This window comes from Panthera onca, chromosome E3 (assembly GCF_046562875.1).
Source record: "Panthera onca isolate mPanOnc1 chromosome E3, mPanOnc1 haplotype 2, whole genome shotgun sequence".
Lineage (NCBI taxonomy): Eukaryota > Metazoa > Chordata > Mammalia > Carnivora > Felidae > Panthera > Panthera onca.
The window spans coordinates 302,475-371,424 of record NC_138354.1 but is presented as its reverse complement, the minus strand read 5'-3'; the positions used below and the strand labels follow the sequence as shown (position 1 = coordinate 371,424).

At 59.7% G+C, this 68,950-nt stretch overlaps 1 protein-coding gene across 1 annotated transcript; it reads right to left on the bottom strand.

Moving 5' to 3' along the window:
• Positions 1-12,591: 12,591 nt before the first annotated feature.
• FAM20C (FAM20C golgi associated secretory pathway kinase) lies at positions 12,592-59,932 on the bottom strand. The gene is made up of 10 exons (XM_081791589.1): positions 58,813-59,932; positions 56,808-56,986; positions 46,382-46,460; positions 23,832-23,924; positions 22,370-22,485; positions 16,018-16,198; positions 15,292-15,401; positions 15,053-15,134; positions 14,165-14,224; positions 12,592-13,592 (listed from the first exon to the last, which is right to left on the bottom strand). The coding sequence occupies exons 1-10, from the start codon at positions 59,418-59,420 to the stop codon at positions 13,343-13,345; spliced, it is 1,758 nt and encodes a 585-aa protein (XP_081647715.1). The 5' UTR covers positions 59,421-59,932; the 3' UTR covers positions 12,592-13,342.
• Between the last annotated feature and the right edge of the window lie 9,018 nt (positions 59,933-68,950).

The window sequence follows — 68,950 nt, the reverse complement described above, 5'->3', positions numbered from 1 at the left end:
CGGACAGGGAAGTGGTTACACAGGCTGCGGTCCCTCCACGCCACAGGGCCCCTCAGCCAAGGAGCCCGCCGTTGACACAGCAACAGCCTGGAAGGGTCTCCAGCTGAGCGCACAAGCCAGTCTCAAGGGCTCACAGACTACATGCTGCCGTTTATACGACGAAATGGAGAAATGGAGAACAGATAGTGGTTTCCAGAGGCTGGGGGGGGGGGGGGCGTCCAGGCAGGAGGGAGGGGCCCCTGTGGCCTTGACACGCTGTGCGGGTCCTGACTGTGTCAATGTGGGGGCCTTGGTTACGGGATTGTGCCTGGAGTTCTGCAAGATGTCACCGTAGGGGGAACCGGGTGAAGGGTCCACGGGATCTCTGTTTTATTTCTTGTGACGTGTGGAATCTACAATTACCTCAAAATAAAAAGTTTAACTACATAACCCTGCAGTGGTCCTGGAGACCCTGTGCCTACCCCCACCCCCACTATCATCACGGCGCTGAGGCCCGAAGGCGCCACCCATGAGGAGCACGCTCAAGACAGAGCGGTCACCAGCGGGTGCCAAAGACAGGGACTCCCCTTGCCCCTGCCCGGCTGGGGGTTTTCTCTGCCGAATCTCCGTGTCTAGGCGTGCCCCCTGCCAGCCCTGTTCTGGTCTCTGTCCTTCTCTCCCTCCCTCCCGTCAGGCTCGGGCGCATTCTCAGCTGGGTTTGAGACTTGCTCTCCCGGGAGCCCCACAGTCAGGCAGGAGCAGTGGACACAGACGCGGTAGCAGCTGGCAGAGCTCCAGGCCTGCCCCGTCCCGGCCAGCGAGGTCAGCCAGCAGCAGGGACCCTGCTCACTGGGGCTTACGCTAAGGACCTTGAAGCCTTTGTCACACATATGATGGACAAGCATGGAACAACGGTGGCCACTTCACTCCAGCCTTCCAAATCTCAGCGAATGGCTCCTGTGGCCACCGCAAACCCTAACCCCACAAGGGGTGGGGGGGGTGGGGTGGGGTCCCTGAGCTGGAGGAACCCAGAACCCCCATGTTCCCCTTTTGCCTCACCTCTCGTGGGGAGCCGTCTCCTCCAGGCCGGGGGCACACACCTAGCCCTTTACACACCCATGTGTGCTGGCCCATCCTCTGAAAACGATCCCTTCCCCCCGAAAGGCCACATGCCGGCCTGTAGAGAAACAGATGACAATGATCCCAGGCCCACAGCTGCTGAAGAGCAGAGCCCGAGTTTGAAACCAGTTGGAACTCAAGAGCTGGCATTCTCAAAGACCCACGCTCTGTGTGTCACTTCCGGGACCTGATGCAGAACGGCGTCAGAATAGCATGACGTGGTGCGGCCGTCCTTCCCAGCTGCCGTCCGGGCTCCTTCACGTGGAGCGTGATGTGGTCCCAGACCGTCCTGGCAGGATGCTGCGACGACCGGTTGGCCGGTTCTGGTGGAGTCTGTGTTTGGAGGTGCAAACCAGATCACCCTTCAGCGTCTGTGGGTCTGAGACCTTGTCTGGGGACCTGGCTCGTAGTCTCGTTCTGGCTCATCCCTTGGGATCCGGGAGCCAGCATCCCAGTCACCTGCCAGATGCTTTGAAACCCACCAGTGAGGACGAGCAGTCCATTTGAGCTCGAGACAGACAGAAGCCACCACCAGGGAGAGCACAGTTCTCAGAGCAACCGGCTGAACCTGCCTTCAGTCTGACGCCTCCCACGAGAAGCTAAGCCAGACATGGCCACCTGTTTCGTTTGGGCCCGTACATGCATATAAATGCCCAGCGGTCACAAGGACCGTCTTCTCAACAACTCTCGTGGGCCAGGACTGCTCTGAGTTCTCTGTGTATCCACTCACTCAATCCGTTCACGGCTCTGCGTGGACTGGCACGTGGCCTGGTCAGGGCATCAGTCGTGCCTTTCGCCCCTCTCAAAAAAAGACGCGGAACGAGTGGCCCTACGCGACGACACTGGTGATCTCTGGGGAGAGAACCAGCCACAGAAGCTTAGTTTTGACAAGGACCGTGCGTTTCTGGTGTAATAAGCGTACTACGTGAATTCACGTTGATCGCTGTTTCTGTTGTTGTGGAACCAGTTGTCACAAACTGAGTGGCTTCGCTCGCCCCCCACTTGCCAGTGAAACTGCTGAGTCACGGCTGTTTCTGGGCGGTCACAGAACCGAGGTTCCAGGGAAACGGGCCTGTCTGAGGGCAGAGCACCTGCTCACCTGGGCACAGCGGCCCCTCCCCGCTCTGGCCGGCAGGGGGGGCGGCGGCAGGTGTCGGTCTGGTCAGGGAGCCGCCTGGAAAGGGAGAAGCCTGCAGGGTCCCTCACCCCACCTCCACCGAGGTGCTGGGAGACCCCGTCTTGGACTTTCCTCCTGAGGTCGCAGGGGGCAGGCGGGGAGCCTTCGGAGCATTAAAGGAACGACATGCGTTGTTGGTCGATTGCGCAGGAAGTACTGGTTGGTCAGTTGGGAAATTTTCTAACAGATTTGGGGGTCTTAGAATTCTGAAACACGTGCTTGACTTACCTGAAAATTAACTTATTTATTCGGGGCCTGGCAGTGAGAAGGAAGGGTTCTCTGATGTTGAGCCAAAACGTCCTGAAAACACTACTCATGATAGTAACATCGGCAGCACACGTGGACCGGCAACGTCCTAAGATTTTTTTTTTTACGTACATTAACTGACTTACTTCTCAGGACGGACCCTCGAGTAACCCTCCTGGCCATTCCTGGCTCACAGTGTCCCCCCACGTCACGCTATCTGTGTGTGGTGGGGAGGGGGTTTGAACCCAGGCCCTCCAGGAAGGTGACAGCTGTGGGTGTCAGAAGGCGGCCTGGGGCACGCCCACACGTGTGTCCAGGGGGCTGTGGGAGGACACGGAACGGGAGTGTGCAGGGAACCTCGGGGCACCAGCCGCGGGAACCCTGTCCGAGACCAGCGTCAGCGCCTCGGTGGGCCTCACCACCACATCCAGAGTGGCAACGCAGTGCTTGATCAACTCGTATTTGGAGCAGAGGGAAAGAGGGTGGGGAGGGGGGAGGGGAACACAGGGCTTTCAGAGGGTCTCCGGAGCATCGTGTTACAGCTTGCTCATGATTGCAAGTTGTTACAGAAAGTTTAAAAGGTAGAGAAAGGTATGAAAATAAAAAATCACGTGCTGGAACATATCCTTTCGGTTTCGGAAGGCGGGAACCATACTAACACGTAGTATTCTTCAAGAATTCGATTTTTCACGGTAAAGAATGTTGAATGTGGGGCGCCTGGGTGGCTCAGTCGGTCGAGCGTCCGACTTCGGCTCAGGTCACGATCTCACGGTTTGTGGGTTCGAGCCCCGCGTGGGGCTCTGTGCCGACGGCTCGGAGCCTGGAGCCTGCTTTGGATTCTGTCTCCTCCTCTCTCTGCCCCTCCCCATGGGTGCTCTGTTTCTCTGTCTCTCAAAAATAAATAAATGTAAAAAAAAAAATTAAAAGAATGTTGAATCTGTCAGAATTCGCGTATAAGTCATATTTTAAACTCAAATCATTTCAGGAACCTCACTCTACGGGTCCAAGTTTCCTTAAAATCAGGTGCCAACCTGAAAGGGCAGGATCTGCCTTCAAGGCTTGCTCCTGCTCAGCTGGTGGTGGTGGGTGTGTGCCACGTTCCTGACCTTGTGAGAAGTTCTCCGACGCGGCACGCACACGGCAGCTCGCACTGTTTTCTGAGTGGCTTTGCTGGAGCCCCCTGGAGCCAGGACGGGGGGGGGGGGGGGGTTGGTTTTTTTGCTCCCAGCTTCCAGTGGGTGATGCATGGACCCTGGAACCCCACCCTTTAGCCAAAGAAAGAACATAGCTAATTCCATAAATCCTGCCCCCAAAGGGGGAGGGTGTGCCTCACGCTCGCTCCTGCCCGCGGAGAGCCCTCTGTGATGGCTCAGGAAATGCCTTGTGTCGCCTCCCACTGGCTGCCTAGGGTCACCTCTGTCCTCCAACCATTGCAGCCGGGGGATTGCATTTCTTGCCCTGGAAATGCCAGCCCCGGTGCCTGGAAGCAAGGTCAGATCTGCTCAAGTCACAGGACGGAGGCTCACAAGGGAACCACTCCCTCCGGAGGAGCCACAGGTCCAGTGGAACGGAGGAAGGCCCGCCTCTGACCGTGAGGCTGCCAGCAGGCTGCAGGCATATCGCAGAGTGTGCTGTGGTGGAGAACAGACTGTCCTACGTTTTGCTCGTTGCAAGGACGCATGCAGTAGCTCACCAGAAACAGGGATAGCTAGCTACGAGTAGGAATGTAGACAGGGTGAGCCCCTCTGCTCCTGACAAGCCAGCTTTGAGCAACCGTGCATAGATGGAAAAGTTTTTGCAATTAACGTAAAAGTTTTGACACAGTGTATTTTGTTATCTACGCTGAGTGCGTTAAGCTAACAAACATCTGACGTCTTGCAGGGTTTCTGAGAGTCAAATCTGCCGTGGCTTAGCTGACTGGTTTCACTCGGGGTCTCTCATGAGGCTGCAGTTAAGGTGTCCCCCAGGGTTGTGTCATCTGCAGGCTCTTAGGGGCTCCCGTTCCAAGAAGCCTCCCCCATGCCTGCTGTCTGGTGCCAGCTGCTGGCGGGGGTGGGGGTGGGGCGCTCAGGTCCTCACCACGCAGGCCTCTCCATCAAGCCACTCCCAACAAGGCGGGTAACTTCCCCTGCACAGGAGATCTGAGAGAAGGAGAGGCAGAAGCCTAGTGTCTTCTGTACCCTAGATTTGGAAGTGACCTGTATTCTACTGGCCTCTCAGACCAACCTGGGTGCCACCTTGCGGGGGCCCACAGGGGCGTGAACAGCAGGAGGCGTGGACCACACGGCGCCCACACGGAGGCTGCTACTACCATGAGAAGTGGGAACCCTTGACTCCAGCAGTGGGGATGGCGTGGAGTAGATTATCAACAAGTGCTGAGGACCCAGCCGGCAGGTGCCAGGGCTCAGTGTGGGAGAGGGAGGTGCCTTGGAGGAATGTTACAAGTTCAGTGCACAAGACAAGCGGGGGGGGGGGGGGGGGGGGGGGGGGCTGGGGGGGTGTTGGTGGGGACTGAACCACGCGACGTTGCTCATCTGAAATGTTCAGTGAGGACTTACTATGTGCTGGGAGCCAGGCGGAGCAGAAAGCAATCCCAGCCTAGTGGGGGAGTAGATGGTCTCCATTCCCAGCCCAGTGGGGGAGCAGGGAGTCTCAAAAAGAGGGAGGAGTCCTGTGACAGGACATACTGAGGCACTCGGGAGAAGGACCAGGGCACTCCCCTCCACCGATGGAATGTTTGAACAGCATCAAAATTGGCAAAGATGAAGTCAAGCTTTCACTTTTTGCAGATGACATGATATTATACATGGAAAACCTGACAGACCCCACCAAAAGTCTGCTAGAAGTGATGCATGAATTCAGCAAAGTCGCAGGATACAAAATCAATGTACAGAAATCAGTTGCATTCTTAGACACTAACAATGAAGCAACAGAAAGACAAATAAAGAAACTGATCCCATTCACAATTGCACCAAGAAGCATAAAATACCTAGGAATAAACCTTACCAAAGATGTAAAAGATCTGTATGCTGAAAACTATAGAAAGCTTATGAAGGTAATTGAAGAAGATATAAAGAAATGGAAAGACATTCCCTGCTCATGGATTGGAAGAATAAATATTGTCAAAATGTCAATGCTACCCAAAGCTATCTACACATTCAGTGCAATCCCAATCAAAATTGCACCAGCATTCTTCTCGAAACTAGAACAAGCAATCCTAAAATTCATATGGAACCACAAAAGGCCCCGAATAGCCAAAGTAATTTTGAAGAAGAAGACCAAAGCAGGAGGCATCACAATCCCAGACTTTAGCCTCTACTACAAAGCTGTCATCATCAAGGCAGCATGGTATTGGCACAAAAACAGACACATAGACCAATGGAATAGAATAGAAACCCCAGAACTAGACCCACAAACGTATGGCCAACTAATCTCTGACAAAGCAGGAAAGAATATCCAATGGAAAAAAGACAGTCTCTTTAACAAATGGTGCTGGGAGAACTGGGCAGCAACATGTAGAAGAATGAAACTAGACCACTTTCTCACACCATTCACAAAAATAAACTCAAAATGGATAAAGGACCTGAATGTGAGACAGGAAACCATCCAAACCCTAGAGGAAAAAGCAGGAAAAGACCCCTCTGACCTCAGCCGTAGCAATCTCTTACTCGACATATCCCCAAAGGCAAGGGAATTAAAAGCAAAAATGAATTACTGGGACCTTATGAAGATAAAAAGCTTCTGCACAGCAAAGAAAACAACCAACAAAACTAAAAGGCAACCAACGGAATGGGAAAAGATATTTTCAAATGACATATCCGACAAAGGGCTAGTATCCAAAATCTATAAAGAGCTCACCAAACTCCACACCTGAAAAACAAATAACCCAGTGAAGAAATGGGCAGAAAACATGAATAGACACTTCTCTAAAGAAGACATCTGGATGGTCAACAGGCACATGAAAAGATGCTCAACGTCGCTCCTCATCAGGGAAATACAAATCAAAACCACACTCAGATATCACCTCACACCAGTCAGAGTGGCCAAAATGAACAAATCAAGAGACTATAGATGCTGGAGAGGATGTGGAGAAACGGGAACTCTCTTGCACTGTTGGTGGGAATGCAAATTGGTGCAGCCGCTCTGGAAAACAGTGTGGAGGTTCCTCAGAAAATTAAAAATAGACCTACCCTATGACCCAGCAATAGCACTGCTAGGAATTTACCCAAGGGATCCAGGAGTACTGATGCACAGGGGCACTTGTATCCCAGTGTTTATAGCAGCACTCTCAACAATGGCCAAATTCTGGAAAGAGCCTAAATGTCCATCAACTGATGAATGGATAAAGAAATTGTGGTTTATATACACAATGGAGTACTACGTGGCAATGAGAAAGAATGAAATCTGGCCTTTTGTAGCAACGTGGATGGAACTGGAGAGTGTGATGCTAAGTGAAATAAGCCATACAGAGAAAGACAGATACCATATGGTTTCACTCTTATGTGGATCCTGAGAAACGTAACAGAAACCCATGGGGGAGAGGAAGAAAAAAAAAGAGGTCAGAGTGGGAGAGAGCCAAAGCATAAGAGACTCTTAAAAACTGAGAACAAACTGAGGGTTGATGGGGGGTGGGAGGGAGGGGAGGGTGGGGGATGGGTATTGAGGAGGGCACCTTTTGGGGTGAGCACTGGGTGTTGTATGGAAACCAATTTGACAATAAATTTCATATATTGAGAAAAAAAAGAATAGGAATGGACGAAAATATGGTTGGTGTGGGGCAGAGAGCGCTAGGATGGGAGGCTGTGCAAAAGCCCTGTGGCACCATGGAGGTGGTGCGTCCATAGCTTCCATTGCCCTCCCCATGAGCCCCAGACTTCTTCTGTGTTGAAGAGAGTGTCTGTATGTGTTTACCGGTGCACAGAACTTCCACTCAACTCTCGGTGAGGATAATTCATCCATTCGGGGGTAGTTTTTGAGTGGCAGGCACCGTACCGATTCTCCTGGGACAATGAAGAGGCCCCTTGCCTAGGGCCACCGAGTCCTGGTCGCTGTAGGACAGGCGGGCCTGGTTGGTGCTCAGGTGGCTGGCTGAGGACCCACCTGCCAGGCAGATGAGCGTCCCCACGGCCCCTCCACTCTGAGGTCCTGGATTGGGGTCACTGCCTTTTAGAGCGGGTCTTGCTGTTCGCGGGCTCTCCTCCAGGTGGTGCAAGTGGGCCGGGCATGGGGAGTGTCCTTGGTGCAGGCCTCCCCAGGCCTTTCCTGGGGCCTTTCCCGAACAATGGTGACCACGGGACAAATCTGGCCACGGCGGCCAGTGGTGGGGAGTTGTCTCCTACTGCAGGCTAGCCTGGTCCGGGCCCTGCACCTGCTGTACCCCATCCGGTCTGACCTGCGGTTGGCCTCTTTAAAGGTTTCAGCCCACTGTTCCCGTTCAGACCGCCAGGCCAGGAGCTGTCCTCACCCCACTGAGACGGGGTGGACACCGTACCCAGTTCCCAGGCGGGCAGCTGCCAGTGGGCTCTGAGCCCCCTCCTTCCCAGGGCCAGCTGCAAGCAGAGTGGGGAGAGCCCTCTGCGCACTGGGGCCCTCCTCGCGACGCGGGGACTCTGGGGTCAGAGGCGTGTCTTCCTTCACCGCCCACCACAGCCCACACCCAGGCGGAGGCTGCTCGAGGCCTCCTCTGCTCGCCTCTTCTGTTAAGGTCCCTCTGGGAGCGGTGTCCCTCAGGGACACGTGGAGGAGTTTCCCTGGGAGACTGGCCAGGCTGTGGGAGGGACGTGTGAGGGCAGGTGGGAGCCCCTGGGGCGAGGCACTGTGGCCGGGCCACCTGGGAGCTGGGTACCGTGTTCACCCTGTCCCAGTGGGGTGAGGACAGCTCCTCTGCCTGGGGGCTTGGCCTTTGGGGCTCTGGCCCCAGGGGTCTGTGCATTCAGCTTACTCCCAGGTGACCGGGTGCCAGGTACACTGTGGGGGCCACCGGGGGGGGGGGGGGGAGGAGTCCTGCAGCCCGAGAGGCTCCTTTGTCACCCTTCTGTGGGCCATGGGGGTGTCCTTTGCTGTTCGTGCATCTCAGGCTTCTGGATGGGGGGGCCTGGGAGCAAGAGGGGGTCCACCCACCTGCACTACTAAGCCCCACTGCAGCCATGTTGTCCCCTCGTGAGGGTCCCTCTTTACATATTGGTTTCCTTGTTTATTTACTTACTTTAATTTGGGTAGTGGTCCAAGCCAAGAGCCTGTGGCCTCTGTCTGGGTGTCCCCCCACCCCCCGCCTGCCCCTCACTTCTCCAGAATGAGTCCCCCGGCCCACTGAGGGGGCACTGGTTTTGACCCCCCCACCCCCCCACCCCTTTTTTTGTTTTTGTTTCCGTTTACATCATGTTTGAGCTCTCGTCCGCACTTTCTCCTGGGCCCCTCTTGAAAATTCTGTCCAGTCTGTGGACCCGGCAGGCTGGGTGACGCCCCCAGGAGACCCGACTTGCACCAAGAGGAGTTTTGTGGAAAGCCCTTTCTCTTTATCTTGTTCAGGACCGGCTCCCTCTGCCCCCGCCTCTCTCCACCCCACGAGGTCTCATAGGAGTCCCGGGGCAGGCCGGTCTGGGTGTCGGGTCTGTGTTCTCTCTCAGCAGCTCACGGTGTGTAGGGGCAAGGTGTGGTCTGAGTTTAAAGACAGAAAGAGGGTCTCCTGCGTCTAAGGGTCTGGCCGATCCAGGCCCCGAGCACCTCTCGCTCACCGTGTCGGATTCAGGAAAGTCATTTCTCCGGTCGGGGACTCAGTTGTGACAGCTGTAAAATGGCATAGTTGGGCGGGGGGTCCTCTCGGGCGGTGCTGACCCTACGGCCTCCAGGCCCGCAGCCCAGCCTCTGACCCCACCTCCTCCCCCTGTATCTTCACCCGCATTCCGGACGTGTGCCCAAGTAGCTGATGGGCGCACCTTACGAAGCCTTACGTAACCCCACGATCAGGCCGCACAGAACAGCAGAGCCTGCTCCTTCCTTCCTGCTCCCACCACCGCGTCCCTGGGGAATCCCACCCGTTTCCGTGAATGTGCTCGCTTCCATTTTTGTGTTACCTCCATGCTTGACAGGCGTATGTTAAACTTTATATTTTAAGTTTCACTTAGCACCTGTCGACTTTGCGTCTTGCAGAGAGGGCTTAGCTCTCAGACCACGTCCTCCCCGGCCCCGGCCCGCCTCGGTTAGACCACCTGTGCTTTCTTTGGAACAATAAGGTTGGGCGTGTCTGTAAAAACCACACAGAGCGGAGTCGTGAGTTCCCGTAATTGTACATCCTCTCCCGAGGAGCTGATCCTCTGGACAGAACGGCCTTTCCTGTCTGCCTGGTTCCCGGAAGGTGCTCGTCACCGGCTGGGCTGTGCTGTTGTCTCTTCTGCAGAAAGAGCTGGTTCCTCGTTGTTCCACGTCTTCCTGGACACGGCCCTCCCGCCCCCGTCCTGCCCACTGAACCAGGCTGGCATCCCTCCCCGTTCCTGCTTTCCCCCCCGTCTTGATTTTCTTCCTGGTCTGCTGGTGCATCCTCTGGCACGTCCTCCTGGGCACAGGCTGTTCAGGGCCCGTGTCCTCACCCGGGCCCGGTGGGCTCCTCGGTGGGCGGTCGGCCTGCTGGGCCGTTGAGGGAATGTGGCTTCTGGCGTCGTGCCCGTCGTATCCCAGTGGCTGAGCCTTGGGAAAGTGCTTCCCTGTGTCGCGGGGACGAGGAGCCTCCTTTCTGCCTGAGATGCCCTCTTCCCAAGTGGCCTCGGCCTTCGGACTTGTGCGGTGGCTTCGCACTGGCCGATTTTAACAAGGACCCTTCTAAGTCAGGCTAGTGAGAGCCTCGCCCTGGATGGCGGATCGGGTCCCCATCCCCCAGGGGGTGTCTGGTCCCCCTGGCCCGCTTCAGCAAGAATCCTGACCCCATGCCTCCTTAGTAATTTCCAGCCCACTGACCCCCTGCTCTGTGGCTGCGAATCCCCGCTTTGTCACGCCGTGTCCTGAGCTGAGCCTGGGTGAACAGGGACGTCCCTGTGCCCACAGTCTGCTCTCACTGCCAGCCTGCGCTGGGCTTTCTCTGAGGCACCTGCGCGTTCTGGTTCCAGTGATGCTGCCTGGCTTTTGAAGGGCGGCAGATTATGTCACCCCGAGATGGGCCTCTTGGGCGTGAGGATTATTTCGAGCTGGTTGTTTTGAGAATCAGCAGACACAGGAGATACTCTGAAGTGGAGTGGAACCTACCCGTTTGCCGGGGACGTTCGCGCTGAGAAGGGGAACCCCCACGTGCAAGGGTGTGCCCCGTCCTGGACCAAGAGGAGTCCGGGCCACAGAGACGGGCCCAGACCTGAATCTGTGTGACAACCACACGCTCACTCTTTCCGGTCACCTTTTTCCTTCTGTCTTTGCTCAGGAAACTCCAAAAGACCTGGGGGTTCTGTGTTGGGACCCAAGAAAAAAGACCAAAAGTGTATTTCCTGTTATGCCACAGGCGCCCCAGGAGCCCCACATGCCAGGCAGCTTACGCACGGGCTCTTAGAGCAGGTGCGGCTCCTGGTGGGTCCCCTGCTGGCCTGCAGGTGGCTGTCTCCTGCCTGTCCCCACGTGGCCTGTCCTCTGCATGTGCGGGGAGGAAGACTCCCCTCCTCTTACGAGGAGGCCAGTCCTAGTGGATTGGGGCCCCAGCTCTTGACCTCACTCAACCTTATTGCCCCCTTAAATGTCCATCTCCAAATGCACTTACACTGGGGGTCAGGCCTCCACCCAGGAACTTGGGAGCAGGGTCTCTCCTACCTCTGTCCCTTCCCCATCCGTCCCTGTCTGGAGTGGCCTAGTTTGTGCCATACGCATGGGTTGGTCACCTCTGGTGATGTCCGCTGGGTCAACAGCGGGTCCTGCAGAAGCTGCCCGGCCAACCGTACTGGACCAACGGTGGTTGGACGGGGGGGGGGCTGGAGCCGTGTGCAGCATTGACTGACCCTGAGTCAGAGGCCACGACACCAGCACTCCGTTCCCTCGGGGAGGCCTGGGGTGGGGGGGGACGCACCGTCCGGGCCACGGAGCTGTCTGCTCCCTCTCATGGAACCACAGCAGGCCCCCCTGGGCACTCTACTCCTCCCCACGTGGCAAGGACAGGGACCGAAACGGGAGACCGGAGAAGGGTGGTGGGCAGGGCCAGAGGTACGCGGGTGCCGGCCATCGGGCGAGCCCCGGGCTGGAAGCCTGTGCTAGGCAGGGAGTGGGAGCCACGTCCCCCGTTTACTTCCTTGCAGCCTAAGGCTCTTTTGTGGCTGGGCTGTGGGCAGGCCTCCCGCACCTGAGCGCGGCCCGGGTGGGGCTCAGGGACGTGGAGGAGCCCTCCTGCCCCTCAGTGAACAGCTGGCCGTTCTGGGAACCTGAACTGACTTTGGGGCCCAGTGTCAGACCCTCACGGAGCCTCAGTTTCCCCATCTGTGAAACGAGGAAAAGAAAATCGACCTTGCCGTGTTGCTTTAGAGACCAGTAACAGTTCATTTCGGCTGCTTTGCGAGGTGCCGAGCACACGGAAAGTGATGGTCCTGGGGCAGCAGTGGGGCTGGGAGCATAAGAGGGGGTGCCCAGGAGGCACTGGGGGCTCTGATTTCCAGCGCCCTCTGCTCCCAGGCGTTCTCATGCTGCAGGGTTTACGTGAGCCCTCGGTAGCGTGCTCTCCTTGGAAGCCTCGGGGCTGGCCTGTCACAGTGCCCTCTGCCCTCACGGTGCTGCACACGGAGAAGGTCTGGGGAGCCTCCAGGCCCCGCGGCCAGCAGGGCGGGGCAAACGTGGTGTGCCCACAGGTGCCAGTGCCGTGTAGATGTGATGCCGCCCTCTGGGACCAGCCCGTGTCTTCGGGGACCCCCTCCCAGCTCTGTCAGTGCCTGCCACAGCAGGAGTGGGATGGGCGGTTGCCCCCAGGCCCACGCCTCCTGCTTGCCTACGGGCCTCTCTTCCCAGCCACGGCGCCAGGCCACCCTGGGCGCTCCCAGCTCCAGGACTGACTTCTGTGGACGGTGGGCGGGCAGGCAGCCGAGCTCAGGGTGTGAGGGACCCGGACCCCAATACACATTTGCTGTATTTTTATTGCACTTTTACCACATTGCAATCTATTCCACAAAAATGCTGCAAAATTAAGCCTGTTGCTGAGCCCCGCGGAGGGGCCCGTGTGACGTATTTACATCAACCATCAGAGCAAAGTCAGAACAGCAGCAGCACCCTCAGCGGCCGGGGAACGTCCCCGGTGCTGCCGAGCGGCTCTGAGAAATGGAAGACGTGGTCATTTACGTCACTCTGGAGCCAGGAGTCTGTCGACCAGCCCGTGGTTCCATCAGGAGCCTCCCGGGCACCGAGGTGGGACGGTCGGCTGTCCGGCTGCAGGGCCCCCAGGAAGGAGGGGAGAAGGGAGTTTGTTTCAAGTTAGGTCCAGATGTGAGCAAACTTGGTGGGAGAGTCCAGCCCCGTGGGCTCTGCCCCCTGGTGTGCATTTGGTAGCTCGGCTGGCGTCCGTGTGTGTGTGGGCGTCGCTCTCTGTCTATGCACATACACGCCACGTATAAATACAAAATAGTACGTAAACGCTTCCTTTCCATACAGAAAAGGTGGGTCGCCCCCGCCGCCAGGCCGCCTCCGTCCGTGAGCACAGAGCGCCCGCTCCCCGACCTCCTCCGGTCTCGAGGACGAATACGACGTGTCCTGTCGGACCCACCGCCGAAGGTTCCCGGACTCTGGGAGTGGCCTGTCTGTTCCCAAAGTCACTGAACGCAGGGTGTGGACGCACGTGTCCCTCCTCCGTGGCAGGCCGGCGGCTCTCGGTCACTACCTGCCGGGGGGGACTCTGTGCTCAGGGCCCAGGTCGTCCTCCACCACGCTGTGCGGCCCGTCCTTCTCCACACAGTCCCTGACGGCCTGCAGCACAATGCGGAGCCTCCGGTCCAGGGCCTCCAGGTGAGGCTGGTACAGGACGGGGGCCACGCGGTCCTTGCTCAGGGACTCTGCCATCAGCAGGCTCAGCTTGTACTCCTCCTTGGCCAGAAGCTGCAGCCGCAGGTAGGTGGACTTCCTGACCCTGCAGGGGAGAGGGAGGTCAGGCGCCAGCTCGCAGGAGGCGGCGCCCGGCCTCTAAGGACTGGGCGCGGGGCGCTGGGGCAGGACGAGGGACCGCGTCGGCCCCGAGCGGGGAGGCCACGGGTTGGTCCTCGGCCTGCCTAGGCCCCTGCGTGCCAGAGGCGCCACGGTGAGGGTCCCGCCTGGCAGAGCAGGGGGCCACGTGAGGCCTGGCAGTACACGGGCAGACGCAGGGCGGGGAGGGACGGCCTGGCCCCCCGGGAGACGGCGCTCGGCTCTGCGGCACACGCCTGCCGGGGCCGGGCAGACCCAGTGCGCCTCGCAGACTGCTGTCCTGGCCCTGACAGGAGGATCCGGTGGGGAGCCCCGAAGAGGGTGGCAGAGAGTGCTGGGGACAGGACCCCTGTCCGGGCGCCAGTGTCTTCAGCCGTAAGATGGGCCGTTATGGGGTCTGTGGGCTGTGTGCTGGGAAGGGCCTTGGGGCTCTGGCCCGCATGCCGCAGGGACTGGGGGTTTCTGCTTAGCCTGGGGACGGGCCGGGGCTCCCTAGGGGGCAGGCAGCGGAGGCCTTACCTGCAGCATTGCTGTAAAGGCACCAGAATGGACAGCTCATCGTGGGAATATTTTCCAAACCTGCCCAAAGGAGAGGAGAATTGTCCAGGGTTTCGCCTGCGTGCCGAGGGTACCACAGAGCAGCCCCGGGGACACCCAGGGCCCTGGAATGAGCACCTCACGTGTGCCCTGCTGGGACGCCAGGGCCGTGTGGCCCGGCCCCTGCTGTCCCCGGCACTGGACGCAGGGCCTGGGATGAGGGAGGTCCTGGAAGGTAGCCTAGCGTGCTGGCCGCTGCGTGGGGCAGGAGCTCTGACACGCAGGGCCCTAGGCAGGCGGGGTGGAGAAGGCAGTCGGTGGTCAGCTCAGCCCAGTGCCGTCTTTTGTGCTGGGAACTCGTGGCCCCCACATGCCAACTGTCCGGGTGCCCGGTGCCCACTTTCCCCGAGGCATCTGAGAATAGCTTTCGTGGCAGCTTTAACCATTTGGGGAGGGCAGGTCCTGTGTCCCTGCCTGCTAATCAGGCAGATGGCCCTCCTTGGTGGCTCCGGCCAGCAGTGGCCACAGGCCCCCCCACAATGGGGGCAGGGAGGACCGTTTGTCCCTGCCAGCCAGTCCCAGACATCCACATGAGGCATGAAGGGCTCCTCACGGCCCTGTCCTTCCTGGCAAGCACCCTCTCTGGGCCTCAGTTTCCCCAGGGCAACATGGGGACACAACAGGGCCCAGTGCACAGGGTGACTGCCCCTGAGGGTCAGAAGGAGCAACACGACAGGCACTTCCTGCCGACGGGAGCCAGAGGCCAGGGGCCCCCACCCTGCATCACACACAGAATGCCCTTGGGGAATGGCCCTCCCCGCCGCCACAGTCTGGGCCCCCCGGGTCTGTAGGAGCAAGAGCACGGCTCACCCTCTTCCGTTGTCCAAGTGGATGATAAACGTCTCATTCCCAAACTTCTCAAAAGTCTCATAGTGATGACGGTCCATGTTCCCTGTGGACAGAAGCAAGCTGAAAACCCAGGGCTGTCCCCCCCCCCCCGCCCCTGTGTGACACCAGAGCCGAAACAACGGAGCAAAGCGTGTGCCGTGGCCACAGCCGGTCACGTGCACGGTGGGAGCCCCGGGTGCAGGCCGGGGCCGCCGACATACCCATGAGGAAGTCAAAGATGGTCATGTCCATGACGTCCAGCACACGATGACTGCTGTCATAGGGGGGCGTCTGCTTTACCTCCTCGCAGTAGTCGGGGTCCACTTCCCACCTGCAGGGGAGCCACTGTGAGAAGGCTGAGTTCCTCCTCTGCGTGGACAGGGAGGCCCAAAGCAGCTCAGCACGGCGGGATTACCGCAGCAACGACGGGGGGTGCAGAGAGGCGTCACCACAGACTAGCGCCGCTGGCCAAGGCTGCATTAACGGGAGTACGGGGCTGGGAGGTGAGCAAGCCATGTCTGGAGGCCGTCATCAGCCCCAGATGCCAGGTTTCGGGGGGGGGGGGGGGTCGCTGTTAGGAAACAGAGCCTGGACACCACGCCCACAGAGACACCTCCACGGCCACCTCTCTCGTCTGAGGGACAGGAAGGGCAAGGAGTGCAGGCCGAGTTTGGACACTGAGAGCCTGTGCTTCTGGGCTGGCCAGCACCACCGCGGGGGGGCACCTCTGATTCTCAGGGGGAGGAAGCCCCGTCCCGCCATGTTTTCACAAAGCGGAGGTCTCGTCTGTGTCGGGAGGGGGGAGGTGGGCGGAGCTGGGCGCGCCTCCCTTGCCCGACACCCCTTCACACCCCGTGGCCCTCGACAGGCCCGAGGCCCCTCCGAGCAAAGCGCTGTCAGAATGAGGAGGTGGGCCCGGGCCTGGGCTCGGCCTGCCCAGCACTCACTCTGCCTTCTTGCGCTTGTGGTAGGAGCGCCGCCAGGGGTTCCGCCACGTCTTCCTCTTGGCCAGGGACAGGTCTGGCAGGAAGGCCGCCAGTGAGCCCTCGATCTGGTCGGGCTTCCCACACAGCGCGTGCTCCGTAGAGCAGTAGTAGGAACACTCGCCGTAGAAGCAGACGTTGTTGGCTGGCGGCAGACAGACACAGGGGTGAGTAGGGAGCAGCGCGTCCCACGCCCGCCCTCCCGCACGCCCGCCCGGGCCTCCCGCGTCCGCACCGTCTGTCGGACTTGCGCAGCCCAGATCTCCCATTGCTGCAACCCCGTGGTACGGGACACGGAGGCCCACGGAGGGGGGGCTGAGCGGCCCGAGGCCACCCAGCTGTGGGAGACGGGACGGCCTCGACGGAAACTCTAGAGTCAACGCTCAGAGGCTTAAAGGCATAAAGGAAGCGTGGACAGTCCACGGCGGGAGGGGATGTCTGCGAATCGCACATCCGAGAAGGGTCTGCGTGTGGCACATGTGAGGAGCGCCTCAGGCGTAAAAAGCTGAATAATCCAACTGACACACGGGAAGGGAGTTCAACAGATACTGCAAAGACGCGAGGGGCCAACAGGGACGTGGGAAGATGCTCCACACCATCGGTCGTCAGGGGAATGCGGTGGAGTCCACAGAGACGCCCCTTCTTACCCACCAGGCTGGGTTTGCTCAAGAGAACAGGCGTTTACAGGTGTTGCGGAGGATGGGGAGAGACCGGGGCCCCGGACGGAGCTGGTGGGGCACAAACTGGGGAGGCCGCCGCGGAAACCAGTTTGGGGGCTTCTTAAAAACTTAGGCACAGAATGGCCACACCACACAGCAGTTCTGCACCCAAGAGACGTGGGCACGTGTCCGCAGCGTGCTGCACGCGGGGGCCACAGCAGCCCCGGTCACAGAGGCCGAAGAGTGGAGGCAGTCTGCACGTCCATCCGGCGGTGAGCGGGCAAACAGAGCGTGGTCCACGCACCGCACGGAACGCTACGTACCCTTAGAAGGGGTGAAGCCCCAACACGCACTTCGCTGCAGACGAACCACGGAAACGCGTGTGCCGTGAGAGAAGCCAGACACGGAACACCACGTGTTGTCAGATGCTGTTGACGTGAAGTGTATCCCACAGAAATATTGGTGGCTCGGGGGCTGGGGGAGGCGGGAGCTGGGGGTGACTAACAGGGACGGGCTCCTTTTTGGGGTGAGGATAGCGTGCGGAGATCAGCGGGGCTGTGGCACGACGTGACGAACGTACCAAAAGCCACTGAATGGCACACTTCAAAATGATGAGTTTCATAAAAAAATAGGGTGGGGCAAATTTAACTCGATCTAACCCATATGTATAGGCAGTTACTTAAAGAATAAAACGCCCTGGTCATTTTGTTGCCCAGAAAAGTTAATGAATTTCATGGCGCCCGAATCATGTCTCGATGAAACAAGTCATTCAGAAAGCGGGCACCTCTTGCTGACCAGGCGGCACGCTGATTTGTTGCCAGAGGCCCCCGCCGGTCAGGGGCGCGATGGCGCTCATGTGTGTATTTACTGGTAGAATCTTGTGTTCAGTAACTTGTCTGTTTGGTGGAGAGACCCTCAAGAGCCCGGGGAGTGCAGCAGCCAGAAGCCCCCTCCCAGCTGTGCAAACGGCCAGTTCCCCAGACGAGGGGTCTCCTTTCGAGCGGCTGCACGCCCTGCCCGCATGGCAGTCACGAGGCTCCCGAGTCTTCTGGCCACGCTCTCGCTCTCCATGGACTCCTGACGTGAGCCTGGCAGGCCCTTCTAGCCACAGTCTCCGTGTCTGGTGGGCAGTCTCCATGGGCAGCCGTCCAGAGGAGATGGGGGGCCGGTGCAGGGGCTCCCGCCGCGCCCTGCCGGCACATGGGAGTCTCCGCCTGGATCGCCTGCCTCTCTCTTCCTGCCCCTGACCTCATGATCCCCGAGCCGGTGCTGGGGAATTGCTGTGAGGACAGTCTGGGAAAGGTCAGTCTGTGGTCTTGCCTGCGTGTTGACGCAGTTCATCAGCGACCCCCCGACACACGGTGCAGCCATAACTGAGGAGGCCGCCCCACTTTCAGGGGGACAATCTATCTGATCCTGTTGGCCGGAGCCCTGGGATTTGCTAAGCTAAGAGCCTAAGCTGGCTTTGCTCAGAGAGAAAGGCATTTCTTGAGTGCACAGCACTGTCCTCATCAGACATCCAAATCTGGTTTCTGAAGGAGCAGCCAGGGTGGGGCCCGGAACACTGCCCAGAGGTGCAAAATCGGTGTGGTGTTTCACCTCCTTGTGCCTCGGTTTCCCCACCTGAATGAGGGCCCCGGTAGTGCCTGCTCATGGGCTTGGGAGTATTAAACAGGAAATGTGGGTAAGATCAGATGTCTGACGCTGAGTCAGAGGGCAGTGCAGGTGAGCGGTCACTAGGTCACCCCCGCACTTGGACGGGGGAGGGGGAGGGGGAGGAGGGGACATGAGCCCTTTCTCGTCTCAGCGATGACGTCTCAGTAGACGGCGGGGAGAAGGTGGGGGCCAGAGTCAGCCCAGGAGAACCTGCTTCCCTGCCACTCTGGGGCCACCGCCTCCAACTCCGGGGACCTCGGGGGGCGGGGGGTGGGGGCAGGACGGGCGACCCCGAGCGAGAACCTGGTCTCTGTGGAGCTGGAAAGCATGTGGCTCGAGGGCTGAGCATGGGGACCGGGAGTGTCCCAGGCCTTTGCACGGCAGGGAGGAGGGTCCAGAAGAACAGGACGCTTACCGTCCTAACCCCACCTGGATGGATCTGGTGTGGGTGGCTCTCAGGTGGGGCTGGAATGCTGGGGAGCCACCATCGCTCAGGAGTGGCCTGAAGGTGTCCGGCCACAGCTCTGGGGACCCTTCTTACCCTCGTGCACATTTAAACTGGATGCTGTGTCCACAACGTGTGGGTAGAGGCCTTGTGCCTACCCAGCCAGACCCAGGCCTGCATAGCAGGAAAAAGAGTCACTTGAAAGATGTGGGGCTGAGTGGCTGGGAGGGAACAGGAGGGGCTCCCAGAGCTGCTCACAGTCTGTGTCTTGTCCTAGAGGTGTTTACGTAGGTGGGTTCCCCTTGTAGAAACCCACGGATGTGTGTACCTTCTAGGATGTATGAGATGTGTCCATGGAGATTTACTGCAAAGTACAAAGACTTTTGTGGGGCTCAGCACAACTGGATTCTGACCCAGCCTGCCTTTGTGGGGCTCGGCACAACTGGGTTCCGACCCAGCCTGCCTTTGTGGGGCTTGGCACAACTGGGTTCCGACCCAGCCTGTCTCTGCACTGTTGCTTGGCGGGGGCGCTTAGCTGCTCTCCTGAAAGAAGACGTATCTGCTTAGACTAGGAACCGATTCCGCCTTTTGTTTATAGGAAGGGATCCACACCCTTCTTCACCCACCACATGTGGGACTTCGGTGCTGGGATTCTGGACACTGGTGGCTCCGTGGCCCCTTTGAGAGCCCCCGGCAAAGCTGCCATGCGCCCCGGTGAGACCTCGAGACCCAGAAGCGGGGTTCCTGCAGGGAGGCCGCTGTGCACCAAGAAAGCAAAGTGTAGAAAGTTCTTGACTCATTTTCCTTTCTTGACATTTCCTCCACTTCATTTGGGGTGGGTTACTGAGTCTCCTCTCGGCGGTGCCCATCACCAGATGACCAGGTAAACGACATGGGATGCACCCACCCAGGGCCCCGGGACCCTGACATAAAGAGCAACACGCAGACACCACACAGCGATGTGGAGGGACCTCAGAAGAGTGCTGTCGAGCGACAGAAGACAGACAGACCGCCGGTCACCCCCACTGTGCAAAACCGTAGAAGCAAAGAAACCCTCAGATACGGAAAGCAGATAGCGCTGTTGGGGGTACAGGGCAGGATGGGACCGGGGCAGACGGGCCAGTTCGTTGCTTCTCTGCTCGTGTCAAAACTCCTCGAACTTCGCACGTTGATACGGTCTACACCATGCCAATCGTACCTCAACAAAATGCTTAAAATGGGGAGGGGGGGCGAGGAAACAACCCGCCCCCACAGGCTGGCCTAAGAATTAAAGGTGGAATCCCACAGCAGGTGCGTACCAGTGCCTGGCACACCGCAGGTGCCCAGTCATGTCCGTGTCCCCTTGGCCAAGGTGGAGGACACGGCGCCCGCGGTGCAAGCCTTGCGGGCAGCAGCAGCCCTGTCTGAGGGGGCTGGGGGCTGCTCACGGGGGGACAAACTTGTTTCAGGCTGAGGGGACATTATCCAGCCTGAGTGTCCCCACCCACGGCCCGCTCTCAGCAGCAGCAGGCCTTTTCGGCCCCTCCGCCGGCACCAGAACAGTCTCTCGGCGGGCTCTGTGATGGAGGCCCCAGAACTCGTCCAGGTCAGACAGGTGGAGGAGCATCCCTCTAACGGGGAAACCAGGTGATGGGCGTGGGGGAGCGGGCGTGTTTCATCTTAAGTTCTGAGCACTGAACGATGTCACTAGAAATGCTGCAATGAGAATCGGAAAGACCACTGACAGGGGGCATTGGCCTGGGGGGTCCCGTGGGCGTGGCCTGGGGCCGTGTGGGCGTGGCCATGGCCCGGAGGGCGTGGCCTAGTGCCCTGTGGGTGTGGCCTGGGCCGTGCGGGCGTGGCTGTGGCCTGGAGGGCGTGGCCTGGGGCCGTGTGGGTGTGATCGTGGTCCGGAGGGCGTGGCCTGGAGGGGGTCTTGTGGGCGTGACCGTGGCCCGGAGGGCATGACCTGGGGTCGTGTGGGCGTGGCCTGGGGTCTTGTGGGCGTGGCCGTGGCCCAGAGGGTGTGGCCTAGTGCCCTGTGGGTGTGGCCTGGGCCGTGTGGGCGTGATCGTGGCCCGGAGGGCGTGGCCTGGAGGAGTCTTGTGGGCGTGGCCTGGGGCCGTGTGGGCGTGATGATGGTCCGGAGGGCATGGCCTGGAGGGGTCTTGTGGGCGTGGCCGTGGCCCGGAGGGCGTGGCCTGGGGTCGTGTGGGCGTGGCCTGGGGCCGTGTGGGTGTGGCCGTGGCCCGGAGGGCGTGGTCTAGTGTCCTGTGGGCATGGCCTGGGGTCCTGTGAGTGCGGCCAGCTTAGACTCGGAGGGCTCATCGCCACGTGGGGCAGCAGCCGGGGCAGCAGGGGCGGCTGACGGTGAAGGTGCTGGGGACGTCCAGGCTGGAGGACGAGAGATCCCAGAGTCCCTGACAGGCTGAGGTGGAGGAGGAGCTTGCTGTCTCGGGGGTGGGTGGGTGGGGATTCCAGGGGAAAGCCCTAGAACCCAAGGTTGGAGAGGCAGGTGTCCACCCTTGGAAAAGAAGGGCCTTTCCAGCAACTCAGGCTGTGCAGACAGGAGCTGAATTACCTCTGAGCCGACGGGCTCCCTGTCACCGGGGGCGTCCAAGCAGCCTGCAGCCTTGGGCAGGCTTAGACGAGGCTGATGAGAAGCCCTCCGAGCCCCCTCCCCTTTGGTTTCTGGTCGGGTGGTGAGACGCTGCCAGCACAGGGGGTAGGGGCACATAACCTCTACGTGGGTTTTATGTGCACGAACTAACAGATGGACCCACGCCACCAGGAGGGTATCTGTCTCGGGGTGGGTCCCGCTTATCACCGCACTCCACTTCTCTGCCATCGCCGGGACCTTCCAGAACCGAATACGAGGTAGAAGGTGTCCCCACCCTCAGGCCCAGCAAGCAGGGGGTGCTCAGCACAGGGCCTCGCCCAAAGGAAGTGCTCACAGGGACGGACGGACAGATCGCAGAGCCCTGAATGCCACATCGAAAAGCTCCTGGGGCAGGTGATTAGGTAGGGCAGGAGTTTGTGTGCGTCTGAGACTGATGATTAGCACCGCTCTGTGGCAGGCCCTTGTGCTGGCCCTCGAGGGCGCCAGGGGAGGCCGCCACTCTACTCGCTCTTCCTGCTGAGCCGGGGGAGGGAGGCAGAGGAGTCCTTGTTGCTGTGTGAGGGTCTTGCTGCAGGGGGGGTGGGGACAGGGTGGTGGTGCCTAAATCCGGGAGGAAGTTCAGGGAACAGAGGTCTCCTCCAGCCGGACCACTTGGAGGAGACTCTCTGGGGAGGCTGAGAATTTTCAAAAATGCACTCATTTTCCTTTAAAACAAATGGTAGGAAAAAACCTCTGTGCCCAGCCCAGGGGATCAATTCCATGATGATGACTTGGCCATTTCTGGCAGGCTTTTGACACTGTGATGTAGATACACCCCGAAGTGGAAGGGGCAGCCCTTGGGTGGATTATGCAAGAAGAAACTATAAGTTTCTTTCTTCTTCTTCTTCGTAAAGGTAACTAAGCTCGCTGTTCTGTGTGCAGTGAGCCAGGAAAGGGGCCTCCCCGAGTGCAGGTTACCTGGAGAGATGAAGAAGGTTCTCCACAGCTTCTTGTCTCTCGTGACGTCCCGGATTTCCTTGGTCATGTTGACCATCCTGCCGGCCACCGGAGGGACCCGGCGGAAGTCCAGGATCCTGGCGGGAAAGTGACAGGGGAAGGGTCTTCACCTCCGTGCCCCGGCCCTCGCTAGGCTGGTGCGCGGTGAACGCTCCCATCTCCGAGTCCCGCTAGGCCCAACGCGGGGCCCACAGCTCTGACTGGTGCCATCGGCCACCAGCGAAAATGGGCCCCACGAGGACCACGGTGGGTGGTGTTCTGCTTCCCAGTACCGGCCTGCCAGTGCCTGGGCCCTCAGGGCTCAGGTCGGAACAACGTTAAATTAGCTGCTTTTAATGGAACGCTCTCTAACCGCGCTGCACTCGCTCACTTAAACGGGACGCCGATGGGCCTGCAGCGGCCTCTGGGGGCAGCGGCTGCGCGTGGGGAATGTGGGCGTCTTGCGTGCCGCCCGCACTCCGCCCGCTGCGTGAGCCGTCCTGCGTCATCAACAGGCCTCACCTTTCCGAATGAGGAACCCTCATCGGCTTCGTGGCAACTGTTCCTTTCACAGAAAGGCCTTTTTCTGGGGTTAGGCTGCACAATAGTTGACATTGTTGAAAATCTGACTTGGGGTTTCTGTGGCCCCCAAACCAGATTTTTGATCTTTAAAAAACAAAGCAAAGCAGGGTTTGCAAACTTGAGTGTGCACACGAATCGCGCGGCGTAGAGAGGGTCTGGGGTGGAGACCGGGAATCTGCATTCTAACCAGCCTGGGTGACCTGGAAGCTGCGGCCCAGGAGACACCCCGAGCTGGAGGTCAGGACCCTGCGGGGAGGTCGGGGAGGCTCCTCCCCCTAGACTCTTGGAACTGACTCCAGACCCCGGCCCGTGACTGTCCCTGCAGGGCAGGGATCTCTGGGCCAGCAGGGTGGCTGCTGAGAGGCCCCCCACACACGGCCCCGACACCACTGCCCACCTCGCCTGCAGCAAGGGGCCACGTGGAGCCCAGGGAGGAATTCACGTTCTGCCCGGTAGAGCCAGCCCAGAAGACGGGCGATGGGGGAGGAGGCTCGTGTCCCTTGGTGTCACCGTGGCCCCGGAGGTTACACCCTGAAACACTCTGGGTTAAAATTCCCAGCACTCATGGTCCTTTCCGCTCTTCCTTTGTTATTCCCAACGGGCCACGTCCACACTCTGATCACCAACTGCTCCCGAGGATCTCCTGTCTGGCACCGTTCGTGGTGTGGGGCCTACCGCAGGGTGTTGTAACATCTGCAGGCCAGACTCCAGCTCTGTGCGGCAGAGACTTACGTGCCTCGGTTTTCCCATCTGTACAATGGGGCTAATTATAGGATTCCCAACACCTCGGCAGGGTGTTGGGAGAGCTATTCGGGCCCACCCGCACGGTGCTCGGGCCCGGGGTGCAGGCGGGACGGCTCACCTGTCCAGGTGGAAGGCAGCGATCTCTGCGTTGTGCCTCTCGTAGTCAGAGAAATAAAAGAAGTCAGGGGGCGTCTCCTGCTCCCTCGTCTGCCTAAAGAAAACAGGATTTTTCATCACTGTGAGAACCTCCGGTGAAAGGGTGCAGGAGGCTTGTACCGGCTGGCGAAAAAGCAGGCTGTCAAACTTGCAAGAATTTTGTGAACCAGTTGTTAAAGTCATTTTATAAACATAAGTCACATTTTATTATTTACTTCCTTAAAAAGTTTATCTGTTTTGAGAGAGCGAACAAATGTGAGTGGGGGAGGGACAGAGAGCGAGCGAGCGAGAGAATCCCAAGCAGGCTCTGTGCTGTCGACACCCGGCCCGATGTGGGGCTTGAACTCATGAACTGTGAGATCAGGGCGCCCAGAAGTGACCTTTTATAAGTGACAAGTATTTAAATCGCAGCACTGGCCGGTTATTTAAGGACGTTCGACAGTTTCATGTTCAGGCTGTTACCCACCTTGCATCTGCAGGGGCGAGCAGAGGTGACGCGTGCCCCCCGCAGCCCCCCTCAGTGACCTCCTTCTGGGAGCATGACGTGAGCCAACGAGGAGGTATTTGCCACAGGAATTGCAAACTCTCCAGTCAGGCTTTTCCCCCACGAGGGAGCTGGTTACTAAATACCGCTCAGCCCACCAGCAGGTCCGCACCAGCGGCCAAACACAGATCCTCCAGAAAGGCAGATGGCCAGGCGGCCCCCGGCCCCTGAGCCTAGGGAGTGTGTGGATGGCAGAGGGCCAAGGGCCTCACAGGAGTCACCCCGACACAGAGCAAGGGGACCGCCCTGGGGCGTCAGCTGGGGCCAGGCTCAGGCGGCAGCGTTTGTCCCTCTGGCTGCTCTCAGCCTCCCACCAGCATCCCCGCCCAGACAGCGTCCCCCTGGGGGGCGGGGGATGTGAAGGAGTCTGCGAAGCTCCTTGGGGGCCACCTGTGGGACCCCTCTCTGAAGCCCAAAGAGGTGGTCCATTTTCCACCAGGCACCTGCCGTTGGGGACTGTACAGTCGGCCTCCTCCCGCCCCCCGGCGGCAGCTCCCTCTGCCCCCTTCCCCTCTCCTGAGCCGGAGTGAGGGCCATCTGCTGTTTCCGACGTGTCTCCACTCTGCTGCCTTTGCTGTCACTGTTCTGTCTTCCCAGAACAGGCTTCCGCTCACGTCTCCCGAAGGCTAAGTCAGCATTCCCGAATGTGGGTCCCACCCAACCAGGTCCAGGGGCTTCTAGCACAAGAGGAGCCCTCTGAGAGGTTGGAGTTTGGGGAACATGCCTAGTAGAGCACCCTCTGGGGTCTCAACAGTGCGTATTACCACCATAAAGGCCCTGATAAGGCCTGCAGCCACTCTGTTTCTTAGCACTACACCGACTACAGAGCCCATTTTTTTCGTAGTACGTTACCACGCTCTGCACTTTTGGGAACTGCTGGTTAAAACCTACAGTGCAAGTCGTTTCTAACCGCTGCTCAGAGGCAAACTCCCTCGCAAAACTTTCCTGATGCCTTGGTGGGGGTGACCTGAGGCTCACCCCGGACCCTCCCGGACTGCTGGGCAGACGGGAGGGTTCTGTTTGGAGCAGTGCTGCGGGTCACCCCACGATGGCCCCGCACGCAGCCAGAGCCCAGCCCCAGCTGCTGCCCCACCTGCAGCATGTGTGGTGGGGTGAGCATGGCAGGGCAGCCCCCGGCTGGCCGTGCGTGCAGTCCTGGCCTCCACATCTCCTCCCAGGGAGACAGAAGAACTCTAGGACCCCTGGGCTCGGACATCCACGCCCCACAGTGAGCTGCAGACAGGCCCCGAAGGAGTAACACGTGACCCTCCGCCCCAGCCAGGGGACAGGAAATCACACACAGGACTCTCTATAGTCTATACAGGCGAACGGCATTGTGTAAGCACAGATACTGAGCAGACGCCTGGGGAGCAGGGACACATGACGACTGCAAGTGTTTGACCTCGGCAAGCAGGCAATTTCCAAAATCACGTCAGAGCAAAAACGCTCCCTGCATTAAATCCAGCTCTGTTCTGTGCCCCTGCCTGTACCTGCAGGACAATGTCCACCTTCCAGGCTGGGGGCAGGGACTAACTCAGCCCTCCACCTGGTAAGAATTTACCAAATGTCGGGGACCTTCTCCGTGCTGGAAAACGCAGGGTGGGGAGAATCACGTGTGACCTGGCCAGTAAGGTGGAGGCTTGAATGATGTTCCAGCCCTAAGAGGCCCGTTCAGGGGCTACGGCTGGCCTTGCTGGGCAGCACAGACCTCCCCACCCTTGGGGGCCACCTGTCCTCACCCTATCCAGGGGGTGTGAGTCCAGGGGGGCGGGTCTGGTGACGACCCTGAGGGTCGCTGAGGGCCGGGCCCAGAGTTTTGCCTGCCTGCTGCACCCCACGTGTGCACACAGGTGCACACACACATAGACCCACACTCACAGGCACGCCTCGCCATGACAGGGCTGTCAGGAGGGTCTCGGAGAGAATAGGGCCTGGTCCATTGCCTCCTCTCTGGCACGGCCATGCAGGCGGCTGCGAAGGAGCCTTGGGCGTCATGGAAGGACAGTTTGCTTTCCTCGCATTCGTGGTGGAAGAGACTCCGGGCCAGAGATGGGTGTGACTGATGTGAGTCCGGTCTTAAGCACATCCCACCGCTGCTGCTCTGCTCCTGGCCTGGCAGCGGACGGGCGGTCGGGGGGAGGCCCAGCCCAGGCTCTGTGGCCAGGCCGTGGGTCCCGGGCCCTCAGCCCCGAGGCCTTCTGGCCAGTTCAGCGCGCCTATGGCTGTGAGCCCCGGGCAGGTGCGGGGGGCCCAGGCAGGAGGGAGAGGCCACGAGGGTGGGTGAAGCCACAGGCTGCTGGCCAGGCTCAGCCTCCCAAACGTGCCCCCCCATCACCCCATATCTGTGGCACCCACCTCCAACCCAGGACTTTTGCCCGCACAAACCTCCTAGCCGTCTCCAGCTCTGCCTGCCTCTCTCCTCACCCCTGCGGCTCCATCACCAGACCACTCCCAGCCCAGCCCCAGGCCTTTCCCGCTTCTGCACCTTCGTGCCGGGCTCTCCACCGGCACTCGCCTTCTCCATCCTTCCCAAGGTCTGTCCCAACCCCACCCCCGCCCAGGCCTCCCACGGAGGAGCTTAACACTGCTGTACTAGACCACTGTTTGCAGGGTCTGGGGACAGGAGTGCCTAGCCAAGCGCCTGCTTTAGAACGGGTGTGCCATGAACAAGTGAAACATTGATGGAGGGAGGACGGCGAAGGGGCACCAACCGGTCCACGGCCTTGAGCTGCTCCCACGCTCGTTTCTTCAGTCTGTGCCATTGTCATCACCATCACCATCAGCGTCACCACTCTCCCCTCCACAACCATCATTCCTCCTGCATACTGACCCCTTATTGCCTGATGTGCCTCATGTGATCACGGCCGCTTGATCTGTAACGCTAACACGTGAGCGTTTCTGTTTACCAGCGTTTGGGCTTCGGTTCATTTCTCCCTTGCTCCAGCCCACTCCTCTGATCAGGTCAAACACGTGAAAAGCAGGTGGCTCTGAGCCCTGCTCCTCTGCGAAGAGACCAGCCACTTCTCGGAAGCCCTGTGACCAAGTTCCAGAACAGTTCCTGGTTCCCTCACATCTTCCACCTCAGGGCTTTTTCCAGTGACCTCCGTCCCCAGGCTGTTTACACAGAGAGGCAGCTCTTTCCCGCAACCCCAAGGCCACACAGCAGCCTTCCGCCTGGCTGGCTTGGCCTCCAGATACCCCTGTGCAGAATGACCCTGGACGTGCAGAGAGGTGGTGATGAAGTGCTGTTTGTCTGTGTGCTCAGTGGCTGTCTTCACTCCTGAGAGGCTGCGAGGTGCCCCTGGGGCCTCTGTGCTCTTCGGGCATGCCTCCAGATGTGTGAAATACCCCTGGGTGATTTTAAGGCTCCTGTAGGCTGAGAGCAACTTGGGTAGGGGTCCTAGCTTAACCCGTCCTGATAAGGGCCAGGCTGGGCGCTCAGGCAACACCCAAAGATACGAGGGGCACGCAGGGTGGGAGGTAGGCTTGGTGTGGGCGTCTCCAGTCATTCGTGCCCTTGCGTGGGAGTGAAGGCGCCCAGGTCAGCACCCATCGCCAACTGGGGGGGCGGGGGGGGGGGGCGAGTGCGCTAGACTTCCAGACCCTCCGTTGCTCGAGCTGTGAAATGGGTTCATTCCGTGCATCTCCACCCCCGCAAGGAGAACAGGGCTCTGGGCGTGGCCGGCTGGCTGCGGCTCCGGTCGCCCAAGGGGTCAGCGCTCGCTCGCAAGCGGGGAGCGTGAAGCCGGGGCTGGCAGGAACGCGCCCGGGACTACCTGGCGAGGGTGCCCGAGGGCGAGGCCGGCTCCCTGCTGGTCTCACCGCTGAAGGTCTGTGCCGAGACCACCCAGCATCGCGGAAACCTAGCCGTGCGCCGGCGGGACAAGCGTGGGGTCCGCCCGGCCCCTCGCCCGCCGGAGCCGTCTGGCGAGACGGCGTGAGCCGCAGCCCGACTCCTGCGCGGTGTGCTGGCCGCCAGCCCGCGCCTGCGGGGAGAACCTGGGGGGTCCGAGAGCCGGGTGTAGTTGCTGCAGGGGCAGGGCAGCCGGGGCGGAGGGATTTCCGGCCTCACGCTGGGCAGGCAGGAGACGCGACACGGTCCCCCCCCCCCCCCCCACCCCACCCCGGTGGGGAGGTCTGCCGGCCTCCCGCCACCTCCTGCGCGTCCCCAGAGAGCCGGAGCTGCCGCCGAGCCAGCCATTTGCGGAAGCGCTTCGCAAAAGTACTGAGCCCGCCGCACCCGGCGGGACCGCTCGCTCAGCTGCACCCGGTCGCCCGGCCGCCTCTCCTTCTCCAGGCGCTGAGGCGGAAGTTGGGCCCGGGTGTGGAGGGCAGGCGAGGGCACGGCCCACCTGGGCCTCTTCCTGGGCCGTGGGCCGTGGAAATGTGCAAGGGAGATGCTATCGGGTGCTGTGGGGGTTGGCTCGGCACCCACAGCCTGCGCCTGGCCTGTGAGGAGGGGTGGGGAGGCCAGGCAGCCGGCACGGGGAGCACGGCACCAGGAAGGCACGGTCCTCTCCTGTAGACTGAGAGGGCGGGGGCGGGTGGCAGGCGCTCCGAGGGGCTCAGGGATGGGGGGAGCCTCCTCGTCTGGCCACCCCCTAACCCCCGCCCCCGACGGGGTCACTGCCCCCCCCCCCCCCCCCCCCCCGACACGGGGAGCAGTCAGAGCCTCAGAGCCCCACCCTGATGGGCCTCGAGGTCAGGGTGGGCCCCCCCACCCGGCCTCGGGCAGGGCTGAGCGGGCAGGGAAATGGAAAGGCCTATGGCTGACTTCCCTCGGAAAACAGCAGCTGAGGGATCGGGTGCAGTCAGTCCTTGGCATCAGCAACCGACGGTCAGGGCGGGAAGAAGGGCAGGGCCTGGTGCATTCAGGACGCCCGGATCCCGGGGAAGGGAACGGGCTGGTCCCAGGGCAGCCCCCGGGGGTACGCCGAGCACCCTGACACCTTTAAGCCCAAGCCGGCTAAACCGTGGCAAGGGGCTGCTCAGGACCAGTTTTTGGGGCTACACTTTCCCATTCCCTCTGTCCTTCCTCTCTGGAGCTGACCGCACCAAATCCCTTCCCGTAGAGGGACTTGCTTCCCTTAGCTCGGAAGGAAGCACAAGAAGAACTGATCATGCGCTTTATACTACAGTGAGAATGACTACTATGTTGGCCTCTCCCAGAAAGTCTGTGGTCCGAATCTCCGTACATGGCAAAAGGGACTTTGCAGTTATGATTCAGTTGGCGACCTTGAGACGGGGAGATTATTCTGTATGTCATCCCCAGGGTCCTTATGAGAGGGAGACAGAAGGAGATCTGACTGCAGAAGAGGCCTCGTGGCAGCTTCCAAGAGGGAGGCTCGGGGAGAGGATCTGTTTTCTCACCTCCTCCAGTTTCTGGGGGCCACCTGCGTTCCTCGGCAAGGAAACACGTTCTCTCCGAGGGCCTGTAGAAGGAACAGCCTGCGGGTCCGTTTTAGATTTCTGACCCCCAAACCGCGCGAGAACACGTTCGTGTTGCTTTAAGCCGCTAACTGCGAGGTCGTCTGCACCAGCTGCACAGGCAAGGAATATAGAACCTTTGGCAACACCAGAGTGGTAAGGGGGACACCGCGACGTAGCAGCTTTGGGAAGGCTGTGGCACGCGGCCTGCTTCCTCAGATCCGGTCCTGCCACCACGGCTCCGTTCATTAGGCTTTTAAGACCTGACGCAGAGCATTTTGAGAAGAAGGCCCCTCTGTTTTCACAGAAGCCAAAGAGGCAGAATCCGGTAAGAATCACACGAGCCTCCGAGGCTTTGGTCCCTGTCCCCCCTTCAATGACAAGGAAGTCCGAGGTCAGGGAACGGAAGAGGCATGTGCCGAATCACACGGCTAGAAACGGCAGGTCCTGGGTTCTCTTCAGGGGCCCCCAAAGTCAGACATGGCTCCAGCCGGCCCTGTACGTCTGTGTCTTCTCCCGGATCAGAACCACCTCTGGGGGCTAGGACACCCCACGGGCCTGGAGCTGAGTCAGGGCCAGGATCCCCGGGCGGGACTCCGGCAACCGCGACGACCACTGACGTCCTCCTCCGCACTTACGCCCCCTGACCCAGTTCCCACCGTCACTATTAACATCTCAGTGTTCCTTAAGTTGTGGGAAAACAGAAATCTTGTGCTTGGTTAAAAATACAGGAAATTGGCAGCTTTTAACCAAAGCCTGTGGGGGAAGAAAAGCCAACAGACACCCGGCTCTTACTATGAGCTGAGCATCTTGCTGGGCACTTTGCGGGGATTCACTCCCCACACCTTGACGACAGCCTGGGAAGGGCCCCCCTCCACAGCCAAGTGGCAGCCAGCCAGCCAGCCAGAGAGGTCTCAGCTGCCACAGGAAGGCCCTGTGCTCAGGTCCTCGGCCCTGCTTCAACCCAGCGCGCCTCCGATGCGCGAGGCTGGGTGAGGACTGGGCGGGGAAGCGTTCTCTCCGCTGACGCCCGAGGAAAACAGCTGGCGGAGAAGGGTCTGTCTGCCCGGACCCCCACCCACGCCGGGCTGCTGGGGAACAGGGGAGCCCGCAGCCCCCTCGGAGCAGTGTGGCAGGTGAGGCCGCTGGGAGGTGATGCCTCCGTGGTCCTTTCCACCCCTGCTGCCACGCTGCCGGGCTCACACAGAGGGGAGGAAGCATCCAGTCCCGCTCGGGGGAGCGAAACGCCTGCCAGGTCAGCAGGCTCCACGCGGCGAATACGGGGCCGAGGCCGGCCGAGTGGGGCGCGAGAGCCAGAATGGAACCGACAGCACCCTGTCAGGTCGGACTCCGCAGAAGGGGCGGCCGTGTGACCGCTCCGACCCCCTGGGGCCCAGATAGCCGTCACACAGCGGTTTCAGGCATCCTGGTCAGAGCTAAGGCCTCCCCCCACCCCAAGATCCCTGAGTGCAGGTGGGAAACCGAGGCCCAGAGACAGCCACATAAAAACCTTTCGTGTGTCAAGGAGAGGCGCGGCCACACCGCACGAGCCTGCTGGACGGGAGCAGAGGGAAGACGCCAGCTTGGAGGCCGTGGGAGGGGCCGCCAGGAGGCGCACCCACAGATGTCCCTGCACCCACCGTGTGGCTGGAGACCCGCTCGTCCCCGCCGCTGCATGCCCACAGCCTGCCAGGGCCGCCGGGCTCCCTGCTCGGCCTGTCGCGTGAACAGGCTGGTGACCTAGCCAATCCCGGGCTCTCCACCAACACCCTCACCGGCCGAGGATGTGCAGTGTGGCCGCCCGCACGGCTCCCTCTGGGACCTTGCGCCCGAGGGGATCCCACCCAGGGTGTGTGATCAGCACCACCTCGTGCCCCGAGGGCCCCCCGCGGCACTCCCAACGGACCCCGTATCACCATGCGGCCCTGCTGCCACCCCAGTACCACTTCTCACCATCTGTCCATCGTGCTGTGAACGGGCAGAACTTGGTGGAGTCTGTGTGTTGCTGCCACAGGCCCTTTGCACTTGCTCTTGTCCCCAGTGCTCTGGTCCTTGACCATCTTTACTTTTTTTTTTTTTTTTCAGAGGGAAAGAGAGTGCATGTACAAGTAGGGGAGGGGCGGGGGGGAGAGAGAATCCCAAGCAGGTTCCATGCCCAGCCAGACTCGGGGCTCGATCTCACAACCGTGAGGTCATGACCTGAGCTGAAATCAGGAGTTGGACGCTCAACCAACTGAGCCACCCAGGTGGCCCCACCGCTTCTTCTAACGAACAGACTCGGCCCCACTCACATGCCGAGGTAGGAGTTGGCCAGCTCCAGCCCGTGGGACAAATCAGCCTGTCACATGACCACGTACACAGTTTCACTAGGGCGGTCCCATCACTTTCTCTGGTTCCTCTTCCCTCTTACGAGGACACCTGAGGCTGCATTCAGGGCCTACCTGGCTAATCCAGGGTGACCCCCCCCCCCCCTCATCTCCAGGTCTCTGTGCCCGGGGGCTGATACCCTGGGGGCAGATGTCACAGAAGGGACGGGCCCTGGTTCCCATTTCCAGGATCACCTCAGGAGGCAAAACACCAGATAAGGTGAAGGCTTTCCCTTCTTCTAAACACACAGCGGGTCCCTGACTCACCAAATGAAGGCACAGAAGCAAAAATTAGCCTTTCTATCGTGGATAATCTTCCCATCACTCACACAGCAGAAAACAGCCACCTTGTCATTAAAGAGATATATTAAGCCGTTTAATATCAGGTTTTCGGATGGCAGAGGTTCTAGAAGGAGAGAGGAGGGCCTCTCCCTGGCAGCTGACTTCACCGTGACCTTTCAGCCCTATAACCCACTGTCAGTATTTCTTGCTACTTTGGGTAGCTGTCACCTGCCCTGGTGCCATGTGAGTGTGGGGGGCCTACTTGGTCAAACACGCCTGCCGGTCTTTAATGATGGATGTCTGACCCGTGTTGTTTGGGCTACAATGGCAAGTTCTAGGCCCTCAGTGGCTGCAGAGGGGACACGGCCCCCGGGGCTTGGCTGCCACCCCAGCCGGTGCCCACTAAGCCTGTCCCTGCTCACCACACCTGCAGGTGTGGACGCCAGAGAACCCTTGAGAGTGAGGGTGGCAGCAGGCCTGGGAAGACTGGGGAGGCAGACTTGTCATGGGGGGGAGGGGGGCCCTGCATAACGTGTGCCGAGCAGAAGACGTACTCAGGGGCCCTTAGCCCTGGAAAGCGTGCCTGTCCCACAAGAACCTGGAGGTGCGAAGGTTACAAGAGCTTCTAACCCAGACGTGAAGACAGGCCAGCGGACTGGCCTTTGCGGGGCCTGGCAGGGAGGGCGCTTGGGGTGCAGCGGGAGCGGGGCCGTGGGCCTGGCTGTGCCCTCTGCTGCTCAGTCACCCGGCTCTGGTCCCGTCTGGATATGAGACGGTTGGCCAAGTGCCCGGGTCTAGGGTGAGCGCGTCTCGGGAGGGACCTGTGCGGTCGTAGGACTTTCCCCAGGTGTGCGCGTCCTTGCGCAGTGAAACCTCTGTGGTTCGCCGTTCTTTTCAAGGTAACAGACGAGATGCCACTGTGTCCCGTCTCCTGAGTGGCCTGAACATTCAGCACCAACGGGACTGCTGTGATGTTGTTTTCTCTCCGGCCGGAAAAACAAACTACTCTAGATGGGGGGGGGGGGGGGGGGGGGGTGCTTGTATTCCAGCTCGTTGTCCAAGGCTTGTTTAAGGAGATCCAGAGTCTGACGAGAGAAGTGCTAGCCTCCGTTTCCTTCCCAGCACAAGGGAACGGAGGCCTGTTTTCCTTCCCTCCTGCTAGTCTCCCCTCTTCTGAGACCATTAGAGTCGCGGCCCACACGCTGACAGGCACCCCGGGACCGTGATAGCCAGAGAAAAGCACAAAAAGACACTCTCGATATTGCTGTTTGGGAGAACATTTTGGGGGAAAAAAGGACTTGCTTGTTTGCCTTCAGACAAAGGGGATAATCTTCCTCAGAACCCTCCAAGGACACGCACGCCACAGTGAGAGCCAGGTCCCCCACAGCGGCTCCCCCCACGGACCTCAGCTTCCCCACTGCACAGCGGGGGCAAAGCAGGCAAAACTCCCTGAAGGTTTTGCTCAGTTGTTCCCGTTTATTCCTTTTCCTGCCAGACTCTTGCAACCGTATCAGAATTGTTAACAATTTCCTTTCCTTTTTATTTTGCTAAGCAAAGGGATTCCGGGGTGCCAAGTAAAAGCAGGAGAAGACGGTTAACTTCTGTGGTCAACCTGAATTAATGCAGTCTTGGCTGGTGGTCAGTCAGTGGGGGGCTCGGGGGCAGCTGGGGTCGGTGAGGGAGAAAACCCTTCTCCGAGGCCCCACACAGTGCTCCCGGCCACAGACCCTGCAGGTCAGGAGCCCCACTTTGTCCCCAAGGGTGCCTGTCCTGCCGTGTCTTCTCGAGCTGATTGAGTCCAACGCGCTCTCAGTGTGGTGGAGCTCAGCGTGACCAGCTTCCTCGGATGGTGCTGCAGGGCAAGGAGCCCAGGGCAGACGCCGGCCGCTCTGGGCCACCGGGGTCGCAGCAGCTCGGCCTCCTGGGGGCTGGCAGGGCTGTCCAGAGATGCCTGGGAAGACCCAGGAGAGCCTCTCCAAAGCCAGGTTCAGGTGTTGCTTATTTGGTTTTCAGTTAATAGGGTCCATTTTTGTTCTGACTCTAAAAATAACCCACAAAGCTGGAGACGGCCCATGTGCCACACAGCAGGGGGCCTGTGAGGTTAATGGCCGTGTGACACGTGGAATCGGCTTGTCCCTCCCAGAGGCTCGGGAGGCACGCGGGCTGCGGGCTCGGGACACAGCCGAAGGCCCCCGGTGGGACGCAGCATCGCGGCCGAAGAACCCCACGTGCCCGACCCTGCCTGCAGGTCACTGCAGGGACCAGTGCACACCCCACCTTGTGGACCTCCCCTGCCCTGGGGTCTGGAGCACCTGGCCTCTGAGCCTCTGGGAGCCCTGTGTGCGCACCTGCAGCGGCCCGGACAGCCTGCTGGGGTCCTGCTCCTTCGAGCGGGCACCGTTGCGGCCCATCTGGCGACCCAGACACCAGGTGCTGCTCTGAACCCTCAGGAGCCCGCATGCCCCTGGCTGGTGGGTTACACACATTAAAGCCCCTCGGAGTCTGTCTGTTTAGTCACTCGTTCACTCTACTTCACTCACTCATTCTGTGCACCTACTATGTAGCTGGGGCTGCAGACACAGAGTTGAGGAAAATGACCTGGGGCGCGCCCCGTGGAGCTCCTAGTCTAGTGGGACAGCACATAACGGTTACACCCCAATCCCTGTCATTGTGACCGGTGAGCAGGTAGCAGTTAGATAGACGCCGATCCCCGGCACTGCGACGGGCCAGCAGGGAACGGTTAGACCCCGATCCCCGGCACTGTGACGGGCCAGCAGGGAACAGTTAGATAGGCCCCGATCCCTAGCACTGCAACGGGCCAGCAGGGAACAGTTAGATAGACCCCGATCCCTGGCACTGCGACGGGCCAGCAGGGAATGGTTAGACCCCGATCCCCGGCACTGTGACAGGCCAGCAGGGAACGGTTAGATAGACCCCGATCCCTGGTACTGTGACAGGCCAGTAGGTAACAGTTAGATAGACGCCGATCCCCGGCACTGCGATAGGCCAGCAGGGAACAGTTAGATAGACCCCGATCCCTGGCACTGCGACGGGCCAGCAGGGAACAGTTAGATAGACCCCGATCCCTGGCACTGCGACGGGCCAGCAGGGAACAGTTAGATAGACCCCATCCCTGGCACTGTGACAGGCCAGCAGGGAACAGTTAGACCCCAATCCCTGGCACTGTGACGGGCCAGCAGAGAACGGTTAGATAGACCCCGATCCCTGTCATTGTGACCGGTGAGCAGGTAACAGTTAGATAGATGCCGATCCCCGGCACTGCGACGGGCCAGCAGGGAACGGTTAGACCCCGATCCCCGGCACTGCAACGGGCCAGCAGGGAACAGTTAGATAGACCCCGATCCCCGGCACTGCGACGGGCCAGCAGGGAACGGTTAGACCCCGATCCCCGGCACTGCGACGGGCCAGCAGGGAACGGTTAGATAGACCCCGATCCCTGGCACTGCGACGGGCCAGCAGGGAATGGTTAGACCCCGATCCCCGGCACTGTGACAGGCCAGTAGGGAACGGTTAGATAGACCCCGATCCCTGGTACTGTGACAGGCCAGTAGGTAACAGTTAGATAGACGCCGATCCCCGGCACTGCGATAGGCCAGCAGGGAACAGTTAGATAGACCCCGATCCCTGGCACTGCGACGGGCCAGCAGGGAACAGTTAGATAGACCCCGATCCCTGGCACTGCGACGGGCCAGCAGGGAACAGTTAGATGGACCCCGATCCCTGGCACTGCGACAGGCCAGCAGGGAACGGTTAGACCCCGATCCCCGGCACTGTGACAGGCCAGCAGGGAATGGTTAGATAGACCCCGATCCCTGGTACCGCGACGGGCAAGCCGCGGATGTTTGTGTGGCTTTGGGAGGAGGGGTACTTGGAAGGGTGAGTCCTCAGCGGGCTCGTCCTCCTGACAACGAGACGCTCGTTAGTTCTCCCACCTGATGGCTGAGCCCCTCAGTGTCAGTATGCCGTGCAGTCTATGTGGGAGCCTGGTCGCTGCTCCAGTAGGAGCTGACAGCCCGCAACCAGCCAGAGAGGAGCGGGTCCCACGCCCGCTGAGCTCTGATGGGGGGACCGTGCTGGTCCTGACTCCCCATGTGCCCACTTGCATGCGTGCACACACACACGTACACATGCACACCTGGGGGGAGGCCGATGCCGTCAGCAGGCTGCTCTGGGGACGTCCAGCAGTGCGCGGCTGGGACCCTCGCCTCCCTCCTTCCTCACTGCCAGGACCCTAGACCCCGCTGCCCCGTGCTCTCAGGGACGTCCTCCACACCTGCCCACATTGGTCTGGGAGCTTCCTCAGAAGGGGATCAGATTGTAGCCCCCATCACAGCACATCCACTGAAGTCCCGGCCCCGGTGCCCAGAGTCCCCCCCACACACCCCGGGTCCCAGCCACCCCGAATCGTCCTTCCGCGGTGCCTCTGTTGGCCAACGCCTTCTCGTCTGCTGAAGCTCAGATCACAAGATCTGCCCCATCCCCAGCCGTGTGGAGAAGGCTGCTCCTGGCTAAGCCCCGTGATGCACCTGCCCCGCTGCCCGTGGGCTCTTCTCCTGTCCCGCTTCCCCCGCTGTGGCACTCAGGGAGCCCCACGGGAAATGAGCTGACCGCCGTAAAACCTCGCTTTCTTGTCGGGGTGCTCTTGAGGGTCGGCAGGGAGCCCCGGTGCCCTGAGGCAGCACCACACTACCCTGGTGCGCAAAGCCGCACTCGGCTCCTGTCACAGGGAGGCCAGCAGGGCGTGCCTGGTCGGGTCTTCAGCCTACCCTGCCCTTCCCTGGCCTCTCCATACCTGTGTGGGCCACCGGCCTCAGACGGGAACCACAGGTGACCCGTTGCTAGAATGTTCTGTCCTAGACCTTCACGTGTCTGGTGCTCACCTTACGGCTTACACACCCCTACTGCCACGTGGCCCGGAGCCGCACCCGCATGCGGGCGACGCTCTGCCAGTTCCCCGGGGGGAGGAACCTACACACAGCAGGGGAGAGGCCTGTCGCCAAATCATCTCTGCCGCGTTGCTCAGCGGGAACCCTCTCGGGACCATGTGGCCTCTGAAATGTTCGTGTCCTCCCCGCTAGAACTTAGGCTCCCTGCCAGGCTGGACCTTATTGCTCTTGTTCAGGGCCCTAAAGTAGGCACCAAGTAGTAAGTCGGCCATAAGCCAGGCCAGTGGGGGTGCAGAACAAGGATGGGCCCAATCACCAGGACTCATAAGGGGTCTACAGCAGAGACAGGGGCTCTAGCAGCTTCTGGGGGGGGTGGGTCACGGTCTGACCCGTGAAGCTGGCTGGGCTGCCCACGGGGGAGGGTGCTGGCGCTCCTGGAAGCCAGTCAGGAGGAGGGTGGGAAGCGGGCTCGCAGATTGGCCCACGCTAAGCACAGACACAAAGCGGTCCTTGTTCACCTCCGGTCAGGCCCAGGCCTCTGCTGGCTCCACACCCAGTGGCTGGCTATTGGGCAATCAGTTTGCCTTAGGGGCCTGGGTCAGGGCACCGGTGGAAAGAAAATATGAATTATTTATCAAGAGAATGACAAATCCTTGGAAACTCTGCTAAGTGCCCGCTCACTGGTCCTCAGAATCTTTTTATTTCCCCAAGCCTTAGTATGTAAGGCAGTGCCTCGAAGTCCTTCTGCACCCAAGAAGAACTCCTATTCATCCTGCAAAACCCAGCTCGAAGGTCTTCTCCCAAGGTTGTTTGGCAGCCAAGACTCCTCCTTTCTTGCCCTCCCACCTTGTACGGCCTCGCCAGTGGTCCTGCGTGAGTCTGTGCCTAGGTCTGTCCATAAGCCAATCTGAGCTCTCACCCCTGGGAACTGTTCTGGCCCCGTGCCAGGCGCCCAGCACAGTGAGCACAGGACGGGACAAGACCACAGGTTCTCCTAGGATCAGTGAATCATTCTCAGGAGCATCTGTTTTCAGAACTGCACCTGCTGTTCACACAGCCCCGTGCCCGCCGCCGGGTCTCTGGGCTTTGACTGTGTTGGATGCCAGCAGTGTCTCACCTGCCCACCAGAGCCTTCCCAGGTCACCTCTGGGCCTCAGGACAGCAGCGTGCGTGGAGGAAGCCTGTGGCCCGAGTAGGGTCAGCCTCGGCACTGCCCGGTGGGGACCACGGACAGCCTACCGCAGCCTCCCTGCCCGCGCAGGCCTGTGGGACGGGGGGAAGCCAGCAGCTCCCAGCTGCCTCTCTGCATCAGGCAGCCGCCACACGGACATCACTTCAGGAATTCCTGCCCCACAGCGGCCCCAAGGCAGGGCACCCCTGCCAGCTGAGGAGCTCAGGCTCTCCGGGGGCCTCACCCCACATCCAGACGGGGGCCCAGTGAGGGCCAGGGGCTGCTCAGGGCCTACCCAGAGTTCAGGAAAATGTCCCTGAGGCGGGTGCCTGTCTGGGAGTTTGGCCCCTGGTCAGACACTGGTCATGTGGGGGGCCTGCAGGTTAATGGGGGGTGATGGTCGCTCAGTGGTCTCCAGCGTGTGGCTCCCTGCGTGGCCCCACAGCCTCTTGGGCCCTCAGCTCGTGGGGGAGGCAGCTGCCCTGCGCCCAGGGCAGGGCCAAGGTCACGGGGAGCGGGCCTTCAGACCAAGGTCGTAATCACAGAGGGGACTCTGCTCGCCTGCTGGTGCCTCCTGCTCTCAGGATACACTCTGCCTGGTGGACCACGCTTGGTCAGAGCGGGAGGGAGGCTCGGGGCTCTGCGTGTAGAGATACTGCCTCAGCCGGAACATTCTTGTGCAGCTGCCTCCGTGCATACATCTCGACTGCTCGGAATTCCTGGGCCTCAAACAGCCGTTTGAGGATGGTTTCTCTGGGTTACACACACACACGCACGTACACGTTTCCATTCTTTGCAGAGACAAACAGATGGCCAGTTTGCAAGCCCTGCAGCACCCACAGGACACACGGTTGAGGCCTCCAGCCACTGGGCCAAGGCTTGGCCGTGCAGAGAACAGGTAACTCAAGGCGGACAAGACATCTGGACTGGAGGCCCTTCCCTGTGCCCCATAAACACAGATAAACAGCAAACAGGAGACGAATCGGAGTATTTAGGCCTCTTCCCCATGTGCGGTGCCTCCGGAAATCTGCCGGCTGGGAGACGTAGCAGACCCCAGCCCCAGCAAGGTGGGTCCCACCACAGCCCTGCCTCAGCCTGATGACGCTTGAAGGGCCGGGACCTGGCATCCGGGAGCCTGGACCACAGCCCTGGCCGGCTGCCCTCCCCCCGTTGATATTTAAACCCTCTGGATCCTCAGTTTCCTCCTCGAGGGGGAGTTGGCAATACAAATAAAGCCTACTTCTGTGGTTGGAAAGGCCAGAGGACTTGGTGCGAGTGACAAAGCTGTCAGCTATCCAACACCTGCTCCTTCACTGGCCAGAGCAGCGACCGAACAACCCTGATAGACGTGCAAAGAGGAGGAAGTCCGAGGGTCAGAACCCACACGGCAGCCTTGGACACAGGTTCTTTCTGCATCCACGTGGAGACACGAAAGCGAAGGGGGAAGAGAAGCAGGTGCGTGCTCCCCCAGCACAGGGGCGGTCACCACCGACGGGTGTCACAGAGCTGTGCGCACACAGTTGGCCCCGATGCCATCCATTGATTCTCCCAAACCCAGGGAGCCTCCTGCCCTCCTAGGCAAGGGGAGCAGGGACCCGAGGCCCAGACCTTGGGATCAACACGTTCACTGCCTGTGACCTCTCCGGGTCGTGTGGACAACCTCTCGCCTGCCCGTTAGTCCCCAGCACAGCCCCCACAGCGAGCAGAGACATCAGTGTCCAGCCCAGGCACCAGGCTCCACCCTGGGAACCTCGCCCTGGGTTATAGACCGCTGTGTGGCCTCCGGATGGCTCTGGCAGGACCTCTTACAGCCAAACACAGCCCCACCCTGTGACCAAGCACTTCATTCTGTACCCCCAAAACAGGGTCCTCCGAAAACAAGCATGGGCACAGCAGCATAGGGTTCCATGCACAGAAGGACAAGGGATGGCTGTCTATGTGCAGGAACTGGGTTTTACAAACACTTACAATATTTGCTCTTGGTCTAATCTAATCTGTCAACACATAGAAAATGAGGTCCCAAGATACTTGGAGGGCAAATTCACGAACAGTGAGGATGAAGACTTTAGTACCCTTGTCAACCACGGCACTGAGAAGGGTGTTGTTGGTGAACAAGGAGACTGTGCTTATCTGGGCGCCCAAACGGGTTGGACTGTGCCCCAAAAAGATATGTTGAAGTCCTAACCCTGAAACCTGAGAACCTCCCACGTTCTGGCCCTGGGACCCGTGAACCTCCCGCGTTCTGGCCCTGGGACCCGTGAACCTCCCGCGTCCTGGCCCTGGGACCCGCAAATGTTCTGAGTCCTGGCCCTGGGACCCGCGAACCTCCCGCGTCCTGGCCCCGGGACCCGCGAACCTCCGGCGTCCTGGCCCTGGGACCCGTGAACCTCCCGCGTCCTGACCCTGGGACCCGCGAACCTCCCGCATATTGACCTTGGGACCCACGAACATACTAGTCCTGACCCTGGGACCCGTGAACCTCCCGCATATTGACCTTGGGACCCACGAACATACTAGTCCTGACCCTGGGACCCGTGAACCTCCCGCATCCTGGCCCTGGGACCTGCAAATGTTCTGAGTCCTGACCCTGGGATCCACGAACCTGACCTTACTTGGAAGTAGGGACTCTGCGGACGTGATGGTTAATATGAGGTCACGCCGGAGCAGGGTGGGCCACAGAGGAGGTCCCTTCTGAAAGCCCTCCAGCCGCCTGCCCTGCACTAGCCAGCCCCGGTCACACTCAAAGGTGAGGGGAGCTTGTCTGCCCCCGTCTGCCGCCGTCTGCCCATCTGATTCGCTTTGTGCCCAGGCACCACCCGTGAGCCAGGCCCCCATCCTGGGGCCGCACTGCCGGAGCACTCTGCTCTCTGTCCCATCTGAGTGGCGGGACGGCGGAGTCCGCACAGAGTGTGGGTCTGAGGCACGAGGCCAGGCCCAGAGGCTCGGTGGGCATGTGTGGGATGGCTGTGAATGTTTGTGCTGGGGGGTGGTCACAGCCCGTGTCACGGGCCTGCCCGGAAGGCTCCTTTTCGAGAGGCAGGTTGAAGTTCGTCGCCACGAGCCACACTCTCTGGAACGTCCAACTGAGTCCACCCACTGTGGCCAAGCCACCGGCTTCTTGCAGCCGCCTGTGGGGCACATGGTGCCCGTGGCCACGCCTGCTTGCTCTGTGGACACACCGGCCTCGCAGACCTCAGCCCCACACCTCCCCGCTGACGTAGCGTATGTGTTGTTCCCACGTTCACCCGTAAATGCTACGCTGAAAGCACAGCCACAGCCTCCACCAAGTAGACAAACCCAACACCCTCAGAACACAAGCCTTGGGCTGCGGGGGCACCTGGGGGGCTCAGTCCATCAGTCGTCCGACTCCTGCTTTTGGCTCAGGTCATGACCTCACGGTTTGTGAGTTTGAGCCGCGTGCCTGTCTCTGTGCTGACCGTGGGGAGCCTGCTTGGGATTCTCTCTCCTTCTGTCTGCTCCTCCCTAGCGCGTGCGCTCTCTCTCTCAAAACGATAAATAAACTGAAAAACGAAAACAAACGTTTCCTTTGTGCTTCAAAGGACACCACACACGTGATGAGGGTCTTGTGCTCAAAATACATACAGAATGCTTACAACTTCCTAATGAAGAGACACCCCCCCGGAAAATGGCAGATTTGCGTAGACATTCCTCCAGAAAAGATACACAAATGGCCAACAAGGACGTGTCGAGATGCTCAACATCATTAGTCATCAGGAAAATGCGGGGCTAAACCGCCAGGAGACAGACACCACACCGCAGGGGGGCCGGGATCTAAGAGACAGATAATAACAGCCACTGGCCAGGATGCAGGGTTGCCGCGGATATAAGGGGGGCGGCTCCCGTGGGAAACAGTCTGGCAGTCTCTCCAACAGGTCAGTTCAGTTGTTAGAAGATCCGGCAACTCCGCTCCTACGTGTGGACCCAAGAGACACGAAAACACATGTCCGTGCAAAAATCTGTCCGTGAGTATTCATGGCGGCAATATTCACAACGACCCCAAACTGCAACTAGCCCCGATGCCATTAACAGGTGGAAGTACGAATAAAATGTGGCCTAGCCCCACGATGCAGTATCGTTCGGCCCAGAAAGGAGCGGGGCGCTGGCACCTGCCACAGTATGGGTCATCCCGGAGGACGCGGTGCTCGGCGAAAGAAGCTGGTCACGTTTATGTGTGATTCTACTGGGAGGAAACTCCAGAATTGGTAAATCCCGGAGACCGAAGATGGATTGGTGGCGTCTGGGCCTACAGGGTGGGCGAGGGGGACCCGGGGATTGACGGCAACACTGCATGGGGTTCTTCCTAGAGTCACCAAAAGGTTCCGAAGTGGATTGTGGTGATGGATGCTCATTTCTGTGAATGCAGTAAAAGCTGCTGAGTCGTAGGCTTTAAGTGAGTGAACTGTACAATGCGTGAATTACATCTTGCCCCTAACTTGTTAGAAACCTTACTTTAACCCTAAAGCAAGAATGTCCAGAAACTCGTGAGCTAATGTGCTAGGGGTGTGTTTTTCAGTGACTTTTAAAAATGTGTAATGCTAAACTTTAAGTGGTCATCCCCATGCACAGAAACCACACTTTGCAGGACCCCCAGTCTCCACCCCCATCTCACCAGCCACCCTCTTCTAGAGCCTCATAACTTATATCCTTCAAGATCTTGGAGGAAAAGTACTCCCATATAATTAATTCATAATATTGTACCGACAACTTACAAAACTTTCAGGAGTTCAGAGAAGAAAGTTTTTCTTAAAAAGAACTATTAATCATGGATTTTAGTTTTTTAATGCTACGGTCAGAAACCACAGCTGTTTTCATATTCAGACCACAGCCACTGGGGACAGGAATGGCGTGTGCAGCCTCCTGGGGTCCTGGGCCTGGGCCCCAGGTCCTCAGGGGAGTGGAGGCTGCTGGCAACAGGACCACAGTCAATGCCAGGCTCAGGGCACGGTCAGCGGAGGGGAGTCCGGATGCCAGGAAATGCCTGGATACGACCCAGCAGAGCAGCAAGAGGATGGGACGAGAGGGGGGCAACACCATCAGCTTGTAACCCCTGCCCTGTGCCCACCGTGCCCGGCCAGTCCTCTGCCTAGGACCACGCTGTGTGCAGGGGAAGGGGCCTGGCTCACCTCAGGATGCCCACCATGGCTCTGGCAGTCTAGCTGGCAGGTCATGGGCATACACTCTCCCTTTCTGGCCTCATTTTCCCCAGTTGCCTAGAGATTCTCAACCCTGTTTCCATGGCTTCAGCCTGGCCTCAACATCCCCACTGGCCTTTGCTGAGCACTGGTAGAAACCCTGTCCCAGATGGTCCATGTGTGGCCTCAGCCTTCAGATGCCAAACAGGTAGGACGAGACATCCCTCCTGTTATAAACGGGCTGGGTGCTGAGAATTCAGGAGAAAAGGGGCAGACGTGAGCTATGTGAGCTTTCCGGGGACCCATGAGCCTGGCTGTCCTACCCTGCCAGACCGCTATATTCCTCCATGATCATGGAGGTGATGGTGGCCACCATGGAGGAGGAACCCCGGGGGAGGCTGGGAAGGAGTGGCTTGGGGAGGCCATAGTGGAGGCCAGAAGGGGGTGAAGTTAGGGGAGGGGAGACCTGGAAGAGGAGGAGGCTGGGCTGGGGCAGGGCCAGGGGAGGCCAGGAGAGGCCAGAGAAGGGAAGGCTAGGAGGAGGGGAAGCCCAGGGGAGAGGGAGGCCGGGGTGGGGGCGGAGGCCAGGCTCCCTGGACTTGTGGCTCGACCTCAGGCAGTCTATACGACTTCTCCAAGTCCTGGTTCCCTCATCTTTATGTGGCAGAACAACAGCAAGAATAATACTACTTCCTGTAACTCTCAGAGGCATTTTGAAGACACAACAACAAATGTGTGACCCCGTGGCACAGAGCCTGGCCCAGGAAGTGCCAGGACGGCAGTGCCTGCACAGAGCAGCCACTCAGGCAATGCCACCAATGCTGCTGTGTTTCCGCCCACACTGGGCGTCCTGACCGCAGGCATTCGCACAGGTCACTCCGTGGAGGGACAGGAAGGGCACCGTTGTGACATTAAGGGACCTAGAAGTAGCCATTCTACTTCAGCTCCCTGTGAGAGGCTGCGACCTCTCAACTGGTTCCCCTCGGCAGAGGGGCTGAAACCGAGAAGAAGCCCAAGGAGGGTGGAAAGTTTCACAAGGAACCCATGCCTGCTCCAGGCCTCATCTCCTCCCCGAATGTTCCACGAGAAGCCCATACCCACTCCAGGCCTCAGTCCCCTCCAGAATGTTCCACGAGGAGCCCGTGCCTGCCCCCAGGCTGCATACCCTCTCGCTGTCTCACCCCAGTCATCCCTCGTGAGTCGGGGATACATGAACCATGCTGGTTGTCCACACACCTGCCTCCAGCCGTCCTCCTGAGACAGCCAAGCCCGTTAATGGCTCCCTCTTCTATACGATTCTCCTGACGGAGGTGCGAACTTCCCTTCCTGCAGCCACAGGGAAGGAGGTGCTGTGCTCACGGACCCTCGACACAGCCAGGGGTGGCATCAGCACTCCCCAGCATGGGGCATGCCCGCTGTATCCCGGCAGCCCCAGGCCTTCGCCCTCCCCTGGTGCCTTCGTCTTGCCTGTGTGAATAAGGTCCCACCTGCTCCAGGCAGCCCCGGACCACAGACAGGCCAAGCGGATCCTCGGGGAAGCCCCCAGCAGGACATCTGGCCCAAGGAATGACAGCAAGAGTCCCAGAAGCACCCTGACACAAAATCATACCTTCGGTCACAAGTTACACACTAGCAGCTCTATTTTCTTTGGCCCGAAAGGTATTTGGAACGCTTCTCAATTAGTTACCATCATTCTCAACGTTTGGAAATTAAGCAGAAGAGATGTTCCAGCTTATTCCGAAAATCGTGTATCAGGACAAATGGCCACGATCTGGTGAACAAAAGACAGCTTCCCTTCGTCCCACCACCCCCCAGAGCGGCAGGCTCACACAACTTGCACGGTCCTTGTGGGCACTCGGGTGCAACAAACCCTTGCCGGTGCAAAAACAGCCTTGTTGGGGTAACGGAAGATGGCAGAGCAGCCTGGGACCACATGGATCACCGGAGCGGACATCAAAACCACGATGCTCCTTGTGAATTTTCCGGGGATGGCCTGGATGTCAAATATCCCTTCTCCACCATTCCCACAAATTTTCGTGTGCCAACGAGTACCCTAATGTTTATTTTGGTAGCATGGTTTCTGCTTTATTTGGAGCAGGAAACTACAGGTGAGGGGTCGATCCAGCCCCCTGTTAGTTTTATAAATAAAGCTTTATTGGCACACAGCCACGTTCTGTTTACTTACACGTTGTTTGGCCGCTTTGGGGCTAGGACAGCAGAGTCGATTAGTGGACACACAGACCATACAGCCTGCAAAACCTAAACTATCTATTGGCTGGCCCTTTATAAAAAAGTTTGCTGACCCCCAAGGCAGGCAGGAGAGGCAAAAGTCACCTCCTTTAGGGGCATTCTTTGCTGTCCATATTCGGGCTCCTTGTTTAAAACACTTATGCTCCCTGGGGTAGAAATGATCTGCCAGTGGATGAAGGTGGAGAGAGGCAGGACTGGGGAGGCCAGGAAGGGGAGCGGGTAAGGGTACCGGACCCTTGTGCTGCCCGCTTGCCTTGATGGGGAGAAAGCCCCGAGCAGTCACCCCTAGTTCACCCGAAACACCTCTGGGAGGAAACACTGCATTTTCCACTAGAAACTTGGTGCCTGCGTGTTCCAGCACAGACCGTCCCCACACCTGGCACCCTAGCCCCAACCAGCCCCCAGTACTTACTTCATGGGTTTGAACAGTGCTTGCCCATAATTCTGGAATGTCATGATGAGCTTGAGCTGCGTGCCCCCCGACTTCATGGCTGCAGGAGAGAGGGAAAGAGACACGGGGTCACTTGCTGCCCTCAGCTCGTCCCTCTGTGGGTAAGTGAGCAGCTCCCACCCTGGTCCCGAGGCTCCGCCTGGGCCTCTGGATGTGGTTGCGGGCTCCATCTGTCTGGGAGGTCTGGGGTTTCCTGCACTGACAGTGATACACATCCCAACTTGATATTTAGGTGCTGGGTCTGTGGGGGGCGGGGGGGTGGGTGGAATCTCCCAGGCAGTCTGACCCATAGACAAAGGGAATGGCTTCTAGAAAGGATGGCCAGCCACGCCTCCCTCCCCCAGACACCTGCACGACCTCATCACACACCCACCCACCCACACCTACACACCACTGCTTGCCCCGTCTAAGTTTCTGGGGTTCTGTTGGAAGCCTGAGCAGGGTTAGTCTGAGACCCTGAAGACCCCTTGGCTGGAAGCAGCTCATTCATTATAAGGGCCTTCTGGGGGGCTCCCGATGGACATGGCTCCAGAAGCATCATTATGGTTTCCCAGATGCTGCACCAGCTCAGAAGTCTAAAGAATCCTTGAAAAGACCCACTCTTCCCCAGACTGCGGTTCTCTCTTATGAATGGGGCTAAAGGAAGGGAAATAGGGGTTTCCATAAGATGTGGGGTAGGAGGCTGGGCTTGGCCTGTGGCCACCTCAGGAGCTGGGTGGGCTGGCCCACCCCATCATCTATGTGGCAAGGGCCAGACCACGTGAAACAGGTCACACCGAGGGCCTCCTGTATCCGTACCAGGCACCAGCTCTGCTTCTGTCACAGGAGGGAGTCAGGGCGCGGCTGAGCACATTTCCAGCCTGGAGCAAGCTTGTGCACCCGCCCATCCCAGCGGGTGGGAGGGAGGTGGCTTGGGCACCTGGCTGTGTGGCAGTTCTTTGCCAGCAGGGAGGGAGTGGTCGGCACAAGACAGTAGAACAGCCAGGAACCAGGTAGATACCGCCCCCCACTATGTAGTGGGGCCGGCTACATGGGTGGAGGGTGCAAGCCAGGGGAAGGAGGCCGAGGCAGCCACAGCAGATGATGGTGGTTTGTATGACAGAGGTGGGGAAAATGGAAAAATTAAAGAAATATCTGGGGGTCCAAGGAATCATTTAGTGGAGTAGGTGTGGGGTATGGAGATGAGAGAGGAACCTAGGATGACTCCTGGATTCCAGGGGGTCAGCGAATGGGTGGGGAAGAATGTGCATGGAAATGAAGATCAAGGCCAGGTGACTACAGGATAACTGAGGGGCACCATACTGGGGGTGAGCCATACTGAAGGGCGCCATACTGGAGGGCTCCATACTGGAGGGTGCCATACTGGAGGGGTGCTATACTGGGGGAGGGTGCCATACTGGAGGGGCACCAGACTGGATGCCGCCATACTGGAGGGGAGCTATACTGGAGGGTGACATCCTGGGGGGGCATACTGGAGGGCGCCATACTGGAGGGTGCCATAATGAGGGGGCATACTGGAGGGGTGCTATACTGGGGGGGCATACTGGAGGGGCACCATACTGGAGGGCACCATACTGGAGGGGTGCTATATTGGGGGGGCATACCGGAGGGCGCCATACTGGAGGGTGCCACACTGGAGGGCGCCATAATGGAGGGCACCATACTGGAGGGGAGCTATACTGGGGGGGGCATACTGGAGGGTGCCATACTGGAGGGGTGCCATACTGGAGGGCACCATACTGGAGGGGTGCTATATTGGGGGGCACACTGGAGGTTGCCATACTGGGGGGGCATACTGGAGGGTGCCATACTGGAGGTTACCATACTGGGGGGGGCATACTGGTGGGCGCCATACTGGAGGGGTGCTGTACTGGGGGTGGCATACTGGAGGGTGCCATACTGGGGGGTGGCATACTAGAGGGCACCATTCTGGAGGAGTGCCATACTGGGGGGGGGCATACTGGAGGGCTCCATACTGGAGGGCGCCATACTGGAGGGGTGCTGTACTGGGGGGGGCATACTGGAGGGTGCCATACTGGAGGGCAGCATTCTGGAGGGGTGCTATACTGGGGCAGGCATACTGGAGGGCGTCATACTGGAGGGCGCAATACTGGAGGGTGCCATACTGGGGGGGACATAGTGAAGGCCATCATACTGGAGGGTGGTATTGGGGAGGGCACACTGGAGGGCGCCATACTGGAGGTCTCCATACTGGAGGGGTGCTATACTGGAGGGCGCCATACTGGGGGGAGACATAGTGGAGGGCGCCATACTGGAGGGCACCATACTGGAGGGTGCCGTACTAGGGGGCGCATACTGGACGGTGCCATACTGGAGGGCGCCATACTGGGGGGAGACATAGTGGAGGGCGCCATACTGGAGGGCGTCATACTGGAGGGGTGCCATACTGGGGGGGGCATACTGGAGGGCGCGATACTGGAGGGTGCCATACTGGGGGGAGACATAGTGGAGGGCGTCATACTGGAGGGTGCCATACTGGAGGGGTGCTATACTGGAGGGTGCCATACTTTGGGGGGCATATTGGAGGGCGCCATACTGGGGGGAGACATAATGGAGGGCGCCATACTGGAGGGCGTCATACTGGAGGGGTGCTATACTGGAGGGATGCTATACTGGGGGGCTTTGGTGTGGAGGAGCCCTGAGGCTGGAGTCTGTGCCCAGCTCCCGATGGCCTGGCACCCTGGAAGGAGTCCTCATCCTCCCTACCGTTGGTTTGTGTTAGATGGCATTTAGATGCCTGCCCAGCCTCCGTCAAGGGGCTGTGGCCAGGGTCAAGTCAAATGAGGGAAATGTATTACTTGGCACAGCCAAGTCACATGCGGCACGGGGATGCCGGTCCTATTTACCTCCCAGGACTGCTGTCGCAATCAGGCGGGTAATGCTCGTGAAGCATCTAGAACTCCACGGGCACACAGCACATTCAAGACGGCTGACAGTCATGAGCGTGGAGAATGACCAGGAGCTTGAAGCTCTCTGAGCATCTTCCGTGGTCTCAGGGCCTCTGTGACGGCCGAGGCCCAGCCCGCCCCCCCCCCCCCCCCCCCCCCGGTTCCCAACCTGGCCACAGCCCGCTCCTTCCCGTGCAGAGTCCGAGGCCGGTCTTGGGGTCCAGGTGATGCTAGAGGCACAGTTCCCCCAGACCAGCCTGCGACGTGGGTCTGTGGCGATGCTCTTCCAACCGGCACCCTCCTCAGGAAAGCAAAGCCAGCAACGAATTCTACTTCACTCCAAAGCACCGGAAATAACCTCAAATGCCCAACCCGGGGGCAGACGCGCAACACAGGTCACCCCGTGTGAAGGAGCACTACGCAGCCTTCTTGCTGCCTCCAAGGCACTTCTGCGGACACAGCCCACGGCTTAGTATTTCCTTACTAAGCAAAGTGGCTTCTGAACACTTACGTTCGGTGAGCTGCCTCTTTGGAAGGTGTCTACCAAGTGCGTGGGAAAATCTGGATGCACAGATAAGCTTCAGTGGTGACCCCCCCAGAGTAGAGCCACAGATGATTTTAATTTCCTTCTTCCCTTATCTGTGCTTTCGAAATTTCTACAATGAACATTTATTACGTTTTTAATAACATGAACACAGAAGTGATTATTAAAAAAATTAGAGGCCCGATTAAGCCCCATTCGATGTCCCCATTTCCATGTAATAACTGGGGTCACTGGATTTAATTATTCCTTCCAGGGCCAATCAGCGACAGCACATCAGCTCTTTCCAGGACCCGTAGTCCTGGTTTTCTTGAATACCAAATTATTATGCAAATCTGGCCTGTTTAGTCATTCTTGTTCTGGAAGGCGACTCCCCATGCACTGTCGCCCCTTGTTTCCCACTGTGCTACGGGCTCCTCCCCACGGACAAGAGAATAACTAGAAATTAAAGTGCGTTAGAACCTCCCAGTGACTAAGGACTCCCTGCTGTGGACACCGCCCTTGTCTTGTCTGGGGACGTGTGCCTTCCCGTCTGGGTGCACCGTCCCGTCTGCCGAGCTGGGGTTGCCAGCCGGAAGACACTTGGACTCCTGCTCGAAAGTCAAGTGTGGTCTCCCTGCCAAAACCCACAGGCAAACGGCCTTAAGCCATGGTGAAGGTCACGTGTGCACCTGGGGTGGGAGAGAGGCGGACACCCCCAAACGCCTGTGCTCGGAAGTGGGTGGCCTCACTCTGCTGCTGCAGGATGGACCCGGGGACCTGGGGGGCTGAGGGCCCAGGTGGCAGAGCCCAGAGGCCGACCAGGCCTCAAGAGGCAGGGTGTCAGTGTGGGGTTTCTTCCTGAAGGCAGACTTGAGGGATGTGGCCCAGTGCAGGGTTGCGAGGTGCCACAGAGGCAGAGGCAAACTCGGGGAGAGGCCCAGGTGTGCGGCAAGAGCCCCGCGTGGACGTGCCCTCACCTGGCTGGGTCTCCACGTTTCCCAGGGGACGGGGGCCCATCCAAACCTGGCCAGCCTTAATCCCAGGAGGCGACCCCACTGAGCGGTTGTGACAGGTGAGGCCAGGCTAAGGCCAGGGTCGTCACGGCACCTGCCCAGATGCCACCTCCTCTCCATCTCCGTGTCCCCTCCCAAACCTGGGCCCCACCGTTATCTGGTCACTAACACACGAGGGGCACCTGACCGGTGTCTGGCCTAGTTCCTTCTACCCCACCGACGTCGCCTCTCCCCTATGCTCTCTCCTCCCTCACCGGCTTCCTGCAGGTGACTGCCCCATTCAGACCACGGATGTCAGCTCTGTCTCTCCTGCTGTCGCTTGGGAACCGTACCCTCCAGTATGCGTTCACAGTACGGGGTAGGTTAGCACTGAGCAGCGATCATTAGCACACATGCATCAGTCAGCACACGTGTCAATATGTGTGAACAGCACACCCTAGACTTTATTACCTAACATTTGCGGACGCTGTAATTCCGTGACCACGAAGACGCTTGGACAGTCTGGGGTTTTGCTCACTGTCTTTCCCCAGAACACAGCTCTCCCCAGAAGAACCATAACAGGCTTTACATTTCTTGGGATCCCCCCAAGGAAGGATGGGGTCGGGCCAAGGACCAAGAGCCTCCGTGGGAGGAGAGAGACAGCCCTGAAGGGAAAAGGGGTGCCGTCCCGGCCAGGGACCCCAGCACCGCCACACCAGTCGGCTGGGGGGGGGCTCTGATGTTACTGCCTTTGGCCTCTGTCACCTCGTCTGGGAAGTGGGACCCATGTCTGTCCTTAGGGATTGCGGTCAGGCAGGTGGTCCGGATATTTTCACAGCCACTGCCTGTTTTAAGGGTCAGAGGAAGCAAAGGCCTCGCCATGGACAGCTCAGATTTGAAGACTGTGGTGCCAGGAGCACCTAAGTCACCACTGCTTCCCTGCCCACCCCACGCACCTCACCCCCTGGCGGGAGTGGGATCTGACCCGTGTTCCAGACCCCTGGGTGCCATGCAGAGCCCCGTGTACTGCCTTTGGGCGTGGAGGGACGTGGACCCTCGGAGAGCAGTGGGGGGCGCGTCCGCTTGGCCGTCACTGGTGGGTACCCTGGTGCTGGCATCGAGGGGGCTGCTCGGAGCGAGGGATTGGAGGCGGCCACAAGGGCCTGGGTCCTCCCGTCCCACTTGCCGTGAAGCCTTGGCAGGCCTCCACCAAACTTCCGTGCCTCACAGGCACCCGCAGGATGTTTGAGCTGTAGCTGCCCCCAGCCTAGACTGCCATGCACACCATGCTCTTTAAGACTGCTCACTTTTATTTTGATAATTAAATGTACTTCAGAGAGAAAGTCCAGCACAGCCCCAGCTGGAACCCAGCACCCTCCCTGCAATGGGAAGGGACACAATAGAATACATGGCTGTGGGATTCCGGGGCCCCAGCTGTTGTCTCTGCTCAAGAAGGAGAAAGCAGGTACCCACTTGGTGGGCTTTGTTCTTGATCTCAGACCAGATGGCTGGAAGGGAAACCGAGGGGGGGGGGGGGGGGCGGGGCTCAGCTGTATCACCTTCTCTGGCGTGCTGCCTGCCATCGTCCTCTGGGTTGGCTGTGTCCTTCCTCCCTGATGACCTACGGTGCCTCCCGCGGATTGAGCCTTGTCACTGGTCAGTTTACAGGTTGGAGAGCCAGCATCTGGGGTCTGGGCCCCGAGTGGCCCCCAGGGCGGGAGGGGGACTGTGGCCTCTCTGGGGCTGGAACTGCCTTCCTGAGGAGCTGGCCTCCGACCAATTAGGGCGGCCCCCAGGGGCCCCCAGGGCGGCTGCCCACCCTGGCCGTCCCAGCCACAGCCTTTGTTCTTGGAAGCTCGCTGGCCAATTAGTCCCGACCCAGCTAGATCAATTAGCGCCCAAAACTTCGGTCTAAGGGAGCAGCTCTTTGTTCAGGGACCGACCACGGTCGTGTCCCGACCTGGATGGAGTATGGGTGGCGTCTTTCAGCTGGAGGCTGCCTGAATCCTCTCATGCTAGTGTGACTTCTTTTCCTTATTAAGCAATTCCAAGTACAGAGCGGTTAATTGTGTCATTTATTCTTTGCATCCATAATTGTGCACGATAGCGATTTAATTATCACTGGCCCGAGCCGAAGGCGCTGCATGCCTGATTTCAAGCTGAATAGAGGTAGATAACGTCCCAAGCCTCTTTAAAGGCAGCGAACGGCTGTTACCAAGCAGCCAGGAGCCCGGCTATAAATAAATCTCTGTCGGCCACAGCAGCTGTACCGAAGGCCACACGTGCTTCAAAGTGGATCGAGCGGTTCCGAACGGGGGCGATTTAATGCAACCGTTCCGAGGGGAAGCTCTGGGAAGCCTGCAGAAACAATGTTTCCGGGCTCGCGTTTGGTAGCGGGATGCACAACTTGAAGGTGAAAGGGACAGAGCTCTGAGCAGGGATGCGCGAGACCTGCCTCGTGGGGGCGGTTCCCGGTTTGCAGAAGGCGCTTTGGAAGTGGGTTGGATCTCCAGCTCTTTAGATTTAGACTCGCCTGTACGCCACGAGTGTGGGTCAGTGTGATTTCTACGTCTTTCTCCCATTTCGTGTTCAGGAGGGTGGCATTGCTGAACCTTGGCCCTGAGGCAGGCTTGGGCTCCAGGAAAGGGGCTGCCATCCAGGGTCCCCCACGAGACCTTCAAAGGCTGTGCCCAACCCCGGGTCACAGCAGTGACAGGCACAGAGGCCTCCAGCAGCAGACAGCTCCTACCCAGGGCCTGCATTTACAGACCTGCCCGGCTGGCTCTCCTAAGCCAAGGGCCCCGCCAGGGGCTAAGGCCTCAAGCAGCTGGGCTTTTAAGCAGAACATCCAACTGGATGTGGGAGCACACACCGCCCAGGAAGCCTGCATCTTTGACGGACTCCTGCAGCCCGGAGCAGGGCCAGCCCTTCTCCTCCCGCTGCCTGTGGACCAGAGCCTTTTCACAAGTGTGAGCTCACCTGGGGGCTCACTGAGGCAGCAGGGAGTGCGGGGCCAAGGGTCGGCCGAGGCCTTCCCCTGGCCTGTCCAGCTCGCGCTGCTCTGGGCAAGCAAGGAGGCTCTGGTCTGCCCTGGAACGCTGCCCCAACACACACCTGCCTGCAGAGACGCTCCCTAGCCTCTATTTCCACCTCTTTCTCTCACTCGCTCATCGAAGCCTCTCAGCAGCCCTGTGATACGGGTTTCGTAGGGCCACGCCGTTCATCAAAATCTCGGAAGACAGAAGCGCTCCAGGGTTTCAAACATCTCAGCTGACAGAAGGTGCAAATAACGTGTCCCTCCCACACATTAGGTCGCGGCCCCGATAGGTCTGGGCAGAACCCCGTAATTAAACATACTCTTACTGCCTCAGAGGAACATGTGAATATTTACTCCAAGGGAGAGAAAAAAGGTTCATAAATAGCCTTGTGAATTAAGGTTTTGCCTCCATATAAGTTCAGGTTGGGTCAGGTTTTGCTGTTGAACGAGTTACACTTGGATTTCAGATTTGCAAGTGGAGATTATAGGGTCTAGGTCATAACCATCTTTATGTTCCGCGTGAGAACCCAAAGTACCTGAGATTAATCTGCCAACCCAGACTCACACCAGGCACCAGGGGCATCAGTCAGACTCCCAGCACCGACTGGGTCCCGCACAGTGACTGGGAAAGACCAGCGAGGCCAGAGCAGTCTAGGAGTGAGTGGGATCAGCACAGACAGCCCATCAGGAATCACTCCCCCTTCACACCACCAGGCCTGGGCCAAGCAGGACCCTGGGATGAGATCCCCAGCCCCTGGCTCAGTCCACCGTGGTCAGGAAACTTGGGCACCCCTGCCCAGGGGCAGGCCAAAAGTGGGTGGGAGGTGCCTCAAGTCCAGACCCCTGGGGGGGCAGAGAGAGCAGGGTGCCTGTGTTCTCCCTGAGCTGCCGGGCCCTGTTCTCTGCATCGCGCGGGTGTCCGAGGAGAGCCGGAGGCCGTCTGTTCCCTGAAGGACATGGTGAGCCTGGCCAGCCTCTGGAATCCCAGCAGCCCTTCCTGCACCCCAGACCCCGCATTGAGAGTGGTGACCCTGCAGACTCACAGACGTCATCTTATTAGAACAAATGCAGTGTACCTGAGCGGGCACAAGCCCATTGGACAGATGGGGAAACTGAGGCAGAGAGGGGCACCACGGACAGCAGCAGAGCAGGCTCTTTTAATACTGTATTGTCTAAAACCATTTCTAATTTTAAATTTTAAATTTTTTAATTTTAAATTTTAAAATGTTATTCTTTCCCTGGAAAGCCCAGCCCTCCCTGCCCCCTTCTATGACAACTGCAAACACTTCATCTAAGCCCCAGATCAGATGTCTTTTCTCACAGAAGGTCCTCCGTACCCCTCCTTCCAGATGAAGGTCATCTCCTTTCTAAACCCTCCTCCTAGATTTTGTGCAAACAGCGTTCAAAGCATTTGTCTTCCTCAGTGTGTCCGTTTCCTGGACTCCCTGGGCCTCTTGGGTCATCCACGGCGGAATCTTGTTGAGGTTCATTCACCCTCAAACCGCTACGCAGAACGGGGCCTGGAGGTCAGCAGGTGCCCGAGAAACTCTGCTCAATGGGTGAGGAGTGAGTTGGTCGATGCCCGGGATATGTCTTTAATGGCCTCGTCTACTCTCAAGAGTGAAGGGGGCACCCGGCTGTGGCTGTCTGGGCACAGTTCCTGTCATGCACACAGCCTGCTTCCCAGCACCGCCTAAAGCCCCCGACACCTGCAAGAGGCAGAAGGGAGGCTGGGCTTTCCACGGGGAGAGCCGGGGACAGGGCTGCGGTCTGGGGAGGTGCTCAGACCCCTCCTGCATAGCCAGCTAAGAGAGGAAAACGCCAGCTTGTTCTTGCCAGCTCTCCTTCACGCGGGTGAGCAGTCCTGGCATGTGGCAGGTGCCCAGCAGACAGCTCGGCACCGGCCAGAGAGAGCCGGAAACAGCCCCTAAAAGCCCCCCGCAGAACCCACTTGCCAGCCTCACTCCCCTGGTCAGCAACTGGACAGAGCCCCAGGGCACTGGGGCCCTTTCAGCACCGTGGCTCCTCGGGAAAACGCCAGGAAGACTGTGTCAGAGAACTGTCCGTCTGTTCCACAGCACAGGGTGGGGACCTACACTCATGTCACCCCCCGACTGGCCTACCTCCACCCCTTCCCGGCTGTGTGTACTGAGGCCAGCTCCTGGCAGAACCCCCAGAACTATTCTTTCCACCCCAGGGCCTCAGCCCATCCCTCTCGCCACTGAGCCACCACCACCGGTGACTAGTGGGGACCTTCACAAACGATTGCTTTCAGGCCTGAGAACAAGGGCACCAAACCTCCGTACTCAGAAACTGCCCCTGACACATTTGCCTGAAATCAGTAACTGGATGCCCCTTTTCGTCCGAGTCAGCAGATCCCAAAGTACTCAGAGATGTTGCCTCTGAATTACTAAGTGCTCGGGCCTCCACCCCAGACAGTCGAGCCCTGGTCACTCCTCGCGCACAGGAGATGACAGGAGCACCTGGCAGAGCTCTGATGCAGAGCTGCTCCCGAACCACACGCCTGTGAGTTCTGCATGTGTCCCCCTGCTGTGCTGAGGGAGGGGCCGCAGCCACCAGGGGCGTGTGTCCCCTCTTTACCCCTGGAGGGGAGACCTGCGTTCTGGGAGGTGCTCCTCCGGGGGACCTCCTCAAGGGGGTCAGCGGAACGCAACAGCAAGGCTCTGAGGCCCCTCTGTCTCCCTCGCCAGCCTTGTCACAGTGGGCAGCAGCCCCTGGCCCGCTGACGGCATCGGAAGCATCGCTCCCCTCCCAGAAGGTGCCGCATAAATCATCCCAGGAAGTGATGCTCCGGCAAGAAGCCGAGGAGCGATAGCTCCCCCCCCACCCCCACCCCGTCTCCTGCGGAGGAAGGCAGCCCTTGCCTTCTGCAGGTGCCTGTCTGCAGCCCCAGACCTGCACCTACCAACACTGGTGATCTTCTGAGCGCTGAGGTCATGCAGCAGGGCTTCGATGGCGGGGTTATGTCTGGAGTAGAGCTCGTACCGGTTAATGCCGATGTGGAACTTTAGCCAGTTGGGGTAGGAGTCCACTGCTGCCTCCCCGGTGGGCAAGAACTCTTCGTTCTCCGTGCCTTCGCGCGGCCTGCAGAAAATTAAGGTGACGGGAGTCAGCAGGGAAGGAACGGAGTGCTGAGGCCCGGATGGATAAGGAGGAGCTGGTGCCCACACCTAGGTTTTCACTTTGGGTCCAAACCGATGCAGACGTACTCAAAGGGGCCTCTGCTCAGACAGGACCCTGCGGACGTCGGCACTTTTTCTGCGGCTACTGTTCTCGTCACTAATGACATAGCTAAAGGCCGTAATTCCTACTTGCGCTCGGGAGACACCCAGACAGCTGTAACTACATCAGGACCAAGTCCAGAACATCAGCGCGAGGCCCTGCCTCGTCTGTCCTGAGGTCACCCAAGCAGCCCAACAAGCCTGATGTCAGCTTGGGGGGTGAGAGGCCACCAGCTCTTCCTGGGGGCAGACCAGCGAGCCGTCTCTGACCGCGCACTATGCGCACACGCAGACACGCCCCGCCTGTCAGAGACCTTCCCTGGGCACTCTCTTTTGGTTCCAACAACCGGGGGCAGAGATGATGCGCGAAGCTAAACTCGATTTTAACGAGAGCAGTCTTGGGTGGGGAGCGAGGAAAGAAGCAGGCACTCACTCCCGCTGAGGCCCAAAGTGGCACATCCTCCGACATCTCCGGAGCCCGGGGGCCAGTCTGGGGGAGCACAGAGACTCCTGCTGGACCGGAGGGAAATGGAGCTCCAACTCGCCCACAAATAGGGCCCTTCCGGCCCCAAGTCCTGTCCCGCAGGGGCCGCATCACTGACCATCGGCCCTGGGCTCTGTCTCTCCTGTGAAGAGCTCCAGGTCTGGGCCACTGCTCTGATTCTCAAGTTTGTGAGCATTTCCTTGAACCTGGCCAGCAGTCAAAGCTCAAAGGCCACTGAACACCTTGGTGTATTTAGACAGAAAAGCCCGGGCCTGGTCAAGTTTCAGGGTAGAAAGGATTTTTATGAGATGTTTTGGAGACCTGGCCTTTTCCCTGCGTTGCTCAGGTAACCTCTTGCAGGTAGCTATTTACTCCGGCCTGGCTGCTAGTTAATATTTCACTTCTCTGGGTTCCGCATCTGCTTATTCTGCTCCGTGTGGCTGAGGAGGGCCTGGGGGGGAAGGGCTTACACCAGGACAGTTTAAAGAAGTGCTCCTGGGATATGCTTCTCACCTTTTATGAAGCTGTCACCCAACGCAGCTGGCACCATTCCAAGGGAGCCTGCTGTCTGCACCCTGGCTGGGAGAGCCCTTTTGTTCTGCCTCATTGGGGCCAGCACGCCCCTCTGCTAATTTTGTTCTCGGCCACTGGCTTACAGGGCTCGTTAGGCTTCTGCAGACCTTCCTGATGTGTCCACTAGAGAAACGTCGCCGAGTGTCTGGAAGGCCCGACAGCCGGCAGCTCCCCCGGGAGAGGTTAGGGGCAGTGGCTCCTCTCATTCATGCCCTTGCCAGCCCGTGCCTGCATTGCCCCACTGGGCTTCCGGAGCCAGAGACCAGGAGCTTGTAGGCCAGCATGGCTCTCCTATGAAGGCAGCACTGACCCTCCCTTGGCTCCACAGGGAACAGTCCCCAAACCACCCAGCAGCCCTTCTCAAGGAGGCAGTCATTCTGGAGACAAAGGCAGTGCCCTGAGCAAGAGACAGCATGCTGCCCCACCCCACAAAGCTCCCCTGGGTGGGGCATTGCTTGGCCGTGAGGGTCCATACCCTCCCAGGGTTCCTGAGCCTCTGGCCTCTTTACACAATGCCTGGGATGTGCAAGGCCCTTTCCTGGGAAGGGAGCACAGGCTGAAGGCCCGGTGGAGGGGTCGGGGCCTGCCTGCACCTCTCCGCCCCCCCCCCCCCTCCGTGAAGCCTCACTCACCAGTCAGGGTTCTCAGCTGCCGCCTTGGGATTGAACCTGATGTCGCTGTTCACATTGAAGAGCACGTCGTCCTCCGTTAGCGGTGGAACAGCCATCCGGTAGAGTGGGTGTTCAAACAGCCTAGCCAGGAGGGAGCCGTCCCCGCTCGGGCCAGGGGGCGGCACCGACCGGCGGGGTCCGGGGTCTCGGAGCAGCGGTCGGTGCGCGGGGTCTCGGGCGCGGGGGCCGCCGGCCTCCTGCCCCTGCGAGGCTCCTTCGGCCGGCTCGGCGGCAGCCGGCAGCTTCTCCAGCGAGTGGGACGTGAGGTTGGAGGAGGGGTCGGAGCTGAAGTCCTGCAGGATGCGCAGCGTGTGTTTGTTGGGCCAGCCCGCGTCGCCGGCCGCGGAGGCGGCGGCCGGGGGCTCCCCGGGGCGGCCCCGCGCCTTCGCCCAGCCGGGCGCCGCCGCCTCGGCCGCGGGTTGCGCGCACGAGCAGCCGGGCTCCCCCGGCGGCCGCACGGCGCGCTGCTCCAGCTTGGGCAGCAAGTCCAACACGATGTGCAGAGCGCAGGCCACCAGGAACACCATGAGGATCAGCACGCGGAACCTGCGAACCAGGATCATCTTCATGGCCGCGCGGCCTGGGGCTCCGGGCGCCCTCCGGGAGCGCGCCCCGCCCGGGCCCCGGCTGGTCCTGGCCTGGCCCGACCCAAGTGCCGCGGCGCGGCTCAGCGTCCACCGGGCGTCGGGCGGCTACCAGCTCGGGGGCTGCCCCCGGGCCCGCACCACGTGGAGGGCGCCCGCCGCCAGAGCGCCCGCTGGCCCGGCCATCTCGGGGCCGTCCCCTGTCGCCTCTCTGGAGCGGCCGCGCCCGGCGGCCCTCGTCCGCGGAGCTGGGGGCGCAGCGGGGTGAGGCCCCGGGCACGCAGCGGCGGGCGTGGGGTCTCCGCGCTCATCCGGCGCGCAGGAGCCCGACGCCACGGCCCATGTAGGCCAGGGTGCGGCTGCCCGGGGGTGCGGCGCGCCACCGCCTCCCCCCAACCCCTCAGCGGGTCCGTGGGCCGCGCTAGGCGCCGGGCGGGCCAGACGGAGAAGGGGCGGCTCCTGAGGGCAGGGCCCCGGAGGCGGGGACCTGAGGCCGAGAGGGGGGGGTGGGGGTGGGGGGGGGGGAACTGGGAGGGGCCGGGCACCGGGTTGGGGGGCGCACGGAGCGGCAAGGGAGGTCCCCGGGCAGGTGCAGCGCCCGCGCGGCCGAGCCTCTCGGCGCCCCGCGCCCGGGCCGGCAGATATCCGAGAGCCCGGAGCCGCCCCCCGCGTCAGCGCCCGCAGATTGGCGGAGACGCGGCCCCACGAGTCACCGCCAGGCCGAGCCGACTCCGCTCCCTTTTTCCTTTCTCCTCCCCTCGGCCGCGCCCCGCGCTGCCGCTGCAGCTCCGGGCCCGCTAAGGAGAGGGCGCCTTCTTCCCGCGGTTGCCGAGAGAGGCCCGGGGGGCCCCGGGGGGTGCGCTGTCGCCGGGGGTGGGGGGGGGGCGGGGAGGGACCCTCAGGCCAGACTGTGGCTCCCCGGGACCTCCGCCCGCCCGGGGCGGCCGCCGCCAGCTGCAGCCTCCCGGCTCCTCCCCAGATGAGCGGAGGGCCGCAGCCCCGGCCAAGTCCCTCCCCGGAGCCGCTGGGCGTCTGCGCCGCCGGATGAGCTCCCTGCCGGGCGGCGACCTTGTGCCCCCCTCCCCGCCCCCGCCTCGGACGAGAGGAGAGGAGGGGAGCTCGGTATTTGGCCCCAAAAGCAAATCTGGGGCGGGGGTTGGGGGTGACAGAGGAGGGGGGAGGCTCCTGCACCCGGCTGAGGCCCCATCCCACCCCAAGGGGACACGCCTGCGCCTTACTTAACTCTGGTGGCGCCGGGGCCCTCCCCGCCTAAGATTTGCTTGGCACTGGGAGGTACCTGGTGTTTGCAGAGGCCGCACCTCCCTCACTCGCCTGTGTGTGTGTGTCATTTGCTTCACAAGATGCATAAAATCAGCCACCCATACCCAGACGTGGCCCTTCTACATGACCTCTTCTGGGCCCACACAGCCTCTGGGCCCCCAGCCCCCAGTAGGGAATATTAATGTGAATGTCAGTCCAAAGTCCTGGTGAGAAGGGTAATGACCTGGCTGGGGAAGGCGGTCCAAACACATCCACCATCAAGCAAACAGGCGAGCGCTCAAGGCACCGCACATTCTCAGCCTCTCCGGCAGCAGAGAGAAGGGAAGCAGTCTGTGGTGGGGCGCTTAGGAGGGAGCCCTTGCCTTCCCCTCCACTTGCTGTGCTGCCTGGACATCTCACTGCCCTCTCTGGACTTCAGTGTTCTCTTCCGTGCATTCAGGAAGAGACTCGTCATTGAATCTCTGTGTCTGGCCCAGTGCCGAGCATGTAGTAGGCGCCCACTAGATACTTGAGGAGGGAGAGGAGTCTCAGCCCAAGTGATCAGTGCAGTAAGGGTTTCGGAGGCCATTTGAAGTAAGTGAAAGGCTGCTCAGCCCTTCTGGAGCTGGAGGCTAGAGGGGACTAGGTGTGAAGGTGGGTCTGACCTGGAGCCGGAGCTCCCCCTCCATTCTACACCAACGGCACCATTTGTGTGCAGCAAAGGGAACTTTGGGCGAGGTTACCTAGAGAGAGGCCTAGGAGGTGGCCTAGGAGATGATGTCCGAACGGAGAGTGGTGAGCAGCCCCCGCCCCGGGGAGCAGGACCTTGAGCCCCACAATGTCTCCCTAGACCGTGGGGTTCTGCAGCCTCTGTCCCCCCCCCCCCGCCCTCCCCCGGCCAGTGTCCTCAGGGTGGCCGTGGGGCGGCTTGCCCCCAGGAACCATAGACATCGTGTAGGGGGCCTCACGTCCCACCCCCGCTGGCCTCTCTTGGGAGCTGAGGTGTTATTTGGACTCGTGTTCACCACTCGATGGCTCCCTTGTAGAGTTCGTGGTTCATCTCAGCTACCACCTTGAGGAAGTATTGTCTCACTGCCCACATGGTTTCGAAGTATCCCCACCCCCATTCCCTCAATGTCCCACCACTCTGTTTCCCTAACAACAGCCGTCACTATCTGAAGGCAACTCTTCTGTTCCGGTTTATGCCTCGTCTCCCCCCAAATGCACATGCTCCGCTAAGTGAGAGCCTCCCATGATGCCTCGCTCACAGCTCTGTGCTGGTGCTGAGCGGGTGCCCAGAGCAGACCACAAGCCACCGTCCAACTTGGGTTAGGTGTCAGCGGGCAAAGGTGCACACGTGAAATGGCCTTTGAAAACAGAGCCCGCACCACAGGGGACATAGCATGAAAACCCTTGGCCAGATGTTTCTGCCTGGTTCCTTGTACTTTGCTCTGGGGAGTAATTGCATGCGGTCCAGTTGATTTCATCCATGGAAATCACAAAAAGCAAACACACACATTCACACCCACAGAGGCACATCCAGTGACACACACACACACACACACACACACACACACACACACACACACGTTTGCAGACACACATGCACGTGGGGCCGGAAGCTCCCTTAGGCTTCTGTCTTATTGTCCCTGAGCAGATGCCAGGTGGGCCAGGCTGGGCTGCTCCGGGAAGGGCCCCAGGAGCCGCACATGAGGCCTTGTCAGAGACCAGGGAAAGATTTGGGGGACTTTTTTCTCCCAAAGGCTGGAGCTCCCATGAGCCAATGTAGAATATGTCTGGTGGTAACAAGAATGACATAGAAAAATAAAGTTGGTGCAGCAGAGAGGAGATTGGACATTCTGGGTGAGGTGAGGGCTATTTATACAGAGTGGCCAGGGAAGACCCCCCAAAAAGTGACATTTGACGAGAAATGTGCCTGTGCGGTAATTAGCAACTTGGAAGTCTGTGGGAGTGGTGTTTGGGCAGGGCACCGAAAGTGCCAAGGCCCTGGGGTAGGAGTGCATCTGGCATGTTCTTCAAGGTTGGAACTGAGTGAGAGGGAGACAGTGGGCCAGGGTGGCCATGTCAGGCCGGCATCCAGCAGAGGCTTAGGGACAAAGAGGGACATGCGACCTCAGGACCGGAAAAGGCCGGCTGGGGGCTGCGCCAGCACAGCAAAGGGGGGCCGGTTATTGGTGGGAGGTGGCCGCTCAGACCTGGGTGGGGTGGGCTCCCCGCATCTCGGGCTCAGACACCCCCTGAAGGTAGAATCAGGGGTCAGCCATGGGGCAGGGGAAACTGAGGGCCCCAGGTTTGGGTGCTGGGCATGAGCAGTCTGATTTTGGACTGTGAGTGCCAGTGTACAGAGCCACGGGTAGATGTGCCCGCAGGACCGGGTGGGAATGGGCGGCGGGGCCGAGGCCTGGGCCCCAGGACCTCTGCCCCTGAGGCCAGGAGGCGTGTGAGCAACCAGGTGAACAGAGAAGGGGCACCGTGAGCCAGGAGGCCACGATGGCCTGCCGGTGTGGCCCAGAGGCTGACCACTGGTGGTCTTATCCAGACGGCCCTGGTGGGGCGGGGTGAGGCTGGCAGAAGTCCTGAGGGAAGCAGAGGGTGGTGGAGACCAAGGGCAGATGTGACTCTTGAGGAACTTTGTGTGGAAAGGAGTGGAGAAATGGGGCGGTGGCTTGAGGGCAAGGCAGGACCAGCCTCCCTTTCCCACCAGTGAGAGAGCCTGGGTGCTGAGCTGAGCTCTGGGTTCTCTGAGGGTGCTTGCGCAGGAGTATGGTCCCCAGGGCACCAAGGATATATACAAGGGTATCGGCCAGGAAGACCCTGCAGGGGCGAGGGGAGGGTGACGGGCTGCAGTGGTGGGGATGGCGAGGTCTGGGCCAGCAGGAAAAAGGGTCCGCGGTGGATTGGGGAGGGAGGGGCTTTCCAGGCAGAGAGGGAGCAAGTAGCCTGGGCACAGGATGCAGACGTGGCCGGGTCCCTGGGGACACTACCTGGGGCAGCCAGGAGGTCTGTCCAGGCTCCCCTGCTACAAGTCCCTCCTTGCTCTTGGTCAAAGCACACTGGAGGTGAGCCTTGTGCCCTGAGCCTCCCTGGCTGCGCGAAGCCACCAGCTGGCCTGGCGGAAGGGCCCCCGTTAATACAGGGCTCCTGCAGGTGGTAGATGTGAGACCCAGGAAGAGTAGCAGTGTAGGAAGGGCATGCAGGTGACAGTGGGGTGAGGGACAGGGGCGGTGTGGAAGGGCCAGGACAGAAGTCGTCTGGAAAGTGCCCCCCCCCCCCCCACAAGGATGAGGGTGGAGAAGAGACTTTGGGGGTGTGTGACGAGGTGAGGAGACAGAGCTGCTGGGGAAAGACTGTCCTGGGAGCTGCGGGCTCCTCTCCTGGCCAAATAGCTGGGGAATATTCCAGAAGGGCCTAGGAGGGAGGTCCAGAGGGACCCACCCACTAGGTTCTGGCACCTATACCTCTGGGATCCTTCGATGTTTTCCTAGGGATTACTCATCCGGGACCCACCAGGGAGGCTCCTGGGGCTGTTTACTACAGGCCAGCCCTGGCCACAGGCTATTCTGGGAGCTGGAGGCGGGCAGGTCATGGTCTTCACCGGGCACCTGTGTCCAGGCGTCATGGGCTGTGCAGTTTTAACCCTTGTCTGGTGGAGCTGGACTCAACGGGCAGGGGTGGTGGGGTAATGGGCCTGGGCCTGTGCAACTTACACAGGGAGGTACTGTTAGCAGGAGAGACACCCCCGCAGGAGAAGGTGAGTTGAGACCCGTGTCCTCTGTGCTGGGGCAGGGGGACAGGAAGTGTTCGGGGGACAAGGGGGAGCCTCTGGCCGATTCGCTGCCCAGCCACATGGCCACAGCCTGAGGGGTCTTTGGAAAACAGAGCTTCTTTGTTCCAATTTAAAGCAACGGGTCAAGAAACCAAAAAGGAACAAATAAAACAATAAACGTGAGTTTATTTTTTCCATTGTGGATTGCTCAAATACATGATTTATGTTCTATCATACATGGAACAGCCATAAAAACTGACCATCTGTTGACCGTAGGGAAACTGTCAAGAAATTGCAAAGGCAGATAGGTAATCTGCGTGTGCTCACTGAGTGTGCATACACACCACACGTTCGTACAAAAACATATGCGTGTGTGACCTGTAATCTGTTCGCTGAAACAATGCAGTTTAATAAGAACAAGGTCTATGCTTTAAAAATGTCTCTACCTGGGAGTCAATATCACAAATAAAAACACTCATATATACATATAACTTGGGGGTCATGAAGGAAACCAGAAGGGAAATTGCATGCTATTTAAAGATGAGCATAAGTGGGACTAGCACCCATCAAACCTGCAGGACGCCACCAAAGGGGCAGACAGAGGGAGGCTGGGGCCATGGCCCCACTCCCAGAACCCCGTGAGGACCAAACGTCCCTGAACTGAACTTTTGGTCCAGGAAGCTCAGAGAAGAGCAGTAGGAAAAAGCCCAAATGAAGACAAACCAAAGCAAACGCAGCCGGGAGCGAGTGGTGCAGGGGGCGGGGAGCGGGGGGTGGCTGAGGAGATGGAAAAGGCCAGTGGGACAGCCCATGAGTTGTGACAGCCAAGCAAGGGACAGAAGGGGGCGCAGGGGAGAGCCCTGGAGTGAGGAGGGACAGAAAGAGGTGCAGGGGAGAGTCCTGGAGCGAGGAGGGACAGAAGAAGGAGGTGCAGGGGAGAGTCCTGGAGCAAGGAGGGACAGAAGGGGGTGCAGGGGAGAGCCCTGGAGCGAGGAGGGCCAGAAGAAGGAGGTGCAGGGGAGAGTCCTGGAGCGAGGAGGGACAGAAGGGGGTGCAGGGGAGAACCCTGGAGCGAGGAGGGCCAGAAAGAGGTGCAGGGGAGAGTCCTGGAGCGAGGAGGGCCAGAAAGAGGTGCAGGGGAGAGTCCTGGAGCGAGGAGAGACAGAAGAAGGGAGTGCAGGGGAGAGTCCTGGAGCGAGGAGGGACAGAAGTAGGGGGTGCAGGGGAGAGTCCTGGAGCGAGGAGGGCCAGAAGAAGGGAGTGCAGGGGAGAGTCCTGGAGCGAGGAGGGCCAGAAAGAGGTGCAGGGGAGAATCCTGGAGTGAGGAGGGACAGAAAGAGGTGCAGGGGAGAGTCCTGGAGCGAGGAGGGACAGAAGGGGTGCAGGGGAGAGTCCTGGAGCGAGGAGGGCCAGAAAGAGGTGCAGGGGAGAATCCTGGAGCGAGGAGGGACAGAAGAAGGGAGTGCAGGGGAGAGTCCTGGAGCGAGGAGGGCCAGAAAGAGGTGCAGGGGAGAATCCTGGAGTGAGGAGGGACAGAAAGAGGTGCAGGGGAGAGTCCTGGAGCGAGGAGGGACAGAAGGGGTGCAGGGGAGAGTCCTGGAGCGAGGAGGGACAGAAGGGGTGCAGGGGAGAGTCCTGGAGCGAGGAGGGCCAGAAAGAGGTGCAGGGGAGAGTCCTGGAGCGAGGAGGGACAGAAAGAGGTGCAGGGGAGAGTCCTGGGGTGAGGAGAGACAGAAGAAGGGGGTACAGGGGAGAGTCCTGGAGTGAGGAGAAACAGAAAGAGGTGCAGGGGAGAGTCCTGGAGCGAGGAGGGGCAGAAAGGGATGCAGGGGAGAGTCCTGAAGCGAGGAGGGACAGAAGGGGGTGCAGAGGAGAGTCCTGGAGCAAGGAGAGACAGAAGAAGGGCGTGCAGGGGAGAGTCCTGGAGCGAGGAGGGCCAGAAAGAGGTGCAGGGGAGAGTCCATGAGCGAGGAGAGACAGAAGAAGGGGGTGCAGGGGAGAGTCCTGGAGCGAGGAGGGCCAGAAAGAGGTGCAGGGGAGAGTCCTGGAGCGAGGAGAGACAGAAGTAGGGGGTGCAGGGGAGAGTCCTGGAGCGAGGAGGGACAGAAGTAGGGGGTGCAGGGGAGAGTCCTGGAGCGAGGAGGGACAGAAAGGGGTACAGGGGAGAGTCCTGGAGTGAGGAGGGCCAGAAGAAGGGCGTACAGGGGAGAGTCCTGGAGTGAGGAGGGACAGAAAGGGGTGCAGCGGAGAGTCCTGGAGTGAGGAGAGACAGAAGAAGGGGGTGCAGGGGAGAGTCCTGGAGCGAGGAGGGCCAGAAAGAGGTGCAAGGGAGAGTCCTAGAGGGAGGCTCAGGGCTGGGAGTGGGGCGGGCTTGAAAGTCCCCAAAGGGACAGTGCCACGTGATACCAGCCTGATGGCACAAACAAAATAGGCATTTTAAAGAAAAGTTCAAATGAAGCCCTGAACGATGGCTCGAGACCCATCATCACAGGAGAAGTTGAAAGCGGTCAAATATTAATCCCTAAACAAAGAAGTCAGGCCCGTTTTGCCTGACCTTCATCGGACCTTCCAGGAACAGATGTTACGGAAAATGCCCCAAAGTGGCAGGAATGGATGGAGAGTCACTGGTCCTTTCGGGGACTCCTGTACTCTGACGTCCCCCAGATAAGGCCGTAGCACCTCCAAACAGCGATTGCTCTGCTCACTTGCAGATGAAGGAGAAAACCCTCTGATCCCCTGTAGGTGCTGAAAATCCACTTCGTAAATTCAACACTTAGTGGTGTTAAAAAATCTCGGCCAACCGCGAAGAGTAGGAAATTGCCTCTTTCCAACTGGGGCACCCACGGGAAGCTGCTGCTCCTTCCCACTCACCAGAGGTTTGTTACAAACACTGCTCAAACGGGGAAGAGCTTTGGAAACACACATGCGGCCGTGTCCTCACGGGCTTGGAACTTTCCAGGGCTTCTCCCCCGCCCCCACCATCTTTCTGCACCGGCCCTACTCTCCAGATTGCTGAGCATGTCCCTGGCCCCTGCTCAGTCCCCTCCTGCCTCCCTCTGCTCCTTCTCTGCCACCCTCCTGGGCCAGTCTGGTTGCCAGGCTCCTGCACCTAGAGACACCAGCTCAGTCCCAGGACCCCTGTCGCCACGCAGCCCTGGTCTCCAGTCCCCCATCCCCATGCACCCTGGTCTCCAGTCCCACTAAATATCATTGGTGCACTGGCACCCCACGTCCACATCTGCAGAACTGATGTCCAGCTGGCTCTCTGACCTTGGGTGGCAGGAAGATCTCAAACCCAGCATGTCCAAGGTCCCCCCCTGCCACACACACACCATATTCCTCCTAGTGAAATATTTACCTGGGCCAAAACATGGTGGAATCATCCTGAACATAAATCTTGTTAACGCCCTTTTCAACACAGGTCCTCACCACCTCCACTGCTTCCTGAAGTTGCCACTGATGGCTGGACCGTTGGGACTGCCTCTTCCCTGCCCTCCTGACCTCCACTGCATGCTGCATTTGGCATCAGAGTGATCGTATTGAGACAAATCGAATAGGTGGGTTTTCTGCTCAAAACCCTTCATTTGCTCTCCATCCAAAGCACTGGCCACGGCCTGCAAGGCTGTCAAGAACCTGTCTCCTCCCCACCTCTTTTATTTGTCTTGTACTTCTCTCTCCTCTACTTCCGAGGCAAGCAGGCGTCCACCCCAGGGCCTTTGCAGGTGCCACTGAGGGACTATTTGCCCAGACATCTGTGGGCTTCTCCCTCACTTCTTTTAGATCTCCATTTTATTTATTTATTTTTTATTATTATTATTTTTTTTAATGTTTATTTATTTCTGAGGTAGAGAGAGACAGAGCATGAGTAGGGGAGGGTCAGAGAGAGAGGGAGACACAGAATCGGAAGCAGGCTCCAGGCTCTGAGCTGTCAGCACGGAGCCCGATGCGGGGCTCGAACCCACAAACCGTGAGGCCATGACCTGAGCCGAAGTCGGTCGCTCAACCGACTGAGCCACCCAGGCACCCCTAGATCCCCATTTTAATGTCAAGTCTTGCCCCCTTGCCCTCACTTGATGCCCCTCACCCTGCTTCCTTGTTCTGCATAGTCTGTCGTCACCTGACATCATGTATGTGAGGCCTCAGTTTTCATTTACATGCCACATATTTAGTCACATCACTTAATTGTCACCCACCTAGGAAGGAGCACGATGAAAAGATTTGCTGTGTGTCTGCCCCCCTGCTCTCAGCCCGGCAGGGCCGGACCTGAGCTTCCCATCACCATCTACACAAGGAAGGAAGCTGGAACTCGATTCTGGCGAAGCAATCTTAAGGGACCTTGACCACACCTTGTGTCTGTACTCTATTATGGAGGAAAGTGAGCTTATGTGATAAAACGATGCTCTAGAGTTTATACAATTTGCCTTGGGGGGAAATAGAGCCAGTGGAGAGCTTCGTGGGGCAGAAGCAG

Excerpts from the sequence above, each read along its gene's own strand:
- FAM20C (XM_081791589.1), bottom strand. The coding sequence starts at position 59,420 with ATGAAGATGATCCTGGTTCGCAGGTTCCGCGTGCTGATCCTCATGGTG. Across the intron at positions 16,199-22,369 it reads AACCTTCTTCATCTCTCCAG|CCAACAACGTCTGCTTCTAC; the intron begins GTAACCTGCACT and ends GTCTGCCGCCAG. Across the intron at positions 15,402-16,017 it reads CACAAGCGCAAGAAGGCAGA|GTGGGAAGTGGACCCCGACT; the intron begins GTGAGTGCTGGG and ends GCTCCCCTGCAG.